A 72,089-nucleotide genomic window follows, 5' to 3' on the forward strand; every position below is an offset into this window, starting at 1 on the left:
TCCTTCAGAACCCCTAGCAGCATCCCTCATCATCTCCAAATCCGAGTAAATCATGGACTCCATCTATGATTTACTTGCCTTTTATGTGTTAACTCGTTATTATCTGCAAGATTATGATGTTATATGGTACTTGCCGAAATTTTGACAAGTACCAGTTCCCAAACAGGATTCCACCGCCTTCAATCCTTGAAATTTAGACGATATTTCGTCTATAGCACTCTATATGATCCGATTCAGCGAGATCTTCGACTATCCATGCTTCCTTTTCGAACTATGGTTTGAAATTTTCTCTTATTTCTTACTGGTTCTTGATTGATACTTTTCTTTTTCCGTGTTTGACTATTCTTTTTCGTATTTCTGTTTAATCTGCCATGTTTCCCTATTTTCTACTTTATTTTGCCCTAAATCTGACTCTAAGTGATTTTTGGTATGATATTTTCCTTATTCTATGTTTAATATTCTGTATTCCTTTATTTTTTAGTATTATTTGCGTGATAATTGTTATTCCCTGTTGATTTACTGAACCCCCTTTTGTTTATACCCTAAAAAACGATTCTAATTAGTTCTAGTATATATTTCCTTATTTGTGTTTGAATAATTTGTTTTCCATGTTTACTTGTTCGATTTCTATACTATATAAACCCCTCTCATGAAACCCCTTAGGAAGAGATTTTTGAATCCTGATTTCGGCTACTGTTTTTCACTACCACTCTTTGAAACTATTGAATAACCTCCTCCGGTGCAAGCACTGCTCGGAGCCCATTCTCCAGGCTCTTGTGAACTCTGAAGCATCGGGGATTTGGGGTTTTTGCTACTACACTCTGCACTCTTTTAATTCTGCTATTGGTTAGTGTTTAAACCCTCATAATGTTTAATTTCTTTCCTTCTTTCTGCACATGTATCTGAAATTTGGTTTAACTGTGTGGTGTTCAACTTTGATATCATTCTGTGTTAATTGACGCATGAGAATAGTCTAATGTTCATGTCATGCTTCACTATAATTTGCACTCTGTGATCTCTTATCTCCTAAGATTAGTTCGATAGCTCTATGGAAACCCTTTTACTTGACTGAACTTTTACTGAGTCCTGTGTATATTGGAGTGTTTTGTAATACTGCTCTGAGACCTGTTTAAACCTATTTCATGTTATCCTGATTCTCTAAAGGCAAACACTCTATTTTTCAATCGACTAGGACATTGCTCTTATGTTGACATCTTTTTTCCAGTATGCCTTGGTTCATTTGCTTCTCCTTTCTGTGATGATCAATATATGTATCCCTCCATTATGTCCAAGTGTTAATATGGAATCAGGTCAGACTTAACTTAATTTTAGACCCTTAAATGTCAACTGGTGCGATCTAGATATGTTTGCACACTTGTTTTCCTTTCCCTATGATGTTTGTCTATGTGATGCTTTGCTACTGAACCTTGCTGAATTTTGCAGTCTACCTGACCAGTTATGTTGTGTGGTCATCCTAGGAATTTCTGTCCATTCTCTTTACTTGTTTCTTTGGTATTCTGAATCCATATTCTTAGCCGGCTGAAAGCCAATGCTACCTAGGTTCTTTGTTGGCTTCCCCACTGTGAGCGCTGCTTAGGGTCCAATTAAGGCCCTTGTGAACTTTGACACACTAGTAGCTAGGCTCTAGTCATTCCTCAACTTCTAAAACTGTCCTTAATACCCTACCTCCCTATCATGTATTGTGTTCTATACTGGTTGTTCCAAGTGATGCAATACTTGGTGCTGTGACTCACTGAAATGGGTCTGAACTCCCCTATCGACCTGTGATCGTGTGGTATGCTATGTGAGAAATGTTAAAGGCCCAGTAAGGCTGGGTATTTAGTTATTTTATTTGGGCCTGCTATACGCCTGTCTATTGCTATGTAATATTACTATTTTACATATTAATTTGGGTCTCTAATAATACCTTTGTATAATAGATTGGGGTGCTAGTAAATGAGGATGGGGTAAATTCTAATATTAACATGCGATGGGTAGATGACATGCCTATCGGATTGAATGGTGCATTTGTTCTATGTTATTCATTCCATGTGCATACTGTAGAGAGCATGCCATTAGGAAAAAACACACACACTTGCACTACTTGTTTATTAGTGAAGCGTGAGCTCAACTGCCTCAATATCTTTGTAGCTATATGTTGTTAGAGAACCTTCCTGTAGGAAATATCGTTGAACTTTCTATTAATTTGTATTACTGCATCATATCCAATAGATACCATGCCTATATTATCTCACTAGTTTATGTTCCATTAATTTTCACCTAGAAATCATGTCTATAGGACCTTAATTAATCAATCATCTACCGCTCCGCCTAGATAGCATGTTTATAGAGGTAATGGGTTATAAAATCAAAATTCAATAGTCAATTGCTAGAAATCCTGTCTATAGGACTGTCACTCGCTTAATATTATCCCCTTGTCAAGGCTGGATTTCCAGAATTATCTTCATTTGTTTAACTATGGTACTATTAGATATCATGCCTATAGGACAATGTTACTTTTCTAAAACTGGTATCTAAAACCACTGTTAACAGTAAATGGTATACTGTTTCCTCATCTAAACCACTAAAGGAAGTAATGTTATATATGCGCGTTTGAATCCAGGTCACCTAGAAATCATGTCTATAGGGATTTAAGTTCTTTAATATTGAACGGCCTAACATGAAAATCTATTTTTCGCGTGCATTTGGTGTTTAATTGTGGAGGTTAATTTGAGCCTTTGATTGCATCCTATGTGAAGTCCAATGTGTTTTGTATGTCGCCTAGTTTTTTGACATTTTCTGAGCAGCTTAAGTAAAGTCTAGAATCACCCAAAATAAAGGTCCAACGCCTCCTAGATCATAAGCACGGGACGGGTAGTGCACGCATAGTGTACGACTTATAATTGAACTAGTGCGCTTTAGGTAACACCTTAAAGATAGTAATCGGGTAGGAGGAGATGATAGTCTGTGCCCGCTGAATAATATGAGTAACACCCCATTTAGTGGGAGTTACGAAGTATTATTTATGTTGCACGGGGTGATCCTTTATGCTAAAAAACTTAGGACCCCCCATCTTATTTCCGTTTTGCCTTATCAAGTATTTGTATTCATTTACTCAAAGTCTTTTATAATGATAAAATTCCCAACTTTGTGCTCTCTCTCTCCTTGTTTATTTGACTAATCCATATAATTCAAGTTGGTCCCGTACCCACAGTTGTGGACCTCGAAGAGTGCTTAACGCCTTCTCTTTGAGATAATTTCGAGCCCTTACCCGATCTTTGGTGACACAAACTAGTTGAACCTGAGTATTTTGCAAATAGGTGCACTAACGCACCTTAAAAATTGTTAGATAGCGACTCTTCTCTTTTAACCCTTCCTTTAAAAGAGTTGTTACGTGTCGAAACCTGATTCTGCGAGAAAACGGGGCGCGATAATGGGGAGGTCATTCAGGGATTCATGCCACTCAATAGAGACTATGACTCAGTGTTTTATTGGCCAACTTTATAACAAGACGTGAAAGACCAAATCAAAGAATGTGAAGTTTGTCAAAGAAACAAAGAGGAAAGTGTGGCATACCCAGGTCTTTTACAACCTCTACCTATACCCTATTAGTGGGTTACCTACATCACATGGGAATGATTCAATATTGGTGGTGATAGACAGGTACACTAAATTTGCCCATTTCTTTGCCGTGACTCATCCATATACTGCAAACTAAATAGCCCAATTGTTCCTAGATAGCATATGCAAACTGCATGGTATGCCAAGCTCCATAGTTTATGATCGAGACCCGATATTCCTTAGCACACTTTGGAAAGAATTATTCAAGGATTACAGGTGCAACTTAAGCCTAGCAGTACCTATCACACTCTAACAGATAGGCAATCTGAAAGGTTGAATAGATGCCTAGAAACATACCTTCTTTGTATGACAGTCCACAAGCCATCTGACTGGAGTAAGTGGATATCACTGGCGGAATTTCGGTACAACTCCAATTACCAATCTGCCATCGGAATGACACCTTTCAAGGCTTTATATGGTTATGAGCCTCCCCAACTGACATTTGAATTGATAGCTCAAACAAAGTTAGAGGCAGTGGATGTGGTGATACGGGAAAGGTAGCTGATGGTTTAAAGTTTCACAAGACAACTTAACAAAGGCCCTAGTAAGAATGAATGTTTATGCAGATTCAAAGAGCAAAGAAAGAGTTTTTGATGTTGGTGATTGGGTTTTCCTAAAATTACAGCCCGACCGTCAATCTTCAGTGGCAATTCGCAAATATTTGAAGCTCTCAGCTAGGTACTTTGGACCATACCAGGTGATTCGAAAAATTAGACCAGTAGCTTATAATTGCAGCTCCCGAGTGGCTCCAAGGTACACCATGTACATGTATCCCAATTGAAGAAGAAGATAGGAGAAAAGATTTTTCCTACACAAAATCCACCCTATCGCACCAGTGATGGCCAAAATTTTGGCAGAGCCCTTGAAGATTCTGGAACGCCACATGATTAAAAGAGGAAATCAAGCATTAACGGAGGTGTTGGTTCAATGGGTCAACTTGGCACCGAAAGAGGCGACATGGGAGGATTACACCTCCCTAAAAAGTAAATTTCCACACTTTGATCCTTGAATGATATCAAGGGTCTTTGAGGGGAATGGAGTGTAGCAGGCCCAATAATTAGGCAGCTCAATAGTTTCCTTGTTGTTTTTAGCCCAAGTAGTAGTGACCCGTGTTGTTAACATTAGCTTAGCTATTTTTGTTATTTAATTAAGTCTAGCTGCTAGATGGTTCTAGAGAAGGGACAGGTGTCAATTGATGAGTAGGTTTGTTAGGGAATTCCAGATTGTCGTCCTTTTAGCTCTATATTAGTCCTCTTTGCATTGTATTCAAAGCCTATCCATGAATGAAAATGTGTTTTGTTTATTTTTTCATTTTATTCCCTTTTCCTAAATTACCTCAGTAGCAACAGAACTGTTACATTCTCAAAAGTACTTTTTTGGAAAGTACTTTTTGAGAAAAATACACTTAGAAGTACTTTTAAAAAAATTAGCTAAACGCTAATTATTGCTCAAAAGTACTTTCCAAATTAATTGGCCAAATACAAATTATTTTTCACCAAAAATACTTTTTTAAAAGAACTTTTAAGCAAAAACAATTCAAAATAAGCTGATTTTAGAAGCCTGGCCAAACAAGCCGTAAGACTTATTGTTTGGCTCAAAAGTTAACAATAAACTTTGTAAGCTTGAAAACAATCAAAAGTAAGAAAAGGGTAAATCGTAATCAAATATAATAAACATAGAGATGCAAAGATGATATTTTTGTTGTAGATCTAGTATTGCAAAGTGATAATATGAACTCAGTAAGATATGTTCGTTTGAGGTAGAGATAGAGAGAGAAAGCCAGAAAATGAGAGAGTTGTATTAGATCCGAATCCCCCTCTTTACAATGTGAAGGTCTCCTTTATATAATAAGAGACCTTCCTCGAAAGAATCAAAAAGTTACAAAGACAGGTAACGTCTCCCTAGTGAAGACACTGAGTCCTAAACGATGTCGCTTTCCCCACGTCCGAGTCGTACCCGCTGCGTTAGTCGGCGTACACTCACTGGGCGTACCCACTGGCGTAGAGATGCTGAGGGTCAAATTTGACCCTATACAGTTAGTCCCTCCGCTCGTTGGAGACGCATTCGGTGGGCGTCTTCGATGGGCGGAAATGCGAACCTCGGCTTAGGAGAATTTGACCTCGACCAGGGGCGGCAATATGAATGAGGTGAAATATATGACGTTGTTGAACCACTGACGTGTGGCTTCCTTTTTGGAATGACGTCATCGCCTGTATGCATCATTATTATATTTTCCCCCGAGGCAGTTCAGAGGATGATGTGACATTTTGGTTTCCCGCGCACGTTTTGAATCATGACTCTTCGATTTCTGCGCAACTTATCCCTATAAGTAGGAGAGAGGTTCGATTCGATTCAACTTTCAAGCCTTGGAAAAGCTTTTTCTGATTTACTCCTTTGTCTTTCTTTCCTGTAACCATTATTTCGTGAGGGACTCTCCCACTTCTGTTGAAACCACACTTCCTATCGTCAGTGCTTCGTTTCTTACGTAGTATAATCATGACAAAACGTGGACAGAGTAGTAAAAAGGCCAAAGATAATGCCCCGTCTAGGGTTCCGCCATCTTCCGGTGGTGAAGGGGAAAAGGCGGAGAAGGCCCTTGTTCCTCTCAGTGTAGACAACGTCCTTCCGAAGGAGATGCATGTTCGCAGGGATTTTCCAACTAAAAGCCCAGACCTTCCCTGGGAGCACAGCGTTTTATTACAATCCCATTTAGATGATCTTCGAGAGATGCACCATATTCCGGACCACGTGGAAATGGTTCTGGCCGGGACGGACTATACCAATGTGCACCGGCCTGGATATTGCGCATTCTATGAGTACCCGTTCTTGATCGGTTACAATCTTCCAATCTACCCTCTGATGGAGGAGCTTTGCCGTTTTTACAATGTGTGTCCGGCTCAGCTCACTCCTTACACCTTGAAGGTGTGCCGTATTATGACCACTTATGCGGCCAGGGCTGAGTGCAGCGTCTCGGTCCACCACCTCTTACAGTTATTCAGCCCTGGTTACCTGAGGGGTACCATGCTGCAGTTAAAAAGTCGTGGCACAAGGGGCTTGGTTGTTAAAGCCGATGATAAGCCCAACCGCCGCTTTTGGCGTAAATATTTCTACATCAGAACGGAGCACCTGGTGTCGAATCCCGAAGGGTTCCCAGAAAGATGGAATCCAGAACGTAAGTATTTCTACTGGTAGAATTCGGGACTGCTTGCGCTTTTGACCATACGACCATTGTGATTTCTTTTCTTTTCTCCCTTTTTTATTCGCAGCGAGGGCTTCTCCACCCCAGTTCACCGATGACATTAAATCATGGGTGGAAAGAATAATACCTTATGCGGAGGAATGCCGTACCTGGGCTGCATTTCTTCAACAGTACGGCCCATCAGGTAATTCTTTGGCTACGGTTTGGGAGTTCCCTACGTTCTTGTTACCTGACTTATTCACGTTGGCAGGTCGGAGCGCCCCTAAGAAGAAGAAAAAGAACGTCGTCACCTCACCTGGGGTGGGGACTGATTCTGAAGACGGATACATACACTGTGGTTCGCCCAGTGATAGCGCTGCGGAGGTTCCTCGACCGCTGCCCGTGGCAGCGTCCACGAGGGGAGCGACTCCTTCAATGCCATCCCCACGGGCTGTGGAGGAGACTTCTAAGAGCGAGGAGCCGCCGGAAAGGAAAAGACGTCGGTTGATAACCGGCAAGGGGATAGCCACAGAAGACGAGGGGGGAGCGAGCCCCTTCGGGAGTCAAGGCCAGTTTTTATGGCAGATGCCATCCGTTCCGGGAGGTCGGCTCCCCAAGGGGGGGCGGTTCTCGACGCCAGCCCAACACGCATTCCGGAGAGCGGCTCGTCGGCTGCCGTTGGAGAAGCGGGCGATGATACCGAGAGGGTAGGCCCTAAGGCCGCCCAGGCTGATGCAGATGCGTTAACGCGGGGTCCGGCCCGTGTGGGGATTACGGCAGGTAGATCCAACCGCCGAATTCTGATCCCAGGAGGGTATAACCTGTTGCAACACAGCGAGCAGGCCGCAACGGATATGACCCTGCTATGTGCGGCCGCTGAGCGTGAAATGTTAAAAGGGGTTAGCGACGGGGAACTATCCCGGAGGGTTGCCGGCGCGGCCTTGCAGGTATTTTTCGATTTTCTTCATGTACCGTAAAGTAAATTTTGATGCATACTGACTTGCCTTTCCTCCTTTTCCTCTTTTTTAGACTCTCATCTTGGAGGTAGAGAGGGGGCGGCGAGCGCAAAGGAAGCCAGCCACCTTTAGCAAGGTGGTAAAGAAATATCGGCGATGCCGCGTCAAGCATCAGGCGCTGGCGGACCTACTCAAGAAGGACCCGGAATTTCGGGTTTCCCGTGAGGGTTTGGAGCAGTCGGAGGCCCAGCTGAAACGGAGGGTGGCCGAGTTGGAGCAGATCGACGAGCAGCTGATGACCGCCCTGGCTCGGAACATTGAGCTGGAGACTCTTCTCCAGTCTAAGGAAGAAGAGTTGGAGGTTGGCCGTGGGGTAGCGGCGGAAGCTGCTGAATTGCGGATCAAGGTTGCCGCTATGACCACCGAACTCGATGCCAAGGCGGCTGAGATTGAAGTCCTCAAGCGGACTGCTGCACCAAGGCCTTATGAGGATGCGCATCGTGAGGCGCATGACATGTGGGTGTACGCCGAGGCCAGATTGGTCGTTTTTGAGGAGTTCTTAACTGCGGGTCGAGCTACCGAGGCAGAGGTTCAAGAGCAACGACGCATAGCCCGTGTCGCCCGTGAAACTTGTGGGTATAGTTATGAGTCCCCAGACCGGGCGGGCTATAACTCCGAAGACGTCAACCGTCTAGAATCCGGCTCTTGGATCTCTGCTGCCTATCGGGCCGAGGACGGCGGTGGACGAGATGGCGGTCCGACGGGGGCCGGTGAACAGAATGGCGAAGCCCCTTAGGACTTGTATTCATTTTGTTTTGCTGTATTTGGAGACGTAAATGGGTCCTTTTGTACATGTATTTTTGGATGATAATGGAAGTTATACTTTTGCTGTTATTCTTTTCTTTTTGTACCTTTTATTTTCGGCCTTAATATTGTTGATGGCCTTAGCCGTGTGCGCAACTTCGACTATCGTCGAGTTACTCGCTGTCACAGTCGAGCTGGGTCGACTTATCGGCGTCGATGGCCTTAGCCATTATACCGTTGATGGCCTTAGCCATGTGCGTAACTTCGACTGTCATCGAGTTACTCGCCGTCGTAGTCGAGCTGGGTCGACTTATCGGCGTCGATGGCCTTAGCCATTATACCGTTGATGGCCTTAGCCATGTGCGTAACTTCGACTGTCGTCGAGTTACTTGCCGTCATAGTCGAGCTAGGTCGACTTATCGGCGTCGATGGCCTTAGCCATTATATCGTTGATGGCCTTGGCCATGTGCATAACTTCGACTGTCGTCGAGTTACTTGCCGTCATAGTCGAGCTGGGTCGACTTATCGGCGTCGATGGCTTTCGCCATAATATCATTTATGGCCTTAGCCATGTGCGTAACTTCGACTGTCATCGAGTTACTCGCCGTCGTAGTCGAGCTGGGTCGACTTATCGGCGTCGATGGCTTTCGCCATAATATCATTTATGGCTTTAGCTATGTACGTGACTTCGACCGTCGTCGAGTTATTTGCCATCATAGTCGAGCTGGGTCGACTTATCGGAGTCGATGGCCTTAGCCATTATATCGTTGATGGCCTTAGCCATGTGCGTAACTTCGACTGTTGTCGAGTCGTTTACCCACCGCAGTCGAATCTAGGTCGACCGTTGGCGGCGATGGATTTAGCCACAATATAGTTAATGGCCTTAGCCATGTAGGCGACTTCGACTGTCGTCGAGTCGTTTACTCACCGTAGTCGAATCTAGGTCAACCGTTGGCGGCGATTGCCTTAGCCATAATATAGTTGATGGCCTTAGCCATGTGGGCGACTTCGACTGTCGTCGAGTCGTTTATTCACCGTAGTCGAATCTAGGTCAACCGTTGGCGGCGATGGCCTTAGCCATAATATAATTGATGGCCTTAGCCTTTCACACATTGGAGATGGTCGTAGCCTTTCATACATTAGAGATGGCCGTAGCCTTTCATACATCGGAGATGGCTGAGCCTTTCATACATTGGAGATGGCCGTAGCCTTTCATACATTGGAGATGGTCGTAGCCTTTCATACATCGGAGATGGCCGTAGCCTTTCATACATTGGATATGGCCGTAGCCTTTCATACATTGGAGATCAAGCTAGTCCAGTCCCTTTATCATGTCGGCCTGGAGGTCGTAAGGAGAGGCTGATATGATAAACTTGTTTCGCTAATATCTCCAAGTGTCCCCTCCGCCGCCTCGTTAAAAACCTCCCCGAGAAAACCCAATTGGGACAAAACTCGGGTAAGGGAAAAAGAGTACGACTCGGGAGACGCCTTTCAGAAGTGGAAATATTTGAGGTGAGTAACGTTCCAGTTGTTTTGGAGCGTTTTCCCTTCCATTGTTTCCAACTGGAATGCGCCTTTGCTGGCTACTGCTGTGATTTTGTAGGGTCCTTCCCAGTTGGTGCCCAGTTTCCCTTCACTTGGGTCTTTGGATGCCAATGTCTTGGCTTTAAGGACATAATCTCCCACCTTGAGTGGTCTTATTTTGGCCCTCTTGTTGTAGTATCTTTCGACTTGTTGCTTTTGGGCCACCATTCTGATATGGGCCATTTCTCTCCTTTCCTCAGCTTCGTCGAGGTCTTGGAGCCTGTTTGTGTCGTTTTCTGTTCCACTGGTGTGTGAATATCTTAGGCTTGGTTCGCCGACCTCGACGGGTATGACCGCGTCGGTTCCGTAGACCAGCGAGTACGGTGTTTCCCCCGTGCTGGATTTGGGTGTGGTCCTGTGTGCCCACAACACTTCGGGTAGCAGCTCGGGCCATAGCCCTTTGGCGTCCTCGAGTTTCTTCTTTAGTATGTTTAATATTGTTTTGTTGGAGGATTCTGCTTGGCCGTTGGCGGCAGGGTGATATGGCGTGGAGAGTATCCTCTTGATGCGCCATTTCTCGAAGAATTCGGTCGTTTTTTGACCGATGAACTGTCGTCCGTTGTCACAACTAATTTCTTTGGGGATGCCGAAGCGGCATATAATATTTTTCCATATGAAGGCGATCACTTCTTGTTCGCGTATTTGGGCGTACGCTCCTGCTTCCACCCACTTGGAAAAATAGTCAGTTAAAACTAATAGAAATCGTACCTTTCCTCGTCCCGCTGGTAGGGGACCGACTATGTCCATTCCCCATTTGATGAAGGGTCATGGGGAAGTGACCGAGTGAAGTGGTTCTCCTTGTTGGTGTATCATGGGGGCATACTTTTGGCATTGTTCGCATCGGCGAACATATTCCGCTGCGTCTTTCTTCATAGTGGGCCAATAATAGGCGGCTCGTATTATGCAGCGCACGAGGGCGCGGTTGCCCGAATGGGCACCGCAATGACCTTCATGTACCTCTTCGAGCACTGGCCGCGTTTGTTGCGGCCCTAGACACTTGGCCAGAGGTCCGCCAAACGTCATTTTGTAGAGCTCGTGGTTTATCAGGCAATACGGGGCGGCCTGTACGTGGAGCTTCTTGGCTTCTTTTTTGTCGAGTGGGAGTGTTCCATCCTGCAGATAGGATACAAATTGGTTGCGCCAGTCCCAAGTCAAATTCAAAGAGAGTACCTCAGTGTGATCAATGGCTGAGTGGAGGAGGGTGACCACGCTTTCTTTGTTGAAGTTTTTAGTGGCTGCGGCCAATTTTGCTAGGCCGTCTGCTTCAACGTTCTGTGCTCTCGGAACTTGTTCGAAGCGGCACTCGTCGAACTCGGTCATTAACCTGTGGATTTCTGACTGGTATTTTTGTAACCTCTGCTCCTTGATTTGGTAAGTCCCGGTGACCTGGTTCACCACGAGTTGAGAGTCGCAATGGAGAATGAGTCGTCGAGCTCCATACTTGATGGCTAGTTTCAAACCTGCAATAACAGCCTCGTACTCGGCTTCGTTGTTAGTCATCTCGGGGCATCGTATGGACTGGCGAATTGTTTTGCCCGTGGGGACCTCGAGAACGAGTCCCAGTCCCGATCCCGAGGCGTTAGCGGCGCCATCAGTGTAAAGAGTCCATAGGTCGGCGTTGGAGGGGGCACGACGTGCCTCTAATTCCGCCTCCGGTAGTATCTCTGCGCTGAAGTCGGCTATGAAGTCGGCAAGTACTTGCGACTTGATGGCGTTTCTTGGATGATATGAGATATCGTGCTCACTGAGCTCTATGGCCCATCTGGCGAGTCTGCCTGATAACTCAGGCTTGTGTAGGATACTTCTCAAGGGGAAGGTCGTCACTACTTTTATGGGATGGCATTGGAAATAGGGTCGGAGCTTCCGTGAAGCTACGACCAATGCCAAAGCTAATTTTTCAAGGTGTGGATACCGTGTTTCGGCGTCCACTAAGGTTTTGCTAATATAGTAAATAGGAGATTGTGTACCTTCGTTTTCACGAACTAGGACTGCGCTGACGGCGACCTCGGATACGGCCAAATATACCAGCAGTGGCTCGCCTGGATTTGCTTTGGCTAGCAGTGGCGGCGAAGATAGGTACGCTTTCAATTTCCTTAGGGCTTCGACGCATTCCTCATTCCACTGTAACCCATTGTCCTTTCTCAGCACATTGAAAAACTTATGGCATCTGTCGGAGGACCGTGAGATGAACCTAGACAAGGCGGCTATTCGCCCCGTCAGCTTTTGCACCTGCTTTTTGCTGTTCAGTATCTCGGGTATTGCGTCTATCGCCTTGATCTGATCTGGATTGACTTCGATACCTCGTTGTGATACGAGAAACCCTAAGAATTTTCCTGATGCCACGCCGAAGGCGCATTTCTCGGGGTTCAGTTTCATCCCGTACCTTCTTAATATCTCGAAGGTTTCTTTCAGATGGTCGATGTGGTCCTCTTTTCTTGTCGACTTTACCAGCATGTCGTCGATATAGACTTCCATAGTCTTACCGAGCTGCTCTTTGAACATTTTGGTGACCAGCCTCTGGTACGTAGCCCCTGTATTTTTGAGCCCGAAGGGCATTACCTTGTAGTAGTAAGTCCCTTGGTGGGTGATGAAAGTTGTCTTCTCTTGGTCCTCCTCGGCCATCATGATTTGATTGTAGCCGGAGTAGGCGTCTAGGAAGCTCAGTAGTTCATGTCCTGCAGTGACGTCGATCAGTTGGTCGATGTGGGGTAGTGGGAATGAATCCTTTGGGCATGCTTTGTTCAGATCAGTGAAATCCACACACATTCTCCACTTCCCATTTTTCTTTTTGACCATGACGACATTGGCGACCCACTGGGGGTACTTTGATTCTCTGATGGAGCCGTTGGCCAGTAACTCGTCTACTTCCTTACTGACCGCTTCATTGATAGCGGCATTGAATTTTCTCCTCATCTGTCGCATGGGCGGATGTAGTGGATCGACATTCAGCTTGTGGGTGGCGATGTCTCGCGGGATTCCCGGCATATCTGAATGGGAAAAGGCGAACAAATTCGCATGGTTAGTTAAGAATTCACAATACTTACTTGGGTTGGCGAGACCGTGCCCGATATAGGCTTTCTTCGTAAGATTGGTTTCGTCCAGTTGGACTGGGTCGAGATCTTCGACCGTTGCTTTACAGGCCTCCACGACGTCGGGGTCTTTGATGGCATCCGTTGTCGGGTTGACCTTAGTCCCCGACACGGCTAATTGCTATGCCTCCACGCTCGCCCCCTTTAGCTGTTGGGTGTGGGCGCAGTCTTGGGCTATTTTGTAGCATTCTTGTGCGGTGCGTGGCTCGCCTCGAATTTGAATACTCCCCATGGGGTTGGGAATTTGATCACTTGGTAGAGGCTTGAAGGGACCGCTCGCATGGCGTGTATCCACGGGCGTCCTATGATGATGTTGTACGCCGTTTCTTGGTTCATTGCATGGAAAGTTGTTTCCAGCGTGACTCCTCCCGCTAAGACGGGCAGGGCTATTTCTCCGAATGTCCGTTCCACTGCATTATTGAAATCGGTTAGTGTTATGCAGCGCGGTATTACCCTATCCTCGAGTCCCATTTGTACGAGGACCCTTGGGTGGATAATACAGGCGCCACTTCCGTCATCGATCATGACTCTTTTAAAATCCGTATCAGCGATACGTAAAGAGATAACTAAAGCATCATAATGAGGGAAAGACAAACCGTTGGCATCAGACTTATCGAAGGTGATACTATCTTCGAAGTCATCATACCGTTCATGGGCGATGGTCCGCTTTAGTCTGTGTGTGGTGGCGAACTTGACGTGATTGATCACTGACTCGTCGCCGCCTCCGACAATCATGTTTATCGCGCGCGCTGGGGAAGGTGGCTTCGGCGGCCCGTGGGGTTGTTCTCGTCCGCGTGCAAAGTTGATTTTCCCTTTGTCACTGAGTAATTCCCTCAGGTATCCCTGGTTCAGCATCCTGACCACCTCTTGCCGTAGGCCTATGCAGTCTTCGGTTTTGTGTCCCCGTTCCTGATGGAACTCACATAGGGCGTTTGATTTCCTTGTGGCAGGGTCTGATTTCATCTTCTGCGGCCACTGCACCTTGGTGCCCAGCTTCTCTAGTGCGTACACTATTTCTGAAGGAGATACACAAAAGTTATGGGCGGTTAATAAAGGGGGCGTACCTCTTTCGTTTCGGAGTGGGGCGACGTGTCGCTGTAGCGCGTCTGTATGCCTTGGTGGCGGATGGGAGGATCTGGTGTATGGCTGATGTCGATCTCTGTTGGAGCGGGGGAGTTGTTCTCGTCGTCCTTCGTTCCGTCGATCTCTCCTCGTTTCTGAGTGTATCGCTGTTAGTCGTTGGGTCGACCCATTAAGATCGTCCTCGTCCGCTCGTACCTCGGCGCAATAGGCGTTGTGGATTTCCTCCCATGTGGTAGGGGGATATTTCATGAGGCGGCTCAGCAGCTTCTTGGTTGCCTTCGAACCATCCCTGCTCAGCCCGTTCTGGAAAGCGGCGACTGCCATACCTTCCGATACGTTTGGTAGACTCATCCTTACCCTGTTAAACCTTGCCAGGAAGTCCCTGAGTCCCTCTCCTTTGGTTTGCCTGACGGCGAAGATGTCGTTGACCCTGGCCTCCGCTTTCTTCGCGCCTGCATGGGCTGTGACGAACTTATCTGCCATTTCCTCGAATGTTGATATTGCCTTAGCCGGTAGCTGAGAGTACCATGTTAGGGCCCCTCCTGTCAACGTCTCGCCAAACTTCTTCAGCAGTACCGACGGTACCTGTTCTTTCGATAGGTCGTTGCCCTTCACAGCGGTGACGTAGTGGATCAGATGATCCTCGGGATCTGTGGTTCCGTCATATACCCTCAAGTATGGTGCCATCTTGAAGGTTTTTGGGGTGGAGTGAGGGGCAACTTCTTCAGCGTATGGTTGTTCAACGAACCTTCCCACGTCGCGCTTTGGTAGCAACTTGGGAGCACCGGGGATCTTGTCGACCCTCTCCTGATGTTCCTTCATCTGACAGCGGAGCGCCTTGTTTTCATTTTCCATTTCTTCCATCTTCTTTAGGATGGCTGTTAGCGTGCTATCGTTGGTCTGTGTCTCGATGGGTTTGTCATTAGCTAGTGCAACTTCCGGTTCACCCACGGCAGTAGTGGTACCTACCGTTGGTGTACACCCGATGTTACTTTGTGGTGACCTCTCAACCAAGCCGCTTAGAGTGCTTGTTAGCCATCTTTCCAGTAGCTCCTTGACCGCTGAGGGTGCTTCTGTAGCCGCAGATGTGGAAGCTCCTTTTTCGTGCAAGATCGTCAGACCTTCGGATGGGGAAGGTGAGATCTCTGCACCCGGTGTGATGCTAGGGGTTGCATTCGGGATGCCATCGTCACTAGCCTCGTTGAGAGGGCCAAGGAGATTAGTAGTGACACCCAATATCGCTTTCAATCTTGTGTTATTTTCAGCCATTTTCTGTTTCTGTGTGGTGTAGAGAGTGGTAGTTGGTTGATCTCTAGGTGGATACTATGGTTTTGATTCTCGAAATCCCCACAGACGGCGCCAAATTGTTTGGCTCAAAAGTTAACAATATACTTTGTAAGCTAGAAAACAATCAAAAGTAAGAAAAGGGTAAATCGTAATCAAATATAATAAACCTAGAGATGCAAAGATGATATTATTGTGGTAGATCTAGTATTGCAAAGTGATAATATGAACTCAGTAAGATATGTTCGTTTGAGGTAGAGATAGAGAGAGAAAGCCAGAAAATGAGAGAGTTGTATTAGATCCGAATCCCCCTCTTTACAATGTGAAGGTCTCCTTTATATAATAAGAGACCTTCCTCGAAAGAATCAAAAAGTTACAAAGACAGGTAACGTCTCCCTAGTGAAGACACTGAGTCCTAAACGATGTCACTTTTGTCCCCACGTCCGAGTCGTACCCGCTGCATTAGTCGGCGTACACTCACTGGGCGTACCCACTGGCGTAGAGATGCTGAGGGTCAAATTTGACCCTATACACTTATCAATCTCCCAAAGCCCGACCTTCAATGCCTTCACTTCTTTTGAGTAGGCCATATAATTTCATGGGTGACTGACTAAATTATTTTACGTGCTTTACTTCCGTATATGATACGTTATTCCAATCGAAACAAATAACAAAAAAAAAATGAACTTTATGTAGTTTGCTAGCCATATGATGTGAAAGTGCGTTTAGCTCGATAAGAAGGATCGTTTTGGATAAAACCAGAATCTAATGACTAATAATGTTGCTATTTGAGTGATGAGTTGTAAGGAGTCTTCTTCTCAAACCAAACTTGAACATCATTTGACCTTAATTAAACTCCATAAATGATTATGGTTTTCTAAATCTTATATGTTACTAAGATGACAAGTACTAAAATCTATTCTTGAAAGCTTTGGATAGCTCACCCAAAATGTCCTAGTATATGCAGTAAGTATGAGATCAAATTGGCAAGTGGCACGAGCAAGTGGTCCCTTTGGATTATTACAGATATATCCCACTGGAAATTTTGTCACATTGTTCATCTCTAAGTTCCAAAATGGTGATTAATGTCTTCCAAGAAATAGGTCAAATCGTACATGAAATCATCATGTCCTGCATGTCTACTTTGTGCTCCAAGCTGTGACAATAATATTAAAAGGGTTTTGCAAGGTTAATTTAGATGTTTTAATTTGGTAAAAGAATATAGATGTTGAGATCGGATATTCCCTTTTAAATATTAGCATATTGGTTGGTCAAATATATTATATATAGGTGTCGATTTTCCTCTAGCAATTAATCCGTTCTTTATAGTCTAAAAAGGAAAGTAGGTTTTGCTTTAACTCATCTTCTCACTTATTTGTTTTGCAGTATTCTTTTGATATTTGAAACCCAGTAATCTGACTAATAATCCAAATATTTAAAACGGAAAATTTTCGTTTTTGAGAATATATTCCGTATAGGTTTTGCTTTAACTCATATATTTTTATGGAGGTTTAACTGAATTATCTGTCTTGTTCCACTTCATTATTAAATTTCAATGTAAAAATTATTTAGAGTATCACATAAAATTGGTATACAGGGTGCTAATTAATCAAAATATTGTAAGCTCATTAAAATAAAAATCGAGTAAAATTAATAGGTAAAACGAAAAAGGAATTTGCAGAAAAAAAAATCTAGTCTTGTACTCAAAGGTAAAAACAGGCCCTACTTGGGAATGTGAATTGAAATTTGTCTCAATGTATTATGATCTGGACACAAGTGCTCCCAATTATAGTGGTTTGGTAAAGTTCAATTATTCATCACTTAATAGCATGGGCATAATTTGGACTCGTATATGGAAGGACACAATCAATTTCTTGGCATATCTTTTTCAAACTTTTAATTTAAATGTTATACCAATGTGTAGAAAAAGAATATAATGTCCCAAACAAGTGTGTTATTGTGTACATGACACATGTCCCTTGTCCCCTTCCATCAGCTGAAAAAATCAACATTTATGACAAACGTTTTGTGTTCTTCACAAATATGTATAAAATATCAACATCACAATAGCATAAAAGTCAAAAAAGAATCGAATGATGAACAATGATTCTTTCCGATGAATATTAAAGCCATGTCATTTCTCTATTTCAAAAGTATGAAGAACAATTTTAGGTTTATTTGGTTATATAGTTGAAGAACGTATTTTATATGTTGAAGCATTAAAATTCTTCAAGAACATTAATAGTGATAAATTATAAATCAACAAAAGTTACGGTGGATTGGTAATTATGGAGTCACCTTTAATAGGAAGCACTTTACTACTAATAGAAATACCACACACCGAATAAAAAATCAAAAAAAAAAAAAATTACAAGGTTGATAGTAATTTTTTTAAGACAAAAGATCTCGTTATATACAAGACGATAATAAAGTGAATTATGGAAAGATTGTTTCCTTTTTACTTCCTGTACTGTTGAGTTTTCATTTTTTTTTTTATCGACTTAGGATTAAAATTTGTAGAAGCATGAAAAATCTCAGGTGTTACAATGTTAGAAAGAAAGGTAATTCCTCGAACTTGTTGTGGGACAACAATCATATGGGACCAATTAATTATCCCTTTCGAATATAATTTAAACCAGTCAGTTAATCCACACTGTACCAACCAACCAAATACCAACAACACAACAAAACAAACAGACCAGAAGAGATTCCCTTAAAGCTTATATAATTGTAGAAATGTAAAAGATAAAATTTCATATTAGATAAATAAAATAAAAAAAGAAAAGGAAGAGTAGGTAAGGATACTTCATTACATTTAGATAAGAAGTTTCTTAACTTTATCTAATAAAACCAGTTGATCACAAGATAAGATGGTTGATTTGGCTTTCACTTTCACGTCAAGGATATCAATAGGACAGAGTTGTAGTGGAGAGTACGCTATTTCACGCCTGTGTAAGTTTTAATTCATTACTTAACAGTGTCGAAGAATAATTAGGATCCTTTTATTCTTAATTAAAAAACTTTATTCGAGATCTGAAAATAAAAAATAAATTTACGGAGCGCAAATTTGGATTGGTCCCGCCTGTTTAAACTTTAGATATCGAATGGTTAAGAAAGTTGAGTCGCATCACCAGTTTCTGTTGAAAAGATAATGTAATTATGTAACACTTAGAGCCCATTTGGTTTAGCTGATTTAGAGTAGATGATAAGCATTAGGTGCTGGAAAGCATTTTTAAGAGCTCGTTTGGATTAGCTGATTTGAAGTAGCTGATAAGCATTAGGTGCTGAAAAGCACTTTTAAGTGCTGAAACTGATTTAATAAATAAGCAGTTACGTGTTTGGATACAAGTGCTGAAACTGATAATGAGCTGCTGCAGTATTTGATTAAAAAGTGCTGATAAGCTCATTTTCTGTTAAAATGACTTAAATAACCTTAGAACTGTTTACACTAATAAGGGCGTAATTTCTTCAAAATTTTAGATTCCAGATCGATTCAAATACAAAATATTCTATTTATCATTTTATTTTAAATACAACCATGCTTAGATAAGATAATTTTTATGATAAATATAATTTATTTTATGATAAGCATATAATAATAAGTTATAGTAATAATCAATAAGTTGACAAAAGTTTCTCAATAAAAAATAAACCTAAATAGGACAAAATATTTGAAGAGAAACAAACACTGCCTTCATCACCACAACACTTAGAAAGTAATACACCAAAAATTCAATATGTCCTCTTTTATTACATACAATTCAAAGATTGATACACAATCACATAGATACAAATAGGGGTGTACAAATGAAACCGACAAACCGCAACAACCCGATAATCCGAGTCAAACCGAGAAATAAATTCGACTATGGTTTGATTTGGTTTGGTGTTGGACAAAAAAACTCGACCATACTTGGTTTGGTTTGGTTTTAACTAAAAAAAAAAAAGGTCAAACCGAAACCAAACCAACCCGACATTATATGTATAGAAGTTTAAATATATTTAATACATAAAAAAAAATTAATTGTAGTGTATTTTATAAATATTTCTTAAGCTTTTTCATAGTTTTATCTTTTAACGTATTATTTCAAGCTTGGACTTATAATATTTGGATGCTCCAATAAGCTTTATAATCCATAAATGTTAGTAATTCATATAAATCCTAAACCAAAATCAAATCAATATTAATGCTAATAGAAGACGTTCAATTCAATTGTACGATGAATGAAAATAGTGTTGGATATCTATTTTTTTTAGTTTTTCCATGGTTTTGATAAAATGTATAACTTATTTTTCTTTTAGTGGTTAGTCATGTAAATAATAGTACTTATTAGTCGTAATTTTAAATTATGTTTGTTTTCATTATGGTTATACGATTTTATTATCTTTATTGTTGAATATTTTTGTACAATGCCATGACTCATCTCATATTTATGTTATTTTATTGAAAAAAAACCTTATATAGTTCTATCTTACTAGGATTAAAGAAATATTTGGAGCACAAATTTTACATTTTGTGCTATGAAGACTTTATGGAAAAAAAACCCGAAAAACCTGAAAACCCGATAAAACCCGAAATTAAAAAACCCGACTTTTATTGGTTTGGTTTGGTTTAGATTTAATACTCCGATACAACTGGTTTGGTTTGATAATTAAAAAATCCGAACCAACCCGACCTATGTGCACCCCTAGATACAAATATGCAAAGGAATAAAGAATTTGCTTATCTTAAATAGTCAATGAGAATTGTAAACTTGAAGAGGCGGGGGGAGGGGGGTAGGTTAAAAAAATACTTGAGGCATTGAGTACCGATGTAGGAGTTTTGTTCTAAAAAGAAATATTTTAAGGATAAAATAGTAAAAATCTTGGTCAAACTTAAAGTGCTTATAAGCTAAAAATTCATAAGCTGGGGGCGACCAGCTTATGGCTTTGGCTTATTTTTGACTTATAAGCACATGGCTTATAAGCACTTTTAACTTACCAAACGCGGAGATAAGCCGAAAAGTGCTTATAAGCTTAGCCAAACACCCTCTTAGAGCCCGCTTGGATTAGCTGCTTGTAAATAGCTGATAAGCTCGAAGTGCTGGAAAAAAAAATTTACGTGCTGAAATTGATTTTCAAAATAAGTATTTACGTGTTTGGATAGAAGTGCTGAAACTGATAATAAGCAGTTGATGTGCTTGATAAAAAAAGTTATGATAAGCTATTCTTTTGTTAAAATGACTAAAATACCCATGAACTTTTTTTCAAAAGATTATAAATTAAACAAAATTGTAAAAAAAAATAACTTTTTAACAACAAATATGGAATGAAGAGAAAGTCAAGAAATTTATTTTGGGAAAGTATTTTGTGAATTAGAAAATATTATTAAGGATAAATTAGTAAAAATGTTGGTCAAACTAAAAGTGCTCATAAACTGAAAAGCCATAAGTTGGGGGTGACCAGCTTATGAGTTATGACTGATTTTAGCTTATAAGCACTTGGCTTATAATCACTTGAGTGTTTGCCAAACGCGTAGATAAGCCAAAAGGTGCTTATAAGCCAGTTTGACCAGCTTATAAGCTTAGCTTATTTAATAAATATGCAGTTACATGTTTGGATAAAAGTACTGAAATTAATAATAAGCAGCTGAAATTGTTTGATTAAAAAGTGTTGATAAGCTCTTTTTATGTTAAAATGACTTAAATGACCTTATAATAATTTGCACTACTAAAAACGTTATTTTCTTCAAAATTTTAGATTCTAGATAGATTCAAATACAAAATAACCTATTTATCATGTTATTTTAATTATAAAAATGATTAGATAATAGTATTATTTTTTATAAATATAATTTATGTTATGAAGAAATGGGAGAGAGTAAAATTATAGGAGGAGTTTTGTTTTAAAAGAAGTATTTTAGGGATAGAATAGTAAATATTTTGGTCAAACCTAAAGTGCTTATAAGCTGAAATTTGATAAGTTGGGGAGACCAACTTATGGCTTTTGACTTATTTTTGGCTTATAAGCACTTGACTTATAAGCACTTTTATATTTACCAAACGCGTAGATAAGCCAAAAAGTGCTTATAAGCTAGTTTGACCAGCTTATAAGCTTAGCCAAACACCCTCTCACACTTTCTTAGAATTGATAGCATCTGCCCATAATTCAATTTGAATATGCAGACAAAATACTACAATAACAATAACATATCCCGTATAATCTCACATAATGTGGTCTAAAGAGAATAGTATATACGCAAACCTTAACCCTACCTTCTGGAGGTAAAGACGTTGTTTCCCATACACGCTCGGCTTAGGAAATATGCAGACAGAATCTACCTACTAAATCTCGGAGATATTGATGTAACATGGCAAATAAGTTAGGTTGGTCACCTTCACCCCCTCTGCCCCAATCCCTTTTAAAGTTCAGCACATACTGACGTGCCCATGCCAACCCATTGGCACCTTTCCATCATAAGAAGAGAAACGGATAAAAAAATTGGAATTTTCCTGCAAGATTGGATTCTTTTCATGTAATATACTCATATTTCATGTAATATACTTGTATACGGTTAAAACCGGACCTACTCGATTTTATTATTTGATCGAGACCAGGGAGTTGCATCAAGGGTTAGCCTCGTAGTGGAGCAGATCAAAGTGACAAAGACAAGGACCGAGTTCGAGCATCGAAGTGCCTGCCGAGATCGTGGCCGGCAGCGATCGAGACCAACCAAGGCAAGCTCTAAGCAAAGCACAATAACAGGAAAGCGAGGTATCCGTGACTAGTCGAAGATCATGGCGGGAATCTCGGAGCGGATCAAATCAAAGGCAGTTATTTAGGCTAATCATAGGATTTACTTCCGTAATTAGAATTGTACCATAGATAGGATTCCTCTACTATATAAAGAGGGTCCTAATCATTTTGTAAGCACCTTACACTCTGAGGTATCAAAGCAATATAACGCCTTTTCTATAGTTCATATCCTTGTTCATCAGCTTGTTATATTTTAACTGTTCTTGCACAAATTAGTTCGGGGGCTGAATTCTGTTCAAACTCTGGTTTGCTTTATAATATTGTTAATTTCTATTGTTACTCTTTGCATTTATCAATTGATATTAGGTGAAATCACGTATCCTTAAAACCACATTATAAGTTTAATAGTTATCCAATTTTAAGGGTAAACAGTTTGGCGCCCACCGTGGGGCTAAGGATAGTAGTGATTGCCTGGTATTAATTCTCGTAACACACACTACTCTACGCTTGTTCTTGTGAGTGTTTTTGATTTGAGGATCAATATATGTAACTCGCAAGCAGTACCCACTCACGCATATGACGGCCTTGGTTTCCATGGAGAAAATGGTAATGTAGCCTCCCCAGGGATCGAAGTGCCTCAAGCTGGCCACGAGGGAGTACTAATCGAAGACCCCGTCAATGTCAGTTCGCACGTCGTCCTAAATGCAAATCTGGGCGTCGACCCTGGAAATAGTGTCCGCAGAGATGCCCGAGCAGGCGATCAGAACGCACAGAGCGGTGGTGAAGGTGGAATTAGCCTTGGAATGATATTCGAAATGTTGAAGACTTAACAAGCTGCGATAGCGCAACTCCAAAATCAAAATCAAAATCGAGCACCAAGCAGAATTGAGCTCGAAACATCACAAGAAGTTATTCATAGAATCGAACTTGTACCGGAGAAATCGAACGCCAATGAATCGGGGAATGATCCCGCCATTATGAAGATGCTCGAGGAGTTCACTAAATGGATCGAATCAGGTGAAAGGAAAATTGAGGCTAATGACAAAAAGGTAGAAACGTACAACTCACGGGTTGACCAAATATCGGGAGCACCCCCGATTCTAAAGGGTTTGGATTCGAAGAAGTTCATGTAGAAGCCTTTCCCTCAAAGTGCGGCTCCGAAGCCCATTCCTAAGAAATTCCGTATGCCAGAAATCCCCAAATACAATGGGACCACCGACCCTAACGAGCACGTCACTTCTTACACATGCGCAATAAAGGGGAATGACTTAGAAGACAATGAGATTGAATCAGTTCTATTGAAGAAATTTGGAGAAACTTTATCGAAGGGTTCCATGATATGATATCATTACTGACCACCTAACTCTATTGATTTGTTTGCTATGCTCGTAGATTCTTTTGTGAAAGCCCATGCCAGAGCCATTAAAGTTGCAACAAGGAAATCGAACCTCTTCAAGGTAAGACAGAAGGATAACAAGATGCTCAGGGAATTCGTATCTCGGTTCCAAACGGATAGAATGGATTTGCCACCAGTCACCGACGACTGGGCTGTTCAAGCTTTTACAAAAGGTCTCAACACTCGGAGCTCCATAGATTCACAACAGTTGAAGCAAAATTTGATCGAATATCTAGCTATCACTTGGGCTGATGTACACAATCGATATCCGTCGAAGATTAGGGTCGAAGATGATCAACAGGGAACTCAAATTGGTTCAGTTTACCCCAACATGCCCGTGGATAGGGTTAAAAGAGACGTCGACTGGGAACCACGATCGAATAGAGATAGATACCATCCATACAGTGGAGATCGGAGAAATAACGGGCCTGGACGCAACCCCACACGGAATGATAGAAGGAATGATCGGGGACAGAGTTCTCGGGGGCTTATGAGCAAAAGTGGTTTCAATAGGGATGTCGGGCCCAAAGAGTCACCTCGACTGTCAGAATACAAATTCAGCATCGATGCCTCGGGTATTGTATCAGACATTGGTCGGATTAAGGATACTAGAAGGCCTAGACCCTTACAAACCAATCCAGCTCAAAGGAACCCTAATCAGATGTGCAAATACCATGGTACCCATAGTCATAGAACCGAAGACTGCAGACGATTGAGGGAGGAGGTAGCATGTCTAATCAACGAGGGTAACCTTTGAGAATTCTTAAGTGATCGGGCCACAGATCACTTCAAAAACAGAGATTCAAACAGGCAGAACGAGCAAGAAGAGCCACAATACGTAATTCATATGATCGTTGGTGGGGTCGATATCCCTCAAGGACTGGTATTCAAACGCAACAAAGTGACAATCATGAGGGAAAAGCAAACTCGGGACTACTTACTAGAAGAAACCTTGTCTTTCTACGGCGAGGACGCAGAAGGGATCGAACAACCTCACAACGACGCACTGGTAATATCTATCCTTATGAATAAAATTCAAGTTAAACGTGTGTTGATTGACCCAGGTAGCTCGTCAAATATTATTTGATCAAGGGTGATGGAGCAACTCGGCCACCAAGATCAGATCGTGCCCGCAGCTCGGGTACTTAACGGCTTCAACATGGCAACTAAAACCACCAAAGGAGAAATTATTTTGCTAGTAAACATGGCCGGGACTATCCAGGAAACAAAGTTCCATGTGATCGAAGGCGACATGAGGTACAATGCGCTGCTCGGAAGGCCTTGGATTCATAATATGAGAGCAGTGCCCTCGACGCTTCACCAAGTCTTGATATTCCCAACATCAGAAGGAATCAAAATGGTGTACGGTGAACAACCCGCCGCCAAAGAAATATTTGTGATGGACGAGGTAATACCAGTATCGGCGCTGACATCAACAAAGGGATCGGAACCGAAGGGAAAATAAGAAGTCAAATAGCAACCACAGTTGCCGGCCTTGGCCCGATCGGAGGAGCAAGAAACTTTCGAGGAAGATGATTATATGATACCCCGAACCTTCATAATCCCCGATGATTCTGATGCGATGAAGTCAACGATCGAAGAGCTGGAACAAGTCATACTGATCGAGCATCTTCCAGATCGAAAGGTATACCTAGGCACGGGGTTAACTCCCGAGCTCAGGAAAAAACTCGTTCTATTCCTTTTAAATAACATGGATATTTTTGCTTGGTCCCACCTAGATATGACAGGGATCCCACCGGAGAACACTATGCATCGACTGAGCTTGGACCCGAAGTTTCACCCGGTGAAGAAAAAGAGAAGACCCAGTCCGAGGTAAAACATGCGTTCATTAAGGACGAGGTAACAAAACTTCTCAATATAGTATCCATTCGGGATGTAAAATATCCCGAATGGTTAGCAAACGTAGTTGTAGTCCTTAAAAAGGGAAACAAACTTAGAATGTGCATAGACAATAAGGATTTAAACAAGGCATGCCCTAAAGGTTCTTTTCCTTTGCCAAATATCGATCGCATGATCGATGCCACGGTCGGCCACGAGATTCTTAGTTTTCTCGATGCCTACTCCGGGTACAATCAAATACAGATGAACCCGGAGGATCGGGAAAAGACTTCGTTCATCACTAAGTACAGCATGCTGGTGCTACTTATCAACACCTAGTAAATCGAATGTTCAAAGAATAAATAGGTAAATCAATGGAAGTTTATACTGATGATATGCTAGTTAAGTCCTTGTGAGCAGATGACCATTTGAAACATTTGCACGAGACCTTAAACATACTAGAAAGTATAACAAAAGCTTAACCCGGAGAAGTGTGCATTCGGGGTCGGCTCGAGCAAGTTCCTTGGTTTTATGGTATCAAATCGGGGGATCGAAATTAATTCTTGTAGACAATGTAAAGGTTGTACAAAGGTTAACAGGACACATAGCCGCCCTGGGTCGATTTATTTCGAGGTCCTCATATAGGAGCCACCGGTTCTTCTCACTGCTTAAGAAAAAGAGCAATTTCGTATGGACCCCGGAATGTCAACAAGCTTTGAAAGAACTCAAACGATACCTGTCGAGCCCGCCATTGCTTCACACCCCAAAGACGGACGAGCAACTTTACTTGTACTTAGCGGTCTCGAGATAGCGGTAAGTGGGGTCTTAGTTCGAGAAGAACAAGGTACACAATTTTCTGTTTATTATGTTAATCGAACCCTAGGTGAAGCCAAAACCCAGTACCCATACTTAGAGAAAGTAGCGCTTGCCTTAATAAGCGCCTCTAGGATATTAAAATCATATTTTCAATGTCACCCAATTTGTGTTGTAACCACCTACCCCCTTCGCAACATTTTGCACAAGCCCGAACTCTCGGGCCGATTTCCCAAATGGGCCGCCGAGATTAGCGGGTACGATATCGAGTATCAACCCCGAAAGGACATCAAGTCTCAAATCTTGGCAGACTTCGCGGCCGACTTCACGCCAGCCCTCGTATCCGAGGTCGAAAAGGAAATATTATTAGAATCGGGTACATCATAGGGGGTGTGGACCCTCTTCACAGATGGCGCTTCGAACGTGAAGGGGTCCGGGCTGGGCATCATTATGAAGCCACCAATAGGATCAAAACGTTGAAATTGACTAACAATAAGGCCGAGTATGAGGCCATGACTGCAGGTCTCGAGCTAGCTAAGAGCTTGGGAGCGGAGGTCATCGAGGCCAAGTGTGGTTCCCAACTTGTGGAAAATGCAGTCAACAGAACTTTCGAGGCTCGGGAAGATCAAATGCAGAGGTACTTAGACAAATTACAAGTGTGTCTACATCGATTTAAAAAATATACGCTACAGCACGTACCTCGAGAACAAAATAGCGAGGCCGATGCCCTTGCAGATTTATGGTTGTCGATCGAAGATGATGAGCTTAGATCGGGGACTGTCGTACAACTTTCAAGGTCAGTGATTGAAGAAGGACACGCCGAGATAAACTCCACAAGTCTAACCTGGGATTGGAGGAATAAGTACATCGAATACCTAAAGAATGAGAAGCTTCCATCGGATCCTAAAGAATCAAGGACTCTACTGTCACGACCCGAATTTCCCACCATCGGGATCGTGATGGCGCCTACTCGTGGTAGCTAGGCAAGCCAACTTATTTACCTTTCATTAATAAATAAATCTGTTAACAATCTATAGCATCAACAAGTAATATGGAATTTAATAATAATAATAGTGGAAGTCTAATTTATAAGTCTGAATCAAAACGCAGAATAGTCAACAATAGCCTCTACCCAAGATTTGGTGTCACATTACTCACGAACTGCTATGAATTTACTAAATACAAAGGTCTGAAAGAAACATATAAGCTGTCTGTCTCGAAAACAATGAGGCAACAGTCTAAAGAGAACACAAGGAAGAGACGCCGGGCCTGCGGACGCCTGCAAGGCTACCTCAGTCTCGTGTAAATGAAATCCTGCTCCCGTACTACTGCTGCTGCTGCTCCTCAAAACCTGGACCTGTGCAAAAATGCACAGAAGTGTAGCATCAGCACAACCGACCCCATGTGCTGGTAAGTGTCTAGCCTAACCCCGGCGAAGTAGTGACGAGGCTAGACTGGACACCACATAAACCTGTGCAGTTATAAATATATAGCGAAAATCGAATACAAAGCAATTAACAATATGGGAGGGGGAAACATGCTATGGGGAGATACAATATTAACAGTAACCCAGGGTAATAAACTAAAGCAACTTAGATCCACCATAAACAAGGAATCAATACTCAATATAAACACAGGGCATCAAATAACTGTTGCGGCGTGCAACCCGCTCCATATTTACCATTGTTGCGGCGTGCAACCCGCTCCACAAATACCACTGTTGCGGCGTGCAACCCGACCCATATCATTTATCATGTATCATTGTTGCGGCGCGCAACCCGACCCTCACATATTATTGTTGCGGCGCGCAACCCGACCCTCACATATTATTGTTGCGGCGCGCAACCCGATCCTCACATATTATAGTTGCAGCGTGCAACCCGATCCTCAATATCATTGTTGCGGCGTGCAACCCGACCCTCACATATTATTGTTGCGGCGTGCAACCCGATCCTCAATATCATTGTTACGGCGTGCAACCCGCTCCACCAAGATCATATTTCCTCATCCAAACCACAGTCACAAATACGGGCAAGAGAGTAAATAAACAATAATGAAAATCCCGTCAAGGGAATACACATGACAAACAACTTAATAATCTCAGTATCCCGGCAAGGGAGAGAAAAAAAAACCAACAACAGAATCAACAAAACGTCCGGCAAGGGAATAACCAGTAACTCTTTCCCTTTCTTTCTTTTCTTACTCCACGATATCACTGGAGCCCAAGGTCCAAGAAATTCTTATCTCATATTCCGTCACAAACAACAATATAACGACATCCTAGTGAGGGAACAAAACATTATCTCAAATATCCCGGCAAGGGAATTACTATACCCACATTAGTTCCAACATCTAACCACCACATTAGTTCCAACATCTAACCACCACAGCTATAACCAACCTATTACCACACTTGACCACCTCAGCTATATCTAACCGACTACCACACCCAACCAACCCATCTATAACTATAGTCATCATACGACACAAGGAAACATTAACCTAAGCGACCCTAGTATCCGTTAAGAACACAATGCAGAGGAATCACAACCAAACAATAGCCCGCCAAGAGGGCAACATAATGATCTGTCCTCTTTCTCACTTTTACTTCACAATTCTTTTCACAACTCGAGCAGATGCTCCAGAGGTTCAATTATCACTTATACTTTCGCAATTCGTTCTACAACTGGAGCCGACGCTCCTCAATGAATCAAGTCATTTCATATACTTTCAATATTCGTATCACAGTTCGAGCCAATGCTCCTAGGAATCAAATTATCATATCACCATTCACATGTTATTCACAACATATAGAAATACTCCAATAAACATGAAATTCACAATCAGTTCATGATAATCACATTATAAGGACTCACGGTCATGCTAGACACCAATGTATAGATACTCGTCACCGTGCCTATGCATCATACTCGATCACATAGCAATTAGCAACAAGACTCAACTCCTATTCCCTCAAGCTAGAGTTAAACCAAACACTTACCTCAAAGCCTTGAAATCCACTTAATCCTCAACTATTGCTTCTCGCGGTTCCACCTCCAATTCGCTCGAATCTAATCATAAATTACTTAATTACTTTAATAAACACTATATGAAACAATTTGAATGCATAAAAATGAATTTCCCAAGTTTTTCCCAAAAATTCCAAAAACGCCCCCGGGCCCACGTGGTCAAAACTCGAGGTTCGAACCAAAATCCGGTTACCCATTCCCCCACGAGTTCAAATATATAATTGTTTTGAAATCGGACCTCAAATCAAGGTCCAACTCCCCAATTTATGAAAAACCTAGGTTCTACCCAAAAACCCCAATTTCACCCATGAAAATCCTTGATTTCAAGTGGAAAACATGTTTAATGATGTTAAAAGTTGAAAGAATTGAGTAAAAATTAACTTACAAATGATTTGGGATGAAGTTTGCTCTTGAAAAATCGCCTATGGTGTTTGGGTTTTGAAAGAATGGTGAAAAGTGATGAAAATTCGACTAAGTATAAAATTTGCTGGGCCTCGGATATGGGAAATGCGAACATAGGTTCGCATTTGCGAAAATTACATCGCATTTGCGATGACCCCTACCTCGCATTTGCGAGCCTTTTCCCGCATTTGCGAACACAGAGGGAAAATGGGGCTATCGCATTTGCAAAGGAAGACGTCGCATTTGCGACTGGGCGGCCCTCGCATATGCGAACATATTGTCGCATTTGCGACCCAAGCAAAGTCTCCCCTTTTTCGCATTTGCGATCAAGTGGTCGCATTTGCGATCGTTTCTTCGCAAATGCGAAGACACCAGCACTGAAAATACCAGATTTTTAAAAATGAGAAAATGCAATCCGATGCCTATCCAAAACTCTCCCGAGCCCTCGGGGCTCCAAACCAAACATGCAAACAACCTCAAAAACATCCCACGGACTTACTCGCGCGATCAAATCGCCAAAATAACATTATGTTCATAGAATCAAGCCTCAAAAAACTCATGATTTTCTTCTAAACTTCATAAACTTCCACTTTAGATATTTAGGTCCGAAACACGCCAAATGACGTCCGATTTGACCAAACTTTACAAAAAGCGCTTAAACAATATATAAGACTTGTTCCGGGTGTCGGAACCAAAATACGAGCCCGATACCACAGTCTTTTAATCAATTTTCATTTCCAGTTTCCTTAATAATTTCAGAAAAACAATTTCACAGAAAAATTCTTTCCCGGGCTCTAGACCTCGGAATTCGACTCCGGGCACATGCCCGAGTCCCATATTTTTCTACGGACCTTCCGGGACCGTCCAATCTCGGGTCCGGGTCCGTTTGCCAATAATGTTGACCAAAGTCAACTTTAATCATATTAATATCAAAATTCTTAAAAATTTTCACAGAATTCACATATTTCAACATAAAAGCTTTCCGGCTACGCGCCCGGACTACGCACGCAAATCGAGGCAAGTAAATATGAGGTTTTTGAGGCCTCGGAAGCACGGAATGAATAAAAAAAATAGGTGATGACCCTTTGGGTCGTCACATTCTCCACCTCTAAAACAACCGTTCGTCCTCGAACGGACAGAAGAAAGAAGTACCTGAGTCGGGGAAAAGATGGGGATAGCGGCTCCGCATATTAGACTCGGACTCCCAGGTCGATGCCTCAGGGGGCTGACCTTTCCACTGAACACGAACAGAAGGAAAACTCTTAGACCTCAATTGACGAACCTGCCGGTCTAGAATAGCTACCGGCTCCTCCTCATAAGATAAATCCTTGTCCAACTGGACAGTGCTGAAATCTAACACATGGGTAGGATCGCCGTGATACCTCCGAAGCATAGACACATGGAAAACTGGATGCACGGCTGATAAGCTAGGTGGCAATGCAAGTCTATAAGCCACCTCTCCTACTCGATCAAGAACCTCAAACGGGCCAATGTACCTAGGGCTAAGCTTGCCTTTCTTTCCAAATCTCATCACGCCCTTCATAGGCGACACCCGGAGCAATACCCGCTCACCAACCATGAAAGCTACTTCTCGAACCTTACGATCTGCATAGCTCTTTTGCCTAGACTGAGCTGAACGAAGTCTGTCCTGAATGACCTTGACCTTCTCCAAGGCCTCGTGAACTAAATTTGTACCTATCAACCGAGTCTCTCCCGGCTCGAACCATCCAATCGGAGACCGACACCGCCTACCTTATAAGGCCTCATAAGGAGCCATCTGGATGCTCAACTGGTAGCTGTTATTGTAGGCAAACTCCGCTAAAGGCAAGAACTGATCCCATGAACCTCCAAAGTCAATAACACAAGCCCGGAGCATATCCTCCAAAATATGAATAGTCCGCTCGGACTGACCGTCCATCTGGGGATGGAACGCTGTGCTCAACAACCCGTGTGCCCAACTCTCGCTGGACTGCTCTCCAGAAGGGCGAGGTAAACTGCGTACCCCGATCCGATATGATAGATGCCGGCACACCATGAAGGCGAACAATCTCCCGGATGTAAATCTCAGCTAGCCTCTCGGATGAGTAGGAGACTGCCACAGAAATGAAATGTGCTGACTTGGTCAGCCTATCAACAATAACCCATATCGCATCAAACTTCTTCCGAGTCAACGGAAGTCCAGTAACGAAATCCATGGTAATCCGCTCCCACTTCCACTCTAGAAGCTCAATACTCTGGTGTAGACCACCAGGCCTCTGATGCTCGTACTTAACCTGCTGACAATTCAAACAACGAGCTACATATGCCACGATATCCTTCTTCATTCTACGCCACCAGTAATGCTGCCGCAAGTCCTAATACATCTTCGCAGCGCCCGGATGAATGGAGTACCGGGAACTATGGGCCTCCTCTAAGATCAACTCTCGAAGCCCATCCACATTAGGCACACATACTCGCCCCTGCAATCTCAAAACACCATCATCATCTAAGGTCACCTTCGTGGCACCCCCACGCTGCACCGTGTCTCTCAGGACACACAAATGGGGATCATCAAACTGTCGATCGCGGATACGCTCCAATAGAAAAGAACGAGCGACCGTGCAAGCTAACACTCTGCTAGGCTCAGAAATATTTAATCTCACCAATCGATTGGCCAAAGACTGAACATCTAAAGCAAGCGGTCTCTGGCTGGCCGGGATATAAGCAAGACTACCTATGCTGGCAGACTTCCTACTCAATGCATCGGCCACCATATTGGCCTTACCTGGGTGGTATAAAATAGTAACATCATAGTCTTTCAACAACTCCAACCATCTCCTTTGCCTCAAATTCAACTCCTTTTTGCTTGAACAAGTACTGCAGGATCTTGTGATCAGTGTACACCTCACATGTCACACCATATAGATAATGCCTCCAAATCTTCAAAGTGTGGACAATGGCTGCCAGCTCCAGATCATGCACTGGATAGTTCTTCTCATGAATTTTCAACTGCCTCGAAGCGTAGGCAATGACCTTGCCATCCTGCATCAACACTGCTCCAAGCCCAACACGGGAAGCATCATAATAAACAGTATAGGGCCCTGAACCTGTAGGCAGAACCAACACCGGTGCCGTAGTCAGAGCTGTCTTGAGCTTCTGAAAGCTCGCCTCACACTCATCCGACCATCTGAACTGGGCACCCTTCTGGGTCAATCTGGTCATCGGGGCTGCAATAGATGAAAATCCCTCCACGAACCGTCTGTAGTAGCCTGCCAACCCCAAGAAACTCCGGATCTCTGTAGCTGATGCTGGTCTAGGCCAGTTCTTGACTGCCTCTATCTTCTTTGGGTCCACCTGAATACCCTCAGCTGATACAACATGACCCAGGAATGCAACTGAACTCAGCCAGAACTCACACTTGGAGAACTTGACATATAACTAACTATCCCTCAGAGTCTGAAGAACCACTCTAAGGTGCTGCTCGTGCTCCTCCTGGCTGCGGGAGTACACCAAAATATCATCAGTAAAGACTATCACGAACATGTTCAAATATGGCCTGAACACTCGGTTCATCAACTCCATAAATGCTGCTGGGGCATTGGTCAACCCAAATGACATAACCAGGAACTCGTAATGCCCATACCGAGTGCGGAAGGCTGTCTTAGGGACGTCGGATGCCCTAATCCTCAACTAATGGTAGCCAGATCGCATGTCATTCTTGGAGAATACCCTGGCACCCTGAAGCTGGTCGAACAAATCATCAATCCTCGGCAGTGGGTACTTATTCTTGACCGTTACCTTGTTCAGTTGCCAGTAATCAATACACATCCTCATTGACCCATCCTTCTTCTTGACAAATAACACCGGCGCACCCCAAGGAGACACACTGGGTCTAGTGAAACCCTTCTCCAGCAAATCCTGCAACTGTTCTTTTAACTCCTTCAACTCAGGCGGGGTACGATACGGTGGGATAGAAATGGGCTGAGTGCCCGGAGCCAAATCAATGCAGAAGTCAATATCCCTGTCGGGTGGCATGCCCGGCAGGTCTGAAGGGAACATCCAGAACTCACGAACAACGGGCACAGAATCGATAAGGAAACCTCAGCACTAGAATCACGAACATATGCCAAGTAGAACAAACACCCTTTCTCGGCCATACGCCGAGCCTTCACATACGATATAATACTGCAGCTGGAATGACCAGGAGTCCCTCTCCACTCTAAACGAGGCAAACTCGGTAAAGCTAAGGTCACAGTCTTGGCATGACAGTCCAAGGTGGCGTGATAAGGTGATGACTAGATACGGCGCAAAATAAAATCGAAGCTTCTCTACCACAAACCAGAATAGTACCTGCATCTCCACCTCTAATACATTTACCTCCACCTCTCGCATCTCTACCTCCACCTCTAATACCTTTACCTCCACAAAGCCTCCGAAGACGTAGCTGATCTATCGCCAGTCCGGTGCTGCTCGGCTGAAGAAGCGGTACATGACCTCGCCATTCACGAAAGGACAAGAGTGGAGGTTTCAATTTAGCATTGAGAGAACAAAATCGCACGACAGGGAAGAATAGAAGTGAAACTTTTCCTAACTCTGTAGCCTCTGGGATAAATACAGACGTCTCCGTACCGATCCCTCAGACTCTACTGAGTTTGTCCGTGAGTTGTGAGACCTATGTAACCTAGTGCTCTGATACCAACTTGTCACGACCCGGATTTCCCACCATCAGGATCGTGATGGCGCCTACTCGTGATAGCTAGGCAAGCCAACTTATTTACCTTTCATTAATAAATAAATCTGTTAACAATCTATAGCATCAACAAGTAATATGGAATTTAATAATAATAATAGCGGAAGTCTAATTTATAAGTCTGAATCAAAATGCGGAATAGTCAACAATAGCCTCTACCCAAGATTTGGTGTCACATTACTCACGAACTGCTACGAATTTACTAAATACAAAGGTCTGAAAGAAACATATAAGCTGTCTGTCTCGAAAACAATGAGGCAACAGTCTAAAGAGAACATAAGGAAGAGACGTCGGGCCTGTGGACGCTAGCAAGGCTACCTCAGTCTCGTGTAAATGAAATCCTGCTCCCGTAGTACTGCTGCTGCTGCTCCTCAAAACCTGGACCTGTGCAAAAATGCACAGAAGTGTAGCATCAGCACAACCGACCCCATGTGCTGGTAAGTGTCTAGCCTAAGCCTGGCGAAGTAGTGACGAGGCTAGACTGGACACCACATAAACCTGTGCAGTTATAAATATATAGCGAAAATCGAATACAAAGCAATTAACAATATGGGAGGGGGAAACATGCTATGGGGAGATACAATATTAACAGTAACCCAGGGTAATAAACTAAATCAACTTAGATCCACCATAAACAAGGAATCAATACTCAATATAAACACAGGGCATCAAATAACTGTTGCGGCGTGCAACCCGCTCCATATTTACCATTGTTGCGGCGTGCAACCCGCTCCACAAATACCACTGTTGCGGCGTGCAACCCGACCCATATCATTTATCATGTATCATTGTTGCGGCGCGCAACCCGACCCTCACATATTATTGTTGCGGCGCGCAACCCGACCCTCACATATTATTGTTGCGGCGCGCAACCCGATCCTCACATATTATTGTTGCAGCGTGCAACCCGATCCTCAATATCATTGTTGCGGCGTGCAACCCGACCCTCACATATTATTGTTGCGGCGTGCAACCCGATCCTCAATATCATTGTTACGGCGTGCAACCCGCTCCACCAAGATCATATTTCCTCATCCAAACCACAGTCACAAATACGGGCAAGAGAGTAAATAAACAATAATGAAAATCCCGTCAAGGGAATACACATGACAAACAACTTAATAATCTCAGTATCCCGGCAAGGGAGAGAAAAAAAACCAACAACAGAATCAACAAAACGTCCGGCAAGGGAATAACCAGTAACTCTTTCCCTTTCTTTCTTTTCTTACTCCACGATATCACTGGAGCCCAAGCTCCAAGAAATTCTTATCTCATATTCCGTCACAAACAACAATATAACGACATCCCAGTGAGGGAACAAAACATTATCTCAAATATCCCGGCAAGGGAATTACTATACCCACATTAGTTCCAACATCTAACCACCACATTAGTTCCAACATCTAACCACCACAGCTATAACCAACCTATTACCACACTTGACCACCTCAGCTATATCTAACCGACTACCACACCCAACCAACCCATCTATAACTATAGTCATCATACGACACAAGGAAACATTAACCTAAGCGACCCTAGTATCCGTTAAGAACACAATGCAGAGGAATCACAACCCAACAATAGCCCGCCAAGAGGGCAACATAATGATCTCTCCTCTTTCTCACTTTTACTTCACAATTCTTTTCACAACTCGAGCAGATGCTCCAGAGGTTCAATTATCACTTATACTTTCGCAATTCGTTCTACAACTGGAGCCGACGCTCCTCAATGAATCAAGTCATTTCATATACTTTCAATATTCGTATCACAGTTCGAGCCAATGCTCCTAGGAATCAAATTATCATATCACCATTCACATGTTATTCACAACATATAGAAATACTCCAATAAACATGAAATTCACAATCAGTTCATGATAATCACATTATAAGGACTCACGGTCATGCAAGACACCAATGTATAGATACTCATCACCGTGCCTATGCATCGTACTCGATCACATAGCAATTAGCAACAAGACTCAACTCCTATTCCCTCAAGCTAGAGTTAAACCAAACACTTACCTCAAAGCCTTGAAATCCACTAAATCCTCAACTATCGCTTCTCGCGGTTCCACCTCCAATTTGCTCGAATCTAATCATAAATTACTTAATTACTTTAATAAACACTATATGAAACAATTTGAATGCATAAAAATGAATTTCCCAAGTTTTTCCCAAAAATTCCAAAAACGCCCTCGAGCCCACGTGGTCAAAACTCGAGGTTCGAACCAAAATCCGGTTACCCATTCCCCCACGAGTTCAAATATATAATTTGTTTTGAATCGGACCTCAAATCGAGGTCCAACTTCCCAATTTATGGAAAACCTAGGTTCTACCCAAAAACTCCAATTTCACCCATGAAAATCCTTGATTTCAAGTGGAAAACATGTTTAATGATGTTAAAAGTTGAAAGAATTGAGTAAAAATTAACTTACAAATGATTTGGGATGAAGTTTGCTCTTGAAAAATCGCCTATGGTGTTTGGGTTTTGAAAGAATGGTGAAAAGTGATGAAAATTCGACTAAGTATAAAATTTGCTGGGCCTCGGATATGGGAAATGCGAACATAGGTTCGCATTTGCGAACAAAACAGGCGTGGGAATTGCGAACATTTTAGTTCGCATTTGCGAACTTGGGTCAGGAGGCAATTTTCGCATTTGCGAAAATTACATCGCATTTGCGATGACCCCTACCTCGCATTTGCGAGCCTTTTCCCGCATTTGCGAACACAGAGGGAAAATGGGGCTATCGTTTTTGCGAAGGAAGACGTCGCATTTGCGACTGGGTGGCCCTCGCATATGCGAACATATTGTCGCATTTGCGACCCAAGCAAAGTCTCCCCTTTAGCGCATTTGCGATCAAGTGGTCGCATTTGCGATCGTTTCTTCGCAAATGCGAAGACACCAGCACTGAAAATACCAGATTTTTAAAAATTAGAAAATGCAATCCGATGCCTATCCAAAACTCACCCGAGTCCTCGGGGCTCCAAACCAAACATGCACACAACCTCAAAAACATCCCACGGACTTACTCGCGCGATCAAATCGCCAAAATAACATTATGTTCATAGAATCAAGCCTCAAAACTCATGATTTTCTTCTAAACTTCATAAACTTCCACTTTAGATATTTAGGTCCGAAACACGTCAAATGACGTCCGATTTCGACCAAACTTTACAGAAAGCGCTTAAACAATATATAAGACTTGTTCTGGGTGTCGGAACCAAAATACGAGCCCGATACCACAGTCTTTTAATCATTTTTCATTTCCAATTTCCTTAATAATTTTAGAAAAACAATTTCACAGAAAAATTCTTTCCTCGGGCTCTAGACCTCGGACTTCGACTCCGGGCACATGCCCGAGTCCCATATTTTTCTACGGACCTTCCGGGACCATCCAATCTCGGGTCCGGGTCCGTTTGCCAAAAATGTTGACCAAAGTCAACTTTAATCATATTAATATCAAAATTCTTAAAAATTTTCACAGAATTCACATATTTCAACATAAAAGCTTTTCGGCTACGCGCCCGGACTGCAAACGCAAATCGAGGCAAGTAAACATGAGGTTTTTGAGGCCTCGGAAGCACGGAATGAATAAAAAAAATAGGTGATGACCCTTTGGGTCGTCACATCTACGCACTAAGGCTGCACGGTTTACTTTGGCAGAGGATGGAACACTATGTAGGAGAATGTTCGATGGACCGTTATCAAAATGTTTGGGACCAGGAGACACCGATTACGTTCTACGAGAAATTCACAAGGGCACTTGCCGAAGCCATTTTCGGTGCCAAGTCATTGGTTCACAAAGTTATCAGAGCAGGATACTATTGGGTCGATATGGAAAAAGACACTAAAGAATTTGTTCGAAAATGCGATAAATGCCAAAGGTATTCCCGATGATCCACCAGCCCGGAGAGCAACTTCACTCAGTCCTATCCTCATGGCCGTTCATGAAATGGGGGATGGATATCGTCGGCCCTCTACCATCGGCCCCAGGTAAAGCTAAATTTATTTTGTTTATGACTGACTATTTTTCTTAGTGGGTTGAAGCACATGCCTTTGAGAAAGTCAGAGAAAAAGAAGTTATAGACTTCATCTGGGATCACATTATATGTCGATTCAGAATACCTGTCGAGGTCGTATGCGACAATGAAAAGCAATTCGTCGGCAACAAAGTGACGAAGTTTTTCGAAGATCACAAAATAAAGAGGATCCTGTCATCTTAGTGGAACGGATAGTCCGAATCGACAAACAAGACCATCATCAAAAATCTGAAGAAAAGATTGAACAAAGCCAAAGGAAAATGGAGAGAAGTATTGCCCATGGTCCTTTGGGCGTATCGAACAATGTCGAAATCCAGTACGGGGGCAACACCGTTCTCTTTAGTCTACGATGCCGAAGCTCTGATCCCGGTCGAAGTCGGACAACCTAGCTTTAGGTTTCGGTATGAAACGGAAGAGTCAAATCACGAGGCTATGAATACGAGCCTCGAATTGCTAGATGAAAGGCGAGAAGCCTCCCTCGTTCGAGTGGCCGCGCAGAAACAGCGAATCGAGAGGTATTACAACCGAAGAGACAATCTTCGACACTTTAAAATCGGGGACTTAGTTCTAAGAAAGGTCACCATTAATACTCGGGATCCAAATGAAGGAAAACTTGGCCCGAACTGGGAAGGACCGTGTCAGGTCCTCGATATCGTCGGAAAGGGATTCTACTAACTTGGCACGATGGACGGCGAGCAATTACCAAACAATTGGAGCATATCACTCCTCAAATGATATTACTGCTAAGGTACGACCTTCTCCATTTTCATTTATATTGAGTACTAACCTATTGCAGGTGTTCAACCGATGATATCGAAGGATCCTTCATCACAAAGTCCTTAGGTGTGAAAGCACGTGTTGCACTCTTTTTCCCTTAGACCGATTTTTGTCCCAAATGGGTTTTTCCGGCGAGTCTTTTAATGAGGCAACCATTATTCGTACTAAGTTAGAGCAACTCGACAGTATCCGAGGCTTCTTTACAATCAACCTCGAATACTAGGGGGAATCACCCTCGAATGTTAACTTTTTTACAAGGAAGGTACTTCGTGTCAACAGGGTCTCAATAGGTAAAACTTTGTAAGGGCCAAACAGTCAAACGAACCGTGCCCATGTAGATTACTCGAGCCCTGAAGACAAACATGTACGCATGTATAATCTATTGAGAGAAGTATTTTTCCTTGCCAAATATTTCATGCCTTAGGGAAAATTTTACTTTACAATTTCTTACTTTTGGTTTATTGTGGAAACAAGCTTAAGGGTCGATCACAACTGAAGTTCGAACAACTTACCCCGTACTCGGGGACTGCCGTCCGAAAAATCAATGTAATCGAACTACTAAAATCTCGAGATCATAAGATCTTAAAAAGGCAACCCTCATTTTTATAGGCCACAGCCACCCCACTCGGGGACTGACACTTGGAACAAGTTCAAGGTGTAACCGGGAAACAAGCCCAAGAGGTGAACCCCAAGTCAAAGGCTACCGCCAAACCAACACGACTCGGAGACGTCCGAATTCCGTAATAAAATAGGCCTTCAAATATTTTCATAAAACCGGTTAAAAGGCTACCCTCGGAAAATTTATAAAGGGTTTCGATCACTTCAACCCTCGAAAACCCTAAGGGGTACCAAATTGTTTGAACTACCAAACGAGCTTATTTCATGCTAAGGCGTAACGAAAAAAAGGGTTTCGATAACACTAACCCTCGAAAACCCCAATGGGTACAAATTTATTTCATTCTAAGGCAGAACAAATTTTTACATGATTAACTTTCTAAGCCGAAAAGGGTGAAAAGCCATTCTTTTTAAAGACATATCGGCCTAATTCAAGAGCCTAAGGGCCATTTTGTTTTTGAGTCCGAGAAGTCAACCTCACTCAACTAAAACCTAAGGGTCATCCTAATTCGAGTTCGAACAAGTACTCACTCGATCACAAAGACTACATTAGTCCGACTTCGACCAAATTGCCTAAGCCTTGTACTCATGAACAAGGAAAGAACGAAACAGAATTTTCACAAGGCAGAAATTGAAATAAAGACAAGTCAGAAAGCAAACAGGTCTTTTATACATATGAAAACATTTAGAAGGACCGATCAGGGTGCTACACAAAAACTCAAAAAATAAAAATCCTAAGTGCCTAATTTTCCTCGGGAGCTACATCCTCGCCATCGGGATCTCCTGCGCTCTCAGATCCACTCACACTCCCGAAATCATCATCATTAGAAGAGAGCAACGCTTTGTCTTCAGCCTCAAGTTCTTTCGCATTCTCGATCTCGAAAGCAAGGTTAAATCCACGAGCGTGAATCTCCTCAAGAGTCTCTCTTCGAGGCTAGGCTTTGGCATGCTCGGCAACCCAGTATGCTCGAGCCTGAGTAGCATCAGAAACTTCTTTTGCTTGAGCTTGAGCAGCCTCGGCGTCAGATCGGTAGACGGCCGCGATCGCCTCAACATCGGCCTTAATCGTCTCAGCCTCAGATTTCACCGCTGCAATCTCCGTGTCCAACCGAGCCTGTAGCTCCTCAATCTTCTTGGCTTGTTCTAAGCTCTTCTCTTTCATGCCATGGAGTTGGCTTTCGGTTGAGGATAACTGAGCTCGAGCTGCCTCTTTCTCCGAGGCAAGGCGATCCATCTTTTGCTTCCACATCGAAGTCTCTGCCTTCACCTCATCTACCTCTCCTCGGAGTTACACGATCGTTTAATGCAGCCGCTGGACCTGTGAGATCGAATCATTAGCCATCACTCCGAAATCGAGGCCATCGTCTAAGACTTTATTTACCTGCTCGGTCAGTTCACTTTGTTCTTTCTGGGCCACGAACAACTCAACTCGGAGACCTATGATTTCTTGTTCTTTTTGCTCACCAAGAAGCTTGAGAGAATTTTTCTCCTCGGTAAGCCCTCGAACTTTAGCTTCATAGCGGCTCAACTCTCTTCGAGACTTGAAGAAAGCCTCATGATGAAGTACCGAGGCCTACACAGATAGGAGGGAAAAAATTAGGCAAAGAGAGAAAAACACAAGTATGAAGACCAACATCAACAGAAAAGGTTAGGGCTTACCCGATTCAAAGCTTATTGGGCCTCATTGAAGAGGCATGGTGCTCCCACCTCGTCCATCAGAGCTTGATCCTCCTCGGTGACCAGACCTTGAAGGTAACTGGCCACCCCTAAGGGGGCGGCAAAAACTCGTGCATCCTCCGAGACCGTAATAGTGATGGTCCGTTTGCACTCAGGATCGATACCAGGGGCTAAGAACTGGCTGGTCAATCTGAAACTCAAGGAAGTTTCTCCCAAGCTCCTCCTCGATATGGCCAAGTCATTCAAGCCGAAGACATCATCGACCCCAGCAAAACAACTTTGAAAAAGGTCCTCCCCTCCGAGGGAACCTTCTACCTGAGGGGCCTTCATAGCCTGAGCCTCCCGAACTTCCCCTTCCGAGAATGAAGGAAGCGGCGGGGAGTCCCCAATTTCTATTACCTCAAGTGAATCACTTGGGGCGTTCTCTTCATTTCGAAGGGCCTCGGAGCTGGCCCCTTCGGACATACCTACCGATTCCTCATCTCAGCAGGAGGCGTCTTCAGTCTCCAACAACTCGGGGACTTTACCCGGGTCCTCTTCCCAGAACCCCTTCGGTTCGAGGCTGAATTTCTCCAACCCTCACCAACTCAAAGGCCTTTGGGGCCTCGTTGCTCCTCTTCACTCGGGCCACCAGCTCGGAGCCGTCATCCTCGTTTTCTTTTTCTTCATCTCTTAGCCGCTGAACTACCTCTGCAAGTAGGATGATGGTGTCTTTCTTCGGCTTACGAGCCTTACTTTTTTGGGATTTGGGTCCTTGGAGGTTGAGACCCTTTTTCTTTTTTTATCCTTCATCGGTTTTGGGGCCGAGGGCGACACCTCATCCTCCCCAGATGGAGGCCTCATGACAGCATTTTCTCCGAGGCCTGTATGAAAGGAAATCAAGTGAGTATGGAGAGAAACATTTCATAAAAGATCATCTAATACGTGAAAAAGGGCTTACCATGATTTTTGGCCTCCCATCGACCCCTTGCCAAATCGCGCCATGAGCGCTCAGCATACGAAGAGGTCGAAGCCAATTTCCGAACCCAGCTCTCGAGGTTAGGAATTGAACCGGGCATCCAAGAAACCGCTATTTCATAGGAAAGGATATCGATGAGAAAAGGCAAAGGAGTCAAAACAATAAATGGAAGCTATAGGTGGGATTATACTTACGTTTCATATTCCATTTCTCGGGAAATGGCATCTTCTTGGCCGGGATTAGGTCGGAAGTATTCACTCGAACAAACCGGCCTATCCATCCTCGATCCTTGTCCTCGTCTATGCTCGAGAACAGCACCTTGGTAGCCCGACGTTGAAGCCTTATTAACCCGCCTCGATAGAGACGGGGGTTGTACAGCCTGATAAGATGGTCGAGGGTGAAAGACATCCCTTCGACTTTGTTCGCGAAGAATCGGAGTAGAATAACAATCCGCCAAAAGGAGGGATGGATCTGACCTATGGTTATTTGGTATTGGCGGCAAAAATCGACGATGACCGGATCGACAGGGCCCAACGTGAAAGGGTAAGTGTAAACACTCAGAAACCCTTTCACATGGGTGGTGATGTTTTCTTCGGGGGCCGGAATCACCACCTCTTTATCTTCCCAATGGCAGTCTTTTTTACCTGCTCAAGGTCACCCTCAGTTATCGAGCATATATATCTCGACATTGGCTCGCATCGACCAGGGACCGATGGAGTTTTCTCGACTTTGAAGTCAGAAGTAAGTTCACACCTCCCGAGAACACACTCCTCAAGGCGTGGCTCCACCGGTGTTTTATCACCGGTCGGCCGCGATGAAGAAGCTTTTTCCTTTTGAGGAACGGTCTTTGACGTTTTTTCCATTTTTGTATAAGTTTAAAGAAAGAAGAAGAGAGTAAGGCTTGGTGTTTTGAGGGAAGGTTGATAACGAAACCTGGGGATTTTGAAGTAATAAAGAGCTTAAGAGATGTAAAAAGCTTAAGGGATTAGAAGGAAGTGAAAGTAAAGATTGAATCAATGAGAGAAGGGGCCTATTTAAGTGATTCACGGAGACGATCCAAAGGCACTGGTGGCTGATCACCAACTGACGCTCATTAATGACTTTGGGAACTGTACCGACGGGACGTTTCAATCACTTCCGCCGCTTACGTCATGAGGATGACGTCATGACAGATCGCAGTATAAAATCGAAGGCTCAATTCATTTCTTCTCATTAATTTCCAAGAAACGAGGGGACTATTTTCATACGGTTAAAACCGGGCCTACCCGATTTTACTATTTGATCGATACCAGGGAGTTGCATCGATGGTTAGCCTCATGGTGGAGCAGATCAAAGTGACGAAGATAAGGTACCGAGTTCGAGAATCGAAGTGCCTGCCGAGATCGAGGCCGGCGGCAATCAAGACCAAACAAGGCAGGATCCGAGCAAAGCACAATAACAGGAAAGCGATGTATATGTGACTGGTCGAAGATCATGGCGGGAATGTCGGAACGGATCAAATCAAAGGCAGTTGTTTAGGCTAATCATAGGATTTACTTCCGTAATTAGAATTGTACCATAGATAGGATTCCTCTACTATATAAAGAGGTCCTAATCATTTTGTAAGCACCTTACACTCTGAGATATCAAAGCAATATAACGCCTTTTCTATAGTTCATATCCTTGTTCATCAGCTTGTTATATTTTAACTGTTCTTGCACAAATTAGTCTGGGGGCTGAATTCTGTTCAAACACTGGTTTGCTTTATAATATTGTTAATTTCTATTATTACTCTTTGCATTTATCAATTGATATTAGATGAAATCACGTATCCTTAAAATTACATTATAAGTTTAATTGTTATTCAATTTTAAGGGTAAACAATACTCATATTCTTTAAAAATAAATTCAACAATTGATTTAATTAAGGACATTATTAATTCTTTTGAAACGATACAAAGAATATTAGGAAAGTTGGTCACGGTATTACCATTATATGTTTTACAAATAGTTATGATAATCTTATATAAGCAAAACAAACATATAATCAGAAACAGAGTATACGTACTAGCTAGAATAATGACCAAATTTATTATAAGAAGCATCTAAGGAACCAGATTGTAAAACAAAAAATTGGTTTCAAATAATATTTCAAGCTGAAATAAATGTATGTCGAAATCCTGCAAGCCCGACAATTAGCACACCTACCATAGTTTTAAATATAGTAAACGAAAGCATACTGTTCATTATACTTTATCTCAAGCGTACAAGTATCTAGAGATACAGTTCACGTATTATATTACCATCATATATTAATCGGGACAAGTTTAACTTCTGTGTGAGAGAGTGGAATATTACGAAAAAGAAAGTAGAAAATGGAATAAATAACAAATAAACCAAAAAGAAAAGGTATGGTAAAAAATATTTAGGATCTCGTGACAGCTTTACTATTTTAAGAACTATATAGCTGCAAAAAAAACAACAAGGGACACGAAGGAGGCACAAGGAATAGAGACATAATTGCAGAAAGTGAGGGGAAAAAGAAAAGAATAAAAGTGTGTGTGTATGAGAGAGAGTATATAAATACAGTGAATCAATGTGCAAAGTTCATTGAACATTAGACTTCCCCGCTATAGAATAGAGTGCCCCTCCCCCGCTGGAGCTTTTCCAAGAAAAGATAGTACTCCCTGCGGTCAGTGGCGAAGCTAAGAATTTCTCCAAGGGTGTTCAAATTTAAAAGAAGTGAAAAAAAATTCCGACAACGGGTGTTCAATATGTGTTATATACCTCCAAAACGTAATATTGTACCTATATACATAGTATAATTTTTTGACGAAGGGTGGTCACTGGTCTTACGATCATGTGGCTTCGCCCATGCCTGCGGTCCACAATAAGTAATCAATTTGCTTTTTTATTTTGGTCCAAAATAAGTGTCCAGTTATATAACCAAGAAACAATTCAATTTATTTTTCCAAAATTACCCTCATGTACATATCCCTAAAAAGTCTTTTACTCCGCACATTAATTATGTTGCAATATTTAATTAAGGGTACTTTAGTCATACTAATTACTTTTGTCTAGAATTTAGTATTTCCTTAATGGGTGTGCCCAAAGTAAATTGGTCACTTATTGTGAACGACAGGGAGTATAGAAAAGGAACTTCCTCCATGCACTCACTACTAATTATAAAAACTTGTCATTAAAACTAACAGAGCAGACTGTTAGTTTGTGAAGTCATTGTGGATATAGCAAATCATGGAGAGTATAAACCTGTTACAAAGAAAACTAGCTGAGTACACTACTTCCTTGTACAATGAGGTAAACCTCTAAACCTCTAGATTTTTTCTTTCTAAAAAGATAAGAATCAGATTGGTGAATTGTTTTTCTTGAGCCGAGGGTATTTTGGAAACTGTTTCTCTACCTCCATAAAGTAGGGTAAGGTTTGCGTACACTTTACCCACATCAGACTCACAATATGGGAATACACCGAATAATAAATAATATTGGGAATACACTGTATATGTTATTGTTGGTGTGATTGTTATAAGAATTAGATTGGTGTTAATTTGAAACCCCCCCCCCCCCCCCCTCTTTTAATATGGTATGGTTTTGATGATGGGTGGTTATTTATTTATTTTTGTTTGGGTGTGAAGAAATTTCTGGATGAGCAGTTCATACAACTGCAACAACTTGCAGATGAGAGTAACCCTGACTTTGTGGTGGAAGTTGTGTCCCTTTTCTTTGAAGATTCTGAAAGGCTTCTTAATGAACTAACCAAAGCTCTGTGAGTAATTAACATAGTATATAATATCTCCTTTGTTTTTCTATTTTCTGTAGCATAATTTTCAATTTTTGTTTGTAAAAACAGCAATCAGCCAAATGTAGACTTCAAGAAAGTTGATGCTCATGTTCATCAGTTGAAGGGTAGCAGCTCCAGGTAAATAACTCCAATCTCTTTTCTTTTTTTTTTCTTTTCTTTTCTTTTCTTTTTCCAATTTGGGGTTTGGAATTAATTATGAGCTTATTTTCTTGAGAAATGTATATTTGTAGCCACTCCCAAAATAATAACCCTAGACCCAACTTTGTGGGATTATACTGTTTTGTTATTGTCCCATATATATATATATATATATATATATATATATATATATATATATTTTATATACTTTTTGGCTATTGGAGATAATTAGTTTTGGCCGAAAGTTCAATTTTATATTTTGCCCTATTTTCTTTCAGTTATCTAAGTTATGTTTGGAGTTGGATTGGTCAAGGCCATTTCACTTCATTTTGAAGTCAAAGAAATAGCATGCATATTTTTGTTCTGTTTTTTGGAAAATTTTGACAGACAAAAGTCAAAACTGGGTAATATTTCTCAAAGTTTTAACATCAATTTTCAATTTGTACAAATGACATGTGCATCTCTTTATTAAGATTTATAACCTAGATTTGTACCCTCTCTTATTTTTCAGATTATTAATCTCACTTTTTATTAACAATACCTGTAGCTATGAATAGGTGACTTAATAGTAATAAAATTTTACCTAGTCCGTGCATGGAAGTTAAATTCTTCTTTTAATTTAATTACAGCATTGGTGCTCAGAGAGTTCAAAGAATGTGCATTGCCTTCCGTAATTATTGTGAGCAACAGATTGTTGAAGGGTAAGGCTTTTCGTGTAATAATTTCTTAATTTTTCCTAAATTTCCTTTCATTATTTTTTCTTTTTTTATTGACAATTGAATAAAGCCAAATATCATTAACTGCAGGTGCTTAAAATGTTTGCAACAAGTAAAGAATGAGTACACCCTTGTCAAAAACAAGCTTGAAACTTTATTTAAGGTGATTTCATTTTCTATCATTCAACTATATATATGCTTCATTAATTGCAAATAAAATACTCATTTTGCAATTAATTGACTAATTTGTAGCTGGAGAAACAACTCGTGGATGCTGGAGGTTCATTACCTGTGGTGTGAATATTCAAGAATATTTATTGAGATGTGAAATATGAATTATGTGAAATTCCATTATGCTTAATTCCAAGTTTAGCAGTTCTTTGAATATGCTATAAATTGTTCATGATATTTCGAGCTTCATTGTGGATATAGTAACCATTTTAATTGGGTTGTAAATTAGTCAAATATCCACCACTTCAATACTGCTTCTCGATGCATGACCAAGTTTAAACAAAATCGTCTTACTTATATATTCCTCATTAATGTAAATAACTTTGTTTGAGTTTTAAGTTTCATGCATTTGTGTTAGTGTAAAAATATTTACGTAATCAAGCAACTTATACATTAAATTTTTATAGGCGATCATGAGTGTTAATTATTACGTAAAGACTGTTATAATTTATTAAACTTTGTTGATCGTTTAAAAAGCTATATACATTCACCGAGGGTGGAGGTAGTGCAGTAGCTTCGGGTAGGACAAATTTAGTAGTTTTTACTTAAACTCTATATTTATATTAAAAAATTTATTTAATATATAAAAAAATTAATTACAAACCAATAACTACAACGAACTATCATTCTGCGTATGATACTGACACAATACATAACTTAAATCATTTTTTTCTTAAAGAAGCATACTAACCGTAACATGGTGAACTTATCCACTTCGTGATTATCACCAGTAGTCGTGAGCTACGTTACTTTCTTAGTATGAGACAAAAATAATCTTAATTTTGTAAACTAGATCTTCAATGTTAGTGCATAAAGAAACAAACCTTTAATGTTATTTTATTCCTCTTCGATAAATAGCTCGTGGGCTCCCTTTTCCACACTTCCTAAACAAATAAAAGTACTTGGACCAGAAAATATTTTTAAAAAATGAATTCAAATATTTAATTATGTTTTCCATATTGTTAAACAAGTTCCAAGACCAAATGTATAGTAGACTAATAGTGATGCTCCATTGTACAACTTTAAAAAAAAATGTTGTACCGGCCATTGCTCCTTGGACCACATGTACTGATGGAAGCAACTATTTCTTTTTCTTCGAATTAGCTCGTCCAAATTATTTATGTAGTAAAGTTGATGTTTCCCCTTTATTTATTTATGGGTTCATTGAACATATTCAGTTTCCTTTGAAGGTCAACTTTGGTTATGATTTGGCTATTGATACCTCCTACTCTGCTGTATGTGTGCAAGTGAAGACAAAGAATATGTTTTCTAATATTAAGTGCATGTAATCCATTTCCTATTCTATATTAAAATTAGTTTTTATTCACGTATTATAATTCTCTTCATTTATTCGTGTTTGAGATTGATTGACAATTTGAACAACCTCACACAACCAAGGTGTGTTATATCGAATATATTTTGAACTTGGTATGCATTTAAATAATATACACGTAGAACAACATGTAAGCTTATCACAATACACTCCAATATAATATAATTATGCTTCCAACGACATACCTCATTTTAGCTTTCTTATCAAATTATTCTTTACTTGAAAAAGTAAAACTTAGTAGTAATAATTACGTGGTTAATGTAATTGAATTCATTATTTAGGCATCTTAAGTTTTATTTATTTTGAGGTATAACATAATTGAATAAATATTTTTCGTCTAATATTTTCAGACCGGCTATACGGGTCATTTTCCCAAATAAAATCAAATGAAGGAAAAATGATACTGTATAGCCGCTCTGAAAATAATAACAGAAAAATATATTTTTATTATATATTTTTTGTATATATATAGATTATGTATGTTATATACAAATTTTATTAATTTTTTGGCTATTAAATGTAAATAGTTTCTGGCGCAGGCTAAAAGTGAAAAAAAAAACCATTTTATTTAGGCATATTTACTGGGTGAAATTCAAAAATAGCTAAATTTACAAGTGGTAATTGAAAAATAGCCACAGTTTCAAAAGTTATTGAAATTTAACCACTTTTCATGTAAAGATAAATTTGAACGAAAACAATGCTCAAAAGCCGGAAAATATTTCAGCATAATATACTAAGAGTGTTAATCAGGCCGGACCGGCCCACTAACAACCCGGTTCTACTCGGTTCAGCCTCGTTGGGTAAGGGGTTGGGCGGGTTGGCTAGGGTAGGGGGTTGTGCCGGACGGAGTCGGGCCTTTTTTGGCTATCGGTACACCGGAACCCGACTAGCTCGCTAACCCTTCCAGCCTGGTTTATGTTGTACATTTTTTTTAAATTATGACCATTACCAATGGTCAAAATAAAAAATGACCGTTGGGCAACGGCCATTTCTTGCACTTATAGCCATTTCGTCCTATCCCCTTACTAAAATAGCCCCTCCACCCTCTAATAATTGATAAATTACATTCTTGGCCTTTTAATAACTATAAATAGCCCCCTTCTTCTTCATTTTTTTTCACAACTTGCTCTCTTCTTCTAATTCTCTCTCAATTCCCTTTTGATTATTTGAATTGCTTATTGCTCTCAAGTTCTCAATTAATTAATATTTCAAGTTTTATCAATTATTTATGGTAGCCACTACAAAATTACAATTATCAAGTGAAGTATGGTTACTATTTTTGTTAAGTTCAAGTTAAATCATGCCCCGTGCTTCTAGAGTGCGTTCACATATTTGGCAACACTTTGAGGTGGTAGGAGAAAATGAAGAAGTTCGCAAAGTAGAGTGCAAGAACTGTGGTCAAGTCCTTAATGTTCATCGAAAGTGGGAGGGCACGACTGGGTTAGGGAGGCATATCAATGGTTGTCTTGTGCGTCTTCCAGGAATTCGTATTTAAGTTGATTTGAGACAATTTGGGTTATTTTATTGTTAGACTTATTTAAGCTTAATTTGTTAGTAGTTTATACGACAAGTTAATTTGAATTATTATTATGCAATGAAAATATGAAATGAAAAACCTTTGAAGTTTGACCCTTACTTGGTCTTATTAAATAATAATTTTATGTAGCCACTTAATTTCAATTTTTAAATTTTTAAATTCAAATTTAAAACTTTAAACTTTAAAAGTTTAATCTTATGCCTTAGAATACTTATTTTATTATTTAAAAGTTTGCAAACACTTAAGTAACAATTACATTGAACAAGGAAACATAATACACTAAAAAAAAGTTACCCGGACGGTCCGGACCCGATAAACCCGAACTCTAACGGGCCCACCAAAACTCGGAATATCCCAGCCCACTACCAGCCTGTAATCCCATCCTATTAACCAGCCCGCCCCACTAACCGTACGGACTATTTTTTCCCATGTCCAGCCCGGTCCAGCCCGTCCGTAAACACCCATATAATATATTGGAGTTGGAATTTTTTACATGCGAACTTCCAGCATAATATACTGGAGTTCCAACATAATATACTGATCTAGCATAATATGCTGGAAGTTCATACACAGGTGCTCCAATCTCCAATTTATTATGCCGGAACTTTTCGTGTTGTAGCAAGATAGTGGCTATTTCTTAATGATTTTGTAAACGCTGGCTATTTTCAATTATCAGTCCGAAAACTGGCTAGCCCGTAGTATTTCACATCTTTACTTGGTTCGAGTTGGGCCCAGATCTCTCTTTTGGACCAAGTCATGTCCCTCTTCTTGAAGCCCAATATCCAGATTGCAAACAAACACATTCGTGTGGGAAGAGTTTTTTTTTTTTTTTTTTTTTTTTTTGTAGTTGGTATATGTGCGAAAGCACACAAGAAAGGGAAGTATTACACTGTAATTTCATATTGATTTTTCTTTGAAAAAAATGCAAACAAATTCTTATTGCTCTTCTGAAGATAAATGGACTTTTGAGCTTTATTATCATTATCATAGGGGCTAAAGTTATATATATCCTACGATTTCTTGATATGTTTCTCCTAGTTTCTTGTTCAAGGGTAATATAAACAAAAACCTGGTATTAGTAACAACTACTGTAGTAATGAGCTGTTCCAACATTGATGAATCATTTCTATAGTTCGAACATTATTCCTTTGACACCTGTTTTTTCAACTAAAACCAATAAAGCACTCAAATTTACCGGTCAATTTCCATGATTAGACACCATTTATTCCATGACAATGACTTCCATTCTTACAAGTAATTTTCACTTATTCACATTTACCAAATGCAAGCTCATGACCCACAAAAATAGACAAAACAAACTACACCATTCTATTTGACGTAAAATTGTTTGATTACACACGAAATTTGAGAAATAAAAAAAGAATATCGACACATAACTTAAATTTATGTCAAGTAACAAATAATGAAATGATAATGGTAAGAACTCCGCATTTTTTTTTAATTTATTTTATCTCTCCTAAATAAAGGAATGACATTTTATAAACTTTTATAAAGTAGGTCCAAACAAGTCATCTCATTAAAGATAAAGCTCGAAGGCTAATTTTAAATAGTTTTCAAATAGAAGAATTGTCGCATAAAATAGGACAGTAAATCCTAAACAGATGTCACATCCTGGATGGCTCAAATACACGACTACCCCCCCCCCCTCCCCCCAACCCCCAGTAAAAAAAAAAAAACCTCCCTAAAGTAAAGCAACATTGCCAGAGAAATTTTCACCAATTTGACACTATGGGACTAGATTCATAAGATCACCAAAGACAGACTGGTTCTTTGTCTATATTCCAAAATCACCAGTGTTCTAACCCAGTAACACCTGCATTTAAGCCTTTCTTTGTTATAGCAATAGTGCCCGAGCCAGCTTACCGGAACCTCAATTATTTCACGGGATACCTACTACCTTCCACCAACATAAGGATCAATACTACTATAATAGGTAACACTTTCAAGCTGGCTACTAGCCAACAGAAAATCACCTCACCTCATGTGTTAAGACTCATGTGCAAGAGAACTATAAATACTCATAAACCATGAGATATGTTGAATTACACATGTTCAATATGTTCATATTGTGCATCCTGAAGAAAAGAAACAGTACCTGAAAACACATCTTCTAAGGGGAGGAAGTGTTCTAAGGATGTTGTACACGTTCAAGGTCAAGGAAGTGACAAAGGAAAATTAGAAAAGAAAATAAACCAAGCGGTGATACGAACACAGATCACAACAACGCGTGTAAGAAAGCAAACATAGTTCTATATAATTCCAGATATTATACAACTTCATGATTTAAGATGTTCCATCCATGAAGCAGAGTAGTATGATCACCTATATAACATTAGCAAGACTTACCCCCTCTACTACGGAGGCTAACGTGGGAAATGTTAACTGTAAATCAGCATAACTGCTAGCCGAAGACAAGATGACCATAACCACTGGCGCATCTATTAGAATATACAACCAATATCCAGACACTTTTGGTACCTGGAATAAATATAGCACAGATCCAGCTACACGATTGAGGTTTTTCTGCTTCCAACAACCAACCCAGCCACTGGAGCAGAATCCAAGCAATAGCATGACCTTTAATTGGTAATGCTATACAATCTTTCAAAACGGTTGATAGGCTAGGTACTAACTTCAACAAAACATCAAGCGTCTTCAAGCATCCTACTTTTAACAAGGTTAAATCTACTAAGAGTCAGAATTCACGAAGTTACTTATTTCGTCCATGACAGTATAGAAGTGTTCATTATTTGGCAACAAGTAGAACCCTATTGTTGCCTTCTCCAAATATATCAGTTTAACCTCTTTTCCAGCCTTCTTAAGCCCATCTGCATAGGCCAACTGCCAATCCTGAACAAGGTCCAACCCTGCTACAACAACAAGATTCTTAGGGAACTTAACTCCATTGAGATTTATACCATTTGGACCGAACGGGTTGCACGCAGGATGGTCCCTGTCTGAACCTTCAGGAAGGTAAGCTCTCCAATACCAGTCTCGGTCTTGAAGTGTGACGAAATACTTGCCATCCAATCGCTTCTCCGATTCAGTTCTCTCTTGTCCGCCAAACATAGGGTTCAGCAGTATATTCCCCAACACTTGTACGTCGGATTCTACTGCCCTGAAAGCCACATTGTGAACAATATTACCACCAGAGCTATCTCCAGCTAAGTATATGTGAACCTTTGAGTCTTTTTTGCTCTGCAACCATTTCCTTGAATTAACCCACTCAAGAGCAGTCCATCCATCATCATAAGCACAAGGATAACGATTTTCGGGCGCTCGCCTGTAATTAACTGACACAACAACTGCCTTGCAATTACCAACAAGGCGCCGACATAGCGTGTCATAGATAGCACTATTGGAAGAAGAGTGTGCAAAACTTCCACCATGGAAGAAAATTATGACAGGTACAACATCAGCAGTCAAAGGCTTTTCAAGTTCAATTATGCTCGGTGAAGCTCCATCTTCAAAAGATGGACGATAGACACGGCTGAGTAGGCCTATTTCACGATCAATGACAACATCAAAAGAGAAAACTCCATCAACTGGATTAGCATTGGCTGGGACCTTACGGTCAAGGAACTCTGCCAAGTGACGGTTGAAAGTCCCATCAGGGCGACGAAGAAGATTGTAAGCCAACTTGAAGTTGGAAATTAGGATCCATGTATTGAGTGGAACCACCCTCTATAAGAAAACAGAGGTGAAAGTTGAGAAATTGTACGATTTTGAAGTGATGATAACCTGCACTATGCATAACAATATTCTCAAATTACATCTAACACTTACAACACAACTGTAAATAACACTACAACGTCCTATTCAAGGATGCTGTGCCCAACTAAAGCTATCCATTTATTACGTACCATGATATTTAGCATGAATACATAAGACACAGCAGCTAAAAGAGGAATATCTAAAATAATTCAGGCCCATTATACAAAATGGAAAGTTTTTAGCAGAACAATTAGAGCAACTCCAGACCCACACTACCAAGGTATACAGACTGAAAATCTACACAGAAGGACACTCATGTTCCTATAAAAACAAGCATATTTCTGGGGTACTGAGCACTGATAGACCAAATATAGCAGCAAATAACCAATATTTTAGCAAGTACAACTTTTTAACAAAAACAAGTTCCAAGATAAACACAACCCTACCCCTCCAAATCTTCATTACAAAATCCAGTCAAGATCACTCCAAGCTAAATTCAAACCATAAAGTAGAAACCACAATCTTGAAAATAACCCATAAATAAATAGAATTAATTTGATCATCGGGGAAAAGAAAGTGGGACTTTGCTTACCTTAGATTCATTCTTGGACTCGTTGGCAGTAGCTTCATTATTTCTTGCCATAGAAAAAGCTGCTCCTTTTGATGTGGGGAAAAAGAAAACAGATTACAAAAACCACGAAAAACAAAACCAATTTTGAAAAACACCAAACTTGAGAAATAGTAACAGATTACATTTCCATGAAAAAGCAAAAGAACTTCGATAATATTTTCATTTCCCACTCTCTAAAAACTCTTCCCTCAGCTCATTAATGTATGCCAAACAACAAGAAGAGAGAAATGGGTAGTAGCTTACTATCTGCGAGAAAATGACCACTTGAGATGAGGTGGGAGAATTGGAGGGGGTGAAGGATAAGTATTCCGGCGCAAAATAGCACGGAGTAGTAGATCGATGCTAAAGTGCGGAGGGTGAGAGAGGGCTTCGAATAGATAGAAGACAAATTGGAGGGGCTAAAAGGGTAATAAACTTTTTGGGGTAAGTTGTGGGACCCGCATACTAATTTTTAGCATATTTATGGTTTTGGGGGGAGGACTTAAAGTATGGGGTATTTATGAGTTTGGCCCTGAAAGTGTTAGTTTATTGCCATAAATGGGTGGAAAAAGACAAAAAGAGTGAGGGAACGGAGTCCATTGGGACAAAAGCTAGGGAGCGTTGGGGGAACGCCAAAGAGGCACGTAACGACAAACGGAGTCCGTCAGTGGCTACGACTTCAGATTGATGTTGACACAAAGTGAACAAAAACGGGTGTTTGTACGCATCTCCATTGAAGTACACGTACCCTTTGAAGAAAAAATATAGAAGTACACATTACCCATACTTGTATTGGAGTTTTCTTAAATGTGGGTAGGGTGGTAAAATGGTTAAAAGAAAATAGTTTATTATCCATATTATCCATTAGAAAATGGGTTGGATAATGAACTTTTTAGAAACGGATCAAATATGGATAACAACCATATTATCCATTTAGAAAATGGATAACCAATGGGTCTAACTTTTACATTTGTAAAGCCTTAAATTAGGGGTTCCTCAAGTTAGAGAAACTAAGAATTCTCCCAAAAATGATCATATGCAAGAAGTCATGGATAATATGGTTACCCATATTATCCGCCGGTTAACCAATTTTTTATCGGTATTAAATATGGATCGGGTCGGATAATTGATCCGTTTTTTCATTACCGTTTTCGACCCGAATCATATCCGACCCGCTCGTTTGTCACTCCTAAATGTGGGCGTGGTATCAAGAGTTAGTGGGCGTTTCGACATAAGATTTATAAAATTTCAAAAAAAAAGTGAAATATTTTTTTAAGTTGAAAATAATATTTGAAAATAGAAATTGTGTTTGGATTTGAATATAAATTAGAGTTGTTTTTGAATTTTTATGAGTGATTTGGAGTGAAAATCGTAAAAATAACTTTTGTGAGTTTTTCGAATGCTGAAAAATTCTGGTATTCAACTTCAAGTTGGATTTGGAGTTTTCATGGCCAAACACTTATTCTGAAAAGGAAAAAAAAATCGGAAAGAAGTGATATTTTTTATAGCTAAACGAGCCCTTAAAAACTTCGTAATATATATTGTTTGCAATAAAGTTTCAAGATATGAAAAATAAACTTGATTCTTCCTCTGAATTGTTCTCCGTGATTCGAGAGCTGGATCAGTGTATTCTCGAACGTAGGATGATACAGACCTCTATGATTATTTGATCTCCATAAAAGTCTATCATTGTATGGATATTCTTCTTGAAGTATTTGATTATCAAGAAGAACATCTATTGATCACGAAATTATTTTATGCCTTGATCCCTTTGTGAATATCCCGAGAATTTATGGGATTTTTGAGACCCCTCTATAAAGGAATATGTATCCCTTTATATAGGTGTGCGTTAGGGTTTAGGGTAGATTAACCTCCAAGAAACCCTGATAGACTCCTAGGATTTCAAGAGTCCTGTAGTATCTTGAATTTAGGATTTAACTTGATCCTTTAAAATTTCGATGTCTATAAATGCCCCTACTTCAAGGTTTGTCGGGGTGTAGGCTTGCCGAAACTTGAAGACGAGACTTGAATACTCGACCGTCGCAACAAATAATTTTGAAACTTGGAGTTTTCGATTTACAGGAGGAAGAGATGAAGGGCAAAATTGGTCCCACTGGGCGTGCCAATTTGTTTGCAATAAAGTTTCAATATATGAAAAATAAACTGCAACCACAAAAGAATAAAGTAATTTTATTGATAAATATCGAGGGTTACAACTCTGTTTATACCTTGATTCTTCCTCTGAATTGTTATCCTTAATTCGAGGGCTGGATCAGCGTATTCTCGAACGTAGGATGATGCAGACCTCCTGGGGATATATTTGATCTCCAGTTTCTTGAACTATTTGATTATCAAGAAATATCCGGCTATATTTTGATCTTTTTGTGCATATTTCGGGAGTTTATGGAATTGCTGAGATCGTCTTTGAAGGACATATGTAGCCTTATTTATAGGCATAAATTAGGGTTTGGTTGAAGTAGCCACCAAGTAACCTTTATAGACTACTACTATTTCAAGAGTCGTCTTGAATTTAGGATTTATCTTGATCTGCTGAAATTTCAGTGTCTACAAATGCCCTCTACTTCAAGGTTTGTCGAGGTGTAGGCTTGTTGAAACTTGAAGACGAGACTTGGAGTACCCGACCATCACAACAGATAATCTTGAAACTTGAAGTTTTTAATTTGCAGGAGGAAGAGATGAAGGGCAGAAATGGTCCTACTGGGCGTGCCAATTTGTTTGCAATAAAGTTTCAAGATATGAAAAATAAACTTGATTCTTCCTCTGAATTGTTCTCCGTGATTCGAGGGTTGGATCATTGTATTCTCGAACGCAGGATGATACGGACCTCTCTGATTATTTGATCTCCATAAAGTCGATCATTGTATGGATATTCTTCTTGAAGTATTTGATTATCAAGAAGAACATCTATTAATCACGATATTATTTTATGCCTTGATCCCTTTGTGAATATTCCGAGAATTTATGGGATTTTTGAGACTCCTCTATAAAGGAATATGTATCCCTTTATATAGGTGTGCGTTAGGGTTTAGGGTAGAGTAACCTCCAAGAAACCCTGATAGACTCCTAGGATTTCAAGAGTCCTGTAGTATCTTGAATTTAGGATTTAACTTGATCCTTTAAAATTTTGGTGTCTATATATATATATATATATGAGTTTGCTTACATTATCGGTCCAAACTCGAATAAAGAAAAATTGCTAACAGATTTGCAGCTAATGTAAAATTTATTAATTCATAATGAATGATGATAATATGAGTTGAGTTTAAAGAAAAAAAGAAGTAATTTTTTCAAGTTGCCGATCCCATATTGTTATTTTTGTGTGGTCTCTAAAATTGGATAAGAAAAGGAGATTTCTTAGGATAAATTTGTCTGCATTTTTCTCCAAAAAAGAAAAAAATTCATTTGCGTTCTGCAAACTAGAACTAGAGGTGAAGTTTGGAATGCACACTATATAGCTCTGCTTTTTCAGTTGTATAGCTGTTCAACAAAAATTTAAGTGGTAGACATATGAAATAAAGATAAAATGAATTTGAGATAGGGGAAGAATGGAGATAGATTAATTGATTTTCTTTAATTCCAATTTCCATCGACTGTTGTTGGTTATAACTTCGCAATACAGTCCGAACGGGATAGATCATAGAAGTCGAAGAGTTTTGCCAAAGACATGAATTGTGACAAAATAAGGTGGTGCCTATTTTCATAAGGAAAAAGGTCTAAATATATAGTCATGCAAATAGTATTTTAAAAGGTTTTTTTGGGGGGAATTTCTCGAGGCTCGCCTCGGCGTGGGGCACTTGCAAAACGTCCCGAGGTTTAAGTGTGAAGCTTAGTTTTGTGAGGCTTATTGATTGGTTTACAGTACCTTAGCTTTATGTTTTGGTGATCTAAGAAATTTACTGTCAAAGAATCAGATAAGGAACCTGATACACTTGGTACACAACTCAAATCAACAGACTTAAGCTAATGTGAGTTGCTATAACTTCAGAAGATAAAGAATCAACACAGGGACCTGATCCTCTTGGGTTCCCCTGACAGCAGTACAAAGTCAACTGTCTACAGCTGGAAAGTGAATTGCCTGCACGGTACAAGCAAACAGTGCAGCACAGTACAACAGTCACTTCTCATTGACCAACCAAGTGATTACATCATTCAAGTGATGTCATCCAAGTTGTATTAACAAAGAGCATTACAACAAAATATCACTTGAACACTTGAGAATTCATTCAAGCACTCCAACCGTCTATCTATCAAGCATTCAATTCTCAAGTGCATCAAGAACAAAGTACAACACTACTACGGACCAGTTCCTACAGCAAGTATCTTGTATGTCCTTAGTTGAGTTGTAACTTTGTAATTGTTCTTCATTGTAATTCCTACTTTGCTTATCTAGAAGCTTTAATTAGGAACCCCTTGTAAACCATAAACCTTTAGTGTTTGTGTCGTGACTAGAGTTAGTGATGAGTTAAAGTCTTTGTAATAGGTGTATTGCAAAGTGGCTTGTAATAGGTGTATTACAAGTTAGTGAGGGATTAATAGTTTAATTCCTAGATTGCAGAGGTTGTAATCTAAAAGATTGATCATAGTGAAGTTGAAATCCTACCAGTGTAGGTCGTGATTTTTTATCCCCTTGAGCATGGATTTTTCCACGTAAAAGTTCCTTGTTCCATTTACTTACTGTTTCATTAGCTTTATCTGTGGAAACCTATACAGGACATGGTCTCTATATAGTTTGGTGGACTCACATATTCTACCAATTCGTATCAGAATAGGTTCTTTCTATCGGGTTAACACCTAGAAAGGATCCTCATGGCTGCTCCACAAAATTTTGAAGAGGGCCAGTCTACCTACAGACCACCCAGGTTCAATGGGCAATACTATGGGTGGTGGAAGATAAGAATGCATGACTTTATCATGGCAGAAGATTCCGAGTTGTGGGATGTTATTTGTGATGGTCCTTATGTCTCTACAAAGAAGGTCGGAGACCCTGCTGAGACAGTGCCTAAGACGAGGAGAGAATACAACGATGCAGATAGGAAAGCTGTAGAGAAAAACTTTCGTTCCAAGAAAATTTTGGTGTGTGGTATAGGACCTGATGAATACAACAGGATCTCAGCCTGTCAATCCGCCAAGGAGATATGAGAAGCTTTACAAACAGCTCATGAGGGAATCACTCAAGTAAAGCAATCCAAGATTGACATGCTCACCACTGAGTATGTGCTCTTCAGAATGAAGGACGATGAATCTATTCAAGACATGCATACAAGATTCACTTCCATCATAAATGAGCTACACTCGCTTGGTGAAATCATTCCTAGGAATAAGATCGTGAGGAAAATTCTCAATGTTTTGCCCAGTTCATGGGAGAGTAAAGTGAATGCCATTACTGAAGCAAAGGACTTGCAAGCGTTAACCATATATGAGCTAGTTGGAAATCTGAAAACCTACAAAATGAAGAAGAAGAAGGATAGTGAAAGAAGAGAACCAAAGAAGGAAAAGAACCTGGTACTCAAGGCTAGAAGCAATTACTCCGGTGAGGAGGACAGTGACATGGCTTACTTAACCAGAATGTTTCAGAAAATGGTCCGAAGAAATGGAGGTATACCAAAGAGAGGCAGTTCCAACAAACCAAAGAATTATGACCTCTGTCATAAATGTAGAAAGACAGGGCATTTCATCAAGGATTGCCCTCTCTTGAAGCAAGAACATTTCAAACACAACTCTGATAAAGCAGCCAAGAGGAACCCGGTTCCTGACAAACGCTTCAAAAGAAAGAACGCCGCTGACAATGTTGTGAAGCAAACTCTTGCAGCATGGGGAGATTCCTCCAGTGAGTCTGAAGAAGAAAATGATAAGGTGATAGCTCTATGATGGCAGTTGAAAGTGAAGCATATGAATATGATTCAATATTCTCTTTGATGGCTCAGTCAGACAATGATGAGGTAAATTTTAGGGATGTTCAGAGAAATATGAAATCCTACTCTCCTAAGAAACTCATGTCATTAGCAAATGTGTTAATTGATGACTATCATAGTCTTGTAGATAATAAGGATGCCTTAATCATAGAGTTAGGAGATGCTCAACAAACTAGAGATGACTTGGTAGTCTGTGTGGTTGATTTGAAGGAAACCATAGGTAATCTGGAAAATGAAAAAGAGGCTCTAACTGAGAGAATTGCTAGTGTAGAACATGAAAGAGACGATTTGATGGTAGTAGTTGTTGACTTAAAAGAAACCATAAAAAATTTTAGTAAAGAAAAGAATGACTTAGTAGAGAAAGTTGATGCCTTGGAGCAAGAAAGAGATGACCTTTTAGTTGTGATTATAGACTTGAGGGAAACAATAGAGGAACTCAAAGCAGAAAGTAGGCATGGAAGTTCTGAGAAAGGAAAAGAAGTTGCTAGTGAAGCACATATTAGGCTTGAAAACGAGTTAAAAGCTGTAAAAACTAGTTTATGTGCTGAACTTGAGAAAAATAGACAATTTCAAGTAGATTGAAAAGAGTAAAAAATGATCTTGAGAAGTCTCTTAAGTGGACCTGGTCCTCGGATGCTATTACGGTTGACAATGGTAGAAACAGGCAGGGAATAGGGTTTCAAAGGGAGAAAACTCCTTATAACCCTCATAGCAAGTATGTTACTGCACCTGATAATTGGTTGTGTACCCACTGTGGGAACAATGGGCATTTCAAAGAAAATTACCAAGCCAGGGTTCAGTCTCTTCAGAGAAACAAAGTTTTTGCTGAAAGAGTAACTGTTGAAAGAGGACCAGGTGCCACCCATAAAAAGTGCATGTTACCTGCATGGACTAGAAGAGCACCTATTCATCCTCTTGTTTATGACAAGGGACCCAAACTTGCTTGGGTTCCTAAATATAATCCCTGATTTCCTTGTGCAGGGAACAATGAAAGGAAGCAGTCAACAATGGTTCATGGATAGTGGATGCTCAAAGCACATGACTAGGAACACCATTGTCTTTCTTTCACTAAAAGCCATGCAAGGAGGGAGTGTATCCTTTGGCAATGGGAAAAAATGGTGCATTCTTGGAGTTGGAAAGATTGGGAAATCACTCACTCACTCTATTGAGAATGTGTACTATGTCAATGGCCTCAAGTACAGTCTCTTGAGTGTTTCTCAAATATGTGATAAAGGAACAAGGTAGAATTCTTGTCAAAGATATGCACAGTAACAAATCTAGTAACTGGTGAAGTGGTACTTGTGGCCAAAAAGTACAAGAATATCTACGTTGCTGATTTTGAGTCCCTACAAAGTGGTGATCTGAGTTGCTTCAAAGCACTTGATGATGATGCTGAGCTGTGGCATAGAAGATGTTGATACCCAATTTTTTTTCTATATATTTTCAATATGCAAAATAACTTCAAAGTGGCATATATATGCATAGGTAAGCATATTCAAGTGTTTTATTATTTTTCCATAATTCTATAGGTTTTTTTTTCAATCAATTTATTTCTCTTTTTTATCCATAAAACCCAATAATCATTTCCAAAATTATTATTTTGGCAAATCATCTAATGGATTTTCATCTTTATGCTAAAATATAGCTAAGATAATTTTGGCATATTTTTACAAATGTATTTAGTATTTTTCAAAGCTAAAGTGCATAATTGCAATACTAGCCTCTTTTAAGATTTAATTGCGTTCACATTCATAAAATCAAGTCCAATATTTTTAAGGTGTCAATTATATGTTATAAACATTTTAGTGCTTTCAATTTATTTCTAGAAATTAATTTACTATTTTTATATTTAAAAGGGAAAATTGGTTATTTAAATAATAGCCCAATTACATTTCAATTATAGCCTAAATCCTACCCCAATTTAAACCCAATTTCCTGGCCCAATTCTAATTTTAACCCGACCCCTAACCCAATTAATGACCCAACCCGGATTCCCCTACCTAACCCTTTCGATCCTGGCCGTTGATCATTTAGATCAACGGCCAATATTAGCCCTTTCCTTTTTTAACCCTAAACGACCCCTTACCCTACCGCATTCTTCACCAAACGCCGCCCTTGAATTCCCTTTTCTCTCAATTCTCTTTGAAAACCCCACCTGAACCCTAGCCGCCGCCCTCTAATCCCACCCCAATATCTACCTATCCCATGGCCCCTCGTGGTCATTTGAGACATGTACCAGCCTTCTATGGCTCCTGGGTGTTTGTTTCTGTGGTTTCATGGCCAGTCCTTGAAGGAATCTGGTCTAGTCCCGCTCGACTGTTGTCATGGCCTTTCTCCGGCCATCCACGACCTTTCTCCGACCATTCATGGCCTTTCAAGGCTGATCCCTGACTTTTCTGGTTAGATCGTTAGCTTTCGAGATCTTTCTCATTTCTTTTGGGTTTTCTGAAACCCTAATCTCTAAGACCTTCCGATTTCTTTTAGATCTATCTTAGATCTATGCTTCCTATGAACTTTTTAAGTGTTTCTCGAAGGTTCTTTGACTTTTCTTTCAAAAATGACTCTTCACTTTCAACGATTAGGGTTTTCCTTTAAGTTTTCAAAAGATCTCTTCTCTGATCTTAATATTATTTGTGATTTTGCTATGTTTAAAACGATTTGCTCATATTGTTCTTCTATCTATTTCAGCATGTTTAAAAACCCTAGTTCCTTTTAGTCTTATTCGAGTTCTGGAAATTGTTTATTTAAGTATGTACTTGTTCTTTGTTTCTGACCCTATTTTCCTTGTCTGACTTGTTTGATTTTGAGTTCTTACCATCTCTAAAACTCAACTACTGCTGAAACCCTAATTTCTTAGAAGTTTTCTCACTTACTACTACTGGGAGACCTTTACATGCTTCTGAATTCTTTTACCTGATACTATGTTTTTCGTCACTGTTGATTCTATGCGACTTGACCTACTTGACTACTGTGCCTCGAATGTTTGCTTTACTACTAAATCCTAGCTTATTTCTGCCACTACTGCATGTTTGTGATTGTCTCTTTTGCCAATGTGTTTGGCCTCGCATGTCTGATGCTTCCGTTCACTCTATTTATATACTGAAGTGCAGGATCATGTTTCTTCCTTGATTGATCTTGTGGTTGATTGCAAAAGCTTTTTCTTTTATGAACTCTAATTTCACTCGCCTGTTTAAAATTAATTGATTCCTTTTCCCTTTACTGTGATATTTTACCTTGCTGAATCCTTTCCCAAAATAAGCCTATTTTGTACTTAGACTTGATGGTTTACCTCATGCTTTAACTGCCCTTTACATGGAAATAATCAATCTGTCCTCAAACTGATTTTCTTTCCTTAATGAGACCTGCTGCTACCCGTTAAATAGTGATTCCTTAATTAAAGGGATCACTTGGGTTAATTGATTCTGACTTGTGATTGTTTCCATGTTTATGTTAAGACTTTACTTATTACCTTACTTTCACTCGTTTCACTTAAAACTCTCTCTTTTCTCTATTACTATTTGTGCTACTACTTTGTCTAGCCGGCTGAAGGCCAAGGATAGGCTGTGAAAATTTGCTTACTTTTCCTTTCTGCACTTTGCTTCTTTACTGGTATATCCTAGTTATTTTTCAAGCATCAACAACAACCTGTTTCTCTAATTGTTCCAACTTCTCTCATGTTTGTCCACTTATGCTTATGTTTCTGCAGTTAAGTTACATTACTAGCATGTGTAAATGTGTCCCCTTCCCCCTTTAGATTAATGCTCTCTTATGTGTATGAATCCCAAACCCCATATCCCCTCTTTTTATTTGTGTTCTCTGGTTGGGTTGTGGGCATGCCATCATCATCTATTGCTGTGCATGTTCAAACCTGACCCCTCCTAGGGTCATATGCTTCATGCAATATATTCCCAAAACCCCTGACCCCTTTGTGCAACTACTGATTCTGTGTAGTTTAAGTTTTACTACTACTATTTTCAAATCACCCTTACCCTTTACTATTCTCAACCTGGTTTTAAATAAATCTTTGTTCTGCACTTTCACTATATTCCTAGAATCTAAGTTCTGCCCCTCTTGTGTGAGCCTTGCCTTGGGACCCTTGAGCTCCCTCTGAACTTGGACACATAAGAGCTGGCCCTTCCACACTGCACTTATCTCTATCTGGTTATGCAAACCTGGGTGTAAGCACTGCCCGGGGTCCCTTGAGACCCTTAGGGAACTTTGACATACCCAGGTCTGAGAAAGGCTTTGAAACAAGTGGCATTTAAGGTGGTTTGTTCCATAACTCAGAGAAGAAGTCAGAACCAGGCTTCCTATGGTTGTAACTTCTTATTTTACACTTTTCTGATGTAATTCAGTATTTTTGTCTGTAATAAGTTGTAACGAATATTGGGGTTGGTTAGTGAAAAGGGATGGGGTAATTGTGCATGTTTTAAGGGTAGATATTCTGCCTATAGGATCTGATTAGTAAAGTTCTGCATGTTTACTTCCACACTTAGATATCCTGCCTATAGGATCTGATTAATGAAGTTCTTGATGTTTACTTCCACACTTAGATATCCTGCCTATAGGATCTGATTAGTAAAGTTCTGCGTGTTTACTTCCACACTTAGAAATCATGCCTATAGGGTCTAATGGCTATAATCAGACATCATATCTGTAAGGTTAAAATCAGCTTTGAAATTAGATGTCATGCTTATAAGGTTAATATCAATATTCTATAGAAATCATGCCTATAGAAATTTCGCTGTGACCAAATAAATCCTGCCTACTCAATTAGATACCATGCCTATAGGATCTAAAACCAGTTTAGCTAAAAATCAGTTTGACTCGTACTGTTTAAACAACTTACTTCTTTCATTAATGCGATTTAGAAAGCATGCCTATAGGATCCAAATTGCTCATTTAAAACTGTTATTGCTTTGCCATTTTGAATCAGTAGTAGATATCATGCTTGTAGGGTATCATCAATACACACTTAGGCAAGCCTTAGGTAATAATGATAAAATTGAATCCGCCTTTGTTTAATTTGCAACTGTTACAACCAGCAGGCAGGCCTGATTCGGACTTCTTATCTGAGTGATGTAATAAATGGGTCTGCTTCAACAATTAAAACTCCCCTGTCTTAGTACTTTAATTTCTGACCCTAAATGTGTTTAAGTCATGCTATTTATGTGCTTTGCTTGAGGAGGTATATATGAGCCTCTTAGTTGTTTACATGTTTCCCCTAATATGCAGTCCTATGTGTTTTGAATGTCGCTTTAGTCTTTTTACCTTTAAAAACCCAAGAGTCAATCTAAAATCCTCCCTCTAATAGGAATAGTAGTCCTAAATTCCTCCTAGACTGATAGGAATAGGACGGGTAATATCATGCAATAGAGGTCAAGACCAATCTGCGGTTTAATACCTTAACGGGGTGGGAAGGGTAGATATGGATATGATGACCGGTGCGCTAATACCACGTGTAGCCCCTCTTTGAGGAGTGATTACCGGGTATTGCATTGATGTGATCCATATTACAAATAAACCTAGGACCCCCTTTATATTCGTTAGCATGCTTAGATATAACTCTTTCAAAACCTTGTTTTATTGTATCATTTCCAAACACTTGTGTATTTAAATCCCCTCTTATTTGAGCCTTGTTTGTTTACGTGTTAGTTGCACAAATTCACAAAGAACTATCTGGCCGGGAACCACACTAGTGGATCCTGAGGGGTGCCTAACACCTTCCCCTTGGGATAATTTCAAGCCCTTACCCTATCTCTGGTTATCAAACATAGTTGTAGTTGAACCCCATAGGTGCCCTAACGCACCTTAACATCGTTAGGTGGCCACTCTTCAAAATTGCAAACCCCTTTCCCAAAAGGAAAGAGTTGTCCCAATCGAATGTCATAAACCCGATTTCGCGAGAAAAAGGGGGCACGACAGCATGGCGACTCTGCTGGGGAATTTGTTTTTTAGGCTTTTACCATTTCAGATTATTCTTGTGAATTTGTACCTCTCCCTATGTGCAATTATCTTTTTAATTCCTTTAAGCATTTAATTTCTTCTTTAGAAGCAAAACTGACATATTTCTCTTATTTTCTTTTCTTTATTGCTTTAAATTATGAAATTGTTGTATTTATCGCTTTCTTAATGTGCAAATACATGCCAACATGCTTTTAATTATTGCATAATCATGCTCAACATCATACTCCACTCGTGCCAAAACAAATACTATAGCAACGCTTATAATGAGTGGTTGCGCTCTTCCTATATCATTACCCCCTAAATTCGGAAAGGCATATTTGCGGTAAAACTAGTCGATCAGCGGTGCAGTCGACAGTTCCGAGCCTTCCCTCTTGAGTTATCCGCTCAAGGGTACCAGTCTAAAACCCCATAGAAACCTTACTCTGTTCAAATTGTGCATGCATCATGGTCAAACCTAGCCGGATCAGTTATGTTGTCCACATAATAATCCTTTAAGATAGCCTCGTCCAAAAGTCCATTGAGTTTCCCTAAACCCTAACGGACGTCACCACATTCTGTGCATTTATTTGGAGAAATAAAATGCTTCACGCTGATCATAAATGTATAAATAGTCGAGTCTGGTGGGGGGTAAGGTCTAACCCTTTTGTTTTGTAGAAAATGAGGCACGAGGTCCCCAGTTGCGGTATGATTAGCGTGCCCCCACTCTTGCTAGACTGGTGGAGGAATCTTCCATCAAATGACCAAATCAATGAGTGGAAAGAGAGGGCCGCCAAAGCTAGCGAAAAGTTTGAATATCTGGAATACAATCTGCTGGAATTGGAAGGAAAAGTGAGGAAGAGAGTCACCGACTGCCAGAACGCTGAGGGAAACGAAGGGGAACACCTGGCGAAGGCATTTTTACTGGTGAACCTACACGAACTAGAGGATTTGATCAACGAGAGCATTCAACCTGAGGAAGGTCCTTCTGGGACCAAGTTGATAGGAGTTTATCTTTTTTGCTTTAAAATGTAACAAGGCCAACGGCCATTAGTAACTTTTATTTCTTGTTTATTTAATGTCGATTTGGGATTCGTCTTATCTTTATCTATGAAATGAGGCATTTAGCATTCCAAGTTCTCCAAATCAACTTGTCGCTAGGCCCACCTCGGGCACAACGAGGTTCCCAAATTAGGACACGATTTAGATTCCTGCACTACGTGTTTAAATATTGCAACACTTTTTATGATCCTCACTAACTTGTTTACCTTTTTGTTTTATTTTTGTTTTTGTTTTTTATTCCCCTCCCCAAAGGTTAGTTCGTGCACTCTGGCAACATCATCTTATTCCACGAGATCCAGGGGCCCTCCACCCACTCCTCCTCTTAGTCTTGTTAAGAACAAGAACAAAGGCAAAATGGAAGAGTTGATCATCAGGAAAGAGTACACAACATCAGAGGCCACTGACGGCCATGGTATTCGGATTCCCAATGAAATGTGTCACAACTCGAGCAGAAATTTTTGAAGTTTCAAGAAGAACTCGACCAGGTTCGGAATCTGGCCAACCTATCCTTCTCCCTCAGCACCCCAGACACCAACTTCCCCAACGTTCAAAATCCCACACCTCCTCAAAAACAACCAAATCATCCCACTGCTCCAACAAAGAACCAATGCAACACTTGACATACTCCAAACAACATTCCACTACCCATCCCAGAACCGCAAAACTCCACAAATGGCCATTTCCACACCCACATACCAGGCCACCACAACAATCCCATCTACGTGCAGACCGTGCCACTCTCCACCCAACCTACATTTTGCACACCTGAGTCTGATGAAAAGGATCTACTCATCAGAAACTTGGCTGAGGAACTTAAGAAACTAACCAGCCGAATTCAGGGCGTCGAAGGAAGTAAAGGGATCGAAGGGTTGAACTATGAAGACCTCTGCATAGAACCAGATGTCTAACTACCGGAGGGGTACAAACCTCCTAAGTTCGAGATATTTGATGGTACAGGTGATCTAAGGGTCCATCTGAGAACATACCGCGACAAGCTGGTCGGGGTAGGAAAAGATGAAAGGATCTGCATGAAGCTGTTCATAAAGAGTCTGAAAGGAGATGCGCTATCTTGGTACATCAGCCAAGATCCCAAGAAATGGTCGAGCTGGGTAGGTATGGCATCTGATTTTATGGACAGATTCAGGTTTAACACAGAGAACGCGCCAGATGTGTTCTATATCCAGAATCTAAGAAAGAAGCCCACAGAGACATTTCGCGAGTATGCTAGTCGTTGGAGGTCCGAAGCTGCTAAGGTCTGACCCGCCTTAGAAGAAGAACAAATGAACAAGTTCTTTGTCCGGGCTCAAGACCCGCAATACTATGAATAATTGATGGTGATTGAGAATCATAAGTTTTCTGACATTATCAAGCCGGGGGAACAAATTGAAGAAGGTATTAAGAGTGGTATGGTTACAAACTTCGAGGCCTTGCAAGCTACAAATAAAGCCTTGCAGTCTGGTGGTGTGTCTAAGAAGAGGGACGTAGGGGCCGTGATGGTTGCACAAAGGACCAAGTCTCCCCTCAAATACCAAACTTACCCAATACCTCCACTCACATATCAGCCAGCCCCAAATTACCAAGCACCCTCCTACCAAGCTCCACCACTAACTTATCAGTCATCTCCACCCCCTACATATCATCCTACCTCACCCAGATACTCCCAACCCGCTCATGTCTACCAAACTCACAATGCCCAACCATCTCATTATCAATCACCCCCCCACGCCAAAATTTCCCTAGGCCCCGACCTAATTTTGATCGAAGGCCTCCAAAATAATATACAGCCATCGCCGAGCCCATTGACCAGCTATATGAGAGACTCAAAGCCGCCGGTTATGTCACCCCCGTCCCTGCTACAACCCCTGAGAATCCTTCTCAGTGGGTTAACCCAAACAAGTCTTGTGCATACCACTCCGGCATGAAAGGACACACCATCGATGAATGCCGCTCTTTAAGTCAATGTAGCGAAGGAAGCCGCTCCAAACATCCGCAACAACCCTCTACCAGACCATAAAGGCTGGGGTATCCACATGATTGAAGTGGAGGATGATTGGGATCCCGAAGGATCCATCGGGTTGATCGCAGAAGGCGATGCCTAAAGAAACCAGCAGTTACTCTCAATTCGATTATAGTCCAGATCCAACCGTCTGAGGACACCGAGGTAGACGTGTCTATGCCTCTTGAGTTTGAACCAGCGCCATCAGCAAAGGCACCAGCACCATTTGAGGTTGCAGTTTTGCCACCCAAAGAACATGTCCCATTCGAAGTAAAGGTGGCCGCACCAATCCCAGTGGCGATGTCCACCATGCCGTCATTCCATACAAAAGCCATACCCTGGGATTATACAGCCTAGGCTAGGAGGAAAGGCAAAATCAGGTTCGAAGAGACTGTTGCAGCACAGGGTATGACAAGAACTGGGAGAGTCTATACCCCTGAATACCTAGCCGAGTCCAGCAAGCAGGCCTCGAACCGGCCACCCATCATTGAGACGGGTCCAGACGACCTTTGGAGGAAAATACAGGCCAAGGAGTATTCGGTCATCGACCAGCTAAACAAGACGCCAACACAAATATCCATCCTCGTTGCTGCAGAATTCCAAAACACACAAAAATGCTCTGTTAAAGGTGCTGAGTGAAGCGTACGTGCCAAGTAACATCACTGGCGGGGAAATGGCTAATATGGTGGGACAAGTATTAGAAAGCCATAAAATCACCTTCTATGAGGACGAGCTGCCACCTGAATATCGGCCACAAGCACGCTAAGTGCATAATACCATCCCTCGGGAGACAGATAGCGTCGTACGCTACAAAACTCAGGCACAACTGAGGTGCGATATATGATCTGAATCTCAAGAGCCATCCTGCTCACATAACACCATCGTTACACGGAACCTCAACACATAAAAAAATTATCAAGACGTCTCACAACTCATACGGCACAATATAGTATTACATGTAATAGCCGACTACGAGATAACACCCAACGTCCAAATACTCCTCCATAAGGAGTGCTATGCTGAGATGAACACATCTGGCCTGATATGGAGCCCATATTCATATTTAAATCCACCCATCGACCTCGAGCCAATTCTGATTGCACCGTACTAGGCTAATAACCTTTCAAGGGTCCATAATAACCCCTTTTTCCCATGACTCGCAAGAACAACCCTCACATCTGGAGCAAACCTCCACAGTCCACAACCCAATAAACCGAGTGCCCTCCAGGCGTAAATTCTCAAATTAGTGATACTACCACAATCTTCACACTTGGTTTATATCTTCAATCAATCAAGTGACTACATGTCACACTTATACAATCTTCCCGTGAGATACGCTCCTACGATCTTCCGCACTAGGTAACAAGTCTGCACATCCATACCACCGGTCACACTAATGCTGTAAAGCAAATCAAGAATCCATAACCAAGATGCAAAGCCTCCGACACAAAATACCGATTTCAAGTGACGCTGAAGACAATACCAGCTTACTCCAAACATCCAAATCCCCTTCCTGCTCATCCGAGCTCGTGACATCCTTGTCAAATACCGAACCGCAACCTTGATCCTCACTTTTAATTTTCATACCGCTCACTGCACCTAACAAGCCAATAGGCGATAGTACAAGAATTTCATCATAACTCCTGAACCACTAACATGGTAAACACTTCATCACCTAGAAAGTTTATACTTAACTCATTCCAAGAGAACCACAGTAGCACGTGAGTAACTTCTCATAATCGTAGAACATTCAAATCCTTAAGTAGCAAACCACCATAACCCTTCCGAGATTCGCGTACACATAATAGGCCATAGTACTTGAATACTTCCAAATAAAATCAATTACGGCGGCCGTCGAGCCTCGCACGTACTGCCACCGCTATGCCAATTCAACCATGGCTAACCAATCTAACTTCTTCTAATTCATACTTAACTTTCCTTAGAGGTAATAATAGCTCCATTCCTTACATCACCAACCTAAATCCGCACTCACCTTGAGTGACCCCATTCCACGAGACCATATTGTCTCCACACCCATGAACCGTTTCGTTCCCTCCTTGCACGCACATTCGCATCTTCAACTGATACACACCTTCTAATAATTCTTTTATGAGTTTGAAGTTACTTTCTTCCATTTCCCAATGCTACACCGCAAGCCGAAAATATCATAGAACATTCCGAGCCTCTTATCATAATCCTCTACAAAAGCTCGATTCTTAACCATACCGTGGGCTTGAAATCCTTAGGCACCGCATTTAACCTTTGATTTCACTAGGACCGTTGTTGAGTCACAACAAAGCCCTGCACATCACCGTGCAATGCGAAGACTATTTCATTACCAGGATCCTGATCGACGGGGGTTCCAGCCTTAACATCTGTCCTTTGGTAACACTCAAGAAGTTGGGCAAAGGGCTGCATGAGATAAAAGAAGGAGCAATCAA

At 41.0% G+C, this 72,089-nt stretch overlaps 2 protein-coding genes across 3 annotated transcripts; one reads left to right on the forward strand and one right to left on the reverse strand.

Moving 5' to 3' along the window:
• On the forward strand, window positions 45,742–47,798 carry LOC109216390 (histidine-containing phosphotransfer protein 1-like). Its single transcript, XM_019380564.1, has 6 exons — window positions 45,742–45,912; window positions 46,248–46,378; window positions 46,463–46,531; window positions 47,182–47,253; window positions 47,359–47,431; window positions 47,521–47,798. Exons 1-6 carry the CDS (start codon window positions 45,850–45,852, stop codon window positions 47,566–47,568), a joined length of 456 nt encoding a protein of 151 aa, XP_019236109.1. The 5' UTR covers window positions 45,742–45,849; the 3' UTR covers window positions 47,569–47,798.
• LOC109216467 (gibberellin receptor GID1C-like) lies at window positions 52,597–55,200 on the reverse strand. Of its 2 annotated transcripts, XM_019380657.1 has the most exons (3): window positions 54,979–55,121; window positions 54,697–54,761; window positions 52,597–54,074 (listed from the first exon to the last, which is right to left on the reverse strand). In XM_019380657.1, exons 2-3 carry the CDS (start codon window positions 54,745–54,747, stop codon window positions 53,079–53,081), a joined length of 1,047 nt encoding a protein of 348 aa, XP_019236202.1. In that variant the 5' UTR covers window positions 54,748–54,761; window positions 54,979–55,121; the 3' UTR covers window positions 52,597–53,078. The 2 variants fall into 2 exon arrangements, 1 of the variants encoding a protein (XP_019236202.1); XR_002066501.1 differs by having other exon boundaries at window positions 53,754–54,131; window positions 54,697–55,200.

The sequence above is a fragment of the Nicotiana attenuata genome, chromosome 1 (assembly GCF_001879085.1).
Source record: "Nicotiana attenuata strain UT chromosome 1, NIATTr2, whole genome shotgun sequence".
In the NCBI taxonomy this organism is placed as follows: domain Eukaryota; kingdom Viridiplantae; phylum Streptophyta; class Magnoliopsida; order Solanales; family Solanaceae; genus Nicotiana; species Nicotiana attenuata.

Excerpts from the sequence above, each read along its gene's own strand:
- LOC109216390 (XM_019380564.1), top strand. The coding sequence starts at position 45,850 with ATGGAGAGTATAAACCTGTTACAAAGAAAACTAGCTGAGTACACTACT. Across the intron at positions 46,379-46,462 it reads AATGAACTAACCAAAGCTCT|CAATCAGCCAAATGTAGACT; the intron begins GTGAGTAATTAA and ends TTGTAAAAACAG. Across the intron at positions 46,532-47,181 it reads TTGAAGGGTAGCAGCTCCAG|CATTGGTGCTCAGAGAGTTC; the intron begins GTAAATAACTCC and ends ATTTAATTACAG.
- LOC109216467 (XM_019380657.1), bottom strand. The coding sequence starts at position 54,747 with ATGGCAAGAAATAATGAAGCTACTGCCAACGAGTCCAAGAATGAATCT. Across the intron at positions 54,075-54,696 it reads AGTCCAAGAATGAATCTAAG|AGGGTGGTTCCACTCAATAC; the intron begins GTAAGCAAAGTC and ends GTTTTCTTATAG.